Source organism: Mandrillus leucophaeus, unplaced genomic scaffold, assembly GCF_000951045.1.
Source record: "Mandrillus leucophaeus isolate KB7577 unplaced genomic scaffold, Mleu.le_1.0 Scaffold607, whole genome shotgun sequence".
NCBI lineage: Eukaryota > Metazoa > Chordata > Mammalia > Primates > Cercopithecidae > Mandrillus > Mandrillus leucophaeus.
Window position 1 is genome coordinate 75665 of NW_012106553.1, and position 68656 is coordinate 144320.

The 68656-nt window shown below is 38.4% G+C and overlaps 1 protein-coding gene across 1 annotated transcript; it reads right to left on the reverse strand.

The window, feature by feature from the left end:
• Positions 1–10787: 10787 nt before the first annotated feature.
• Positions 10788–41118, reverse strand: TP63 (tumor protein p63). Its single transcript, XM_011999885.1, has 10 exons — positions 40818–41118; positions 38443–38558; positions 37301–37410; positions 36528–36664; positions 35841–35923; positions 32301–32437; positions 18991–19148; positions 16085–16229; positions 14700–14793; positions 10788–11391 (listed from the first exon to the last, which is right to left on the reverse strand). Exons 1-10 carry the CDS (start codon positions 41116–41118, stop codon positions 11095–11097), a joined length of 1578 nt encoding a protein of 525 aa, XP_011855275.1. The 3' UTR covers positions 10788–11094.
• Positions 41119–68656: the final 27538 nt, after the last annotated feature.

The following is a 68656-nucleotide window of genomic DNA, read 5'->3' on the forward strand; positions in this document are numbered from 1 at the left end:
TACCCTATCTGCAAAGCTCTGTCCCTTCTAGACAGGAGCTGAAACCACGGCTGATGTCAGATCTAGTGTGACTGAAAGAAAACCTTCAAAGAAAAAAAATACATGTATGTGAAAATAAATTTTGAATACATCTATCTAGTATCTTTTAACCTTTCTACTTCCTTCCACTGACAGCTATTCAGAAAAAGCAAAACATACTACCTGTTTTTCCTGTTTGCAAAGTATTTATTAGCATTTAAAATAATAATCCATCAAACCTTCATTAAACACTCATTATGTCTTAGACACTTTATTTAGGGGTTGGACTAGAAACATTTTGAATGGACACTGTGAGGGATCAACTTTCAAGAGATATATGACCACAAAACAGAAAACACAAAGCAGATTGTGGTGACATCCATAGAGGCAGGGGTTATATTCAAAGTACTTAACAACCCACAGAGAATGGGCGCAGACCACTCAGAATGTACACATTTACCGACCCGAACAGGCAGCTTGCCTTAAAAGATATATTTTTAGGGAGTTTGAAGAAAGAATGAGCTTTCTTGTACCAGGGAGAACCCAGGATTTTCAAAAGGCATTTTTCAAAGACAGGTGGTTTAATTGGCCATAGCTGAGAGTTTTATATATGTATATATTATATATATATATTTTTGTGTGTGTGTGTGTGTATAAAATTAAAATGCTTTTCAACGTTCAGAAATAGAAAAAAGAAAAATAAAAGATGATCAAACTGAGAAGTCAAGTTTGTTCATATCTATCATGAAAACAGAAATACATCTAAGTCCTGCAAAGTCTTTCCAGTGGTAGATAATCAAGGAAGCTTTGTTGTGGAAGTAATATTTGAGGTAATTTTTGAAAGACAGAAAGAGGTAGATTGAGATGGGTGAGAGTAGGGTCGAAGCATTCTGTTGAAGAGAACAGCATAGAAAATGCACAGATACCTGAAAATTCAAGAATTGATTTGTTGAATTCTACAAATAGTTATTGAGTGAAGGCTACAGTAAGCTTCATCAATTAACAAGGCAAGGAAACCTGCCTTGTGAAGATTATATTCTAGCTGGGAATGTTGAGTAAACAGAATTGGTTGGAGCATCAGATAATATTAGATGTAAAGGGCAAATCAGTGACAAAGTTAGATAGGCTTTATCCTGCTGACAATGGCCAGTCATGGAAGGGTTATGTTTTCAACAAGGGGCTTGAGGGGCCTAGGTTAGTTGGATGTAATCTAGGGCTGACAGATTTTGGAACACATACTCTGTGTCCACCCAGGGAAAGTCCACAGGCTTCTTTTCTTTGAGATGTGTGTGTGCAGCCTAAGAGAGTGACCTACTGAGAACTTATTTTCTGATTGGAGACAACAGTACCATGGCAAAAAAAGAGCCAAACTAGAATAGAAAGACTTGCTGATTCTACCACTAACTATAATAACTTTGTGAACTTAGACATGCCTGTAACTTCTCAGAGGCTCAGCTTCCTCCACCCTTTGTACTGATAATGTTTGCTCTGTCTATTCCGCAGTGTTGAAGAAATAAATAAGATAATTTATATGAAATGTTTTAGGAAACAGTGAATCAGTATATATTAAGAATATAAAGATTTTGTATTTATTTATACAATTCATCTAGCTCATCAGACCTATTGACACATATTCTTTAGCTATGCTTTACTTGGTTGTATTTTTTAAATATATAAACTAGAAAATTGCCACTTCTTTTCCACTACGTTGATGTCATCTCTTCTGTTTCCTGAGAGATTAGAAGAGGGTGTCCCAGCTGAAAGTCATGCTATGAAGGAATATTGTCATGGAAAATACCTATAGCTGTTGCACAAATCTTTGCTTTTATCCCAGCAATTCCTATTAGCACCTTTGACAGCTTTTACCTAAATGTTATTAATTCTTAAGGCCTCTTAATTTTAGCTAAGTAATGTCAGTATGTAACTAAAATCCCATTTTCTTCCTTAAATGGTGGCCTACCTCATGGTGAAATATACATGTCTAGAACACTGAAGCTAGCAGAGGAGTTTGAGATCTTTTACTCCAGCCTTTTTCCTCTTAGAGATGGGAAAACTAAACAAAGACCCATTGTGTGAATTCCAGAGTTCTTTAGGCCAGGGGTGTTTGCGGTAAAAACCAGCAGCATGGGGATGAAAAACAGTAAAGCAAACAGAGAGAAGGAATCATTCGTAAGCAGCACTCAAAAGTATTCATTGACAAGTTCCATTGAGCAATAGAGAGCAACAGCAATACAAGGGCATCACTGTGGTATGGAAGAGAGACTTCTTTTAAGTAGGGGTTGGGTTGTGTTGTACTACAAATGAGAAAGGGAAGTCTGAGTCACCTGGTTCTTCTTTGCCTTGGTGAGAGAATCTGGATAGTTCCTTTTCCTGCCTGGCCTCAGTTTTCCAATCCAGAAAATGAAGAGTCTAAACTAGATAGCTCTTAAGTTCCTTCTAGGTCTATACTTGTGTGATTCATAGAGCTGTTTATTTTTCAACTTTGAATTTCCCAGTGCTTTGCACATCTGAGAGTCTGACAAAGGCAGCTGAGTAACCCCTGGGACAGGAAACACAAGGACAACCCTCACCAAAGCCCATGTGCTTCCTCCAATGCAGACCTTTGCTGAGGTCCACCTGCTCAATCAGATTCTCTCATTTTCTCAATGTTCACTACCTCTAGTTTCCTCACTGAATGCACCCAACCCATTCAACATGAGGAGGAAAGACTGGTATTACACAAGAACACAAGAATATCATGGAAATAATTGGAATGGAGTTCACTAAAAAAAAAAAAAAAAAAAAAATAGTCTTTCAGCCAAAAGACAGGGAAGCGCTTTTCCTCAGGGAAGGAAAGAACTCATTACAATCATGGGAGAGAGGCAGACACTCACCACTCCTGATGCTCTACCAAGGGAGGTCAAAGTGTTACAGAGGCTGTGATGATGAGCAAAGACTGTGCTATTGTACCCCAGGACAAGAAATAATGAGGCTTAGGAGATGAAAGATGGACAAGAGAGCCAGCCAAACCATGTTCTTATGAATAGGATATTATACCAGGGAAGAAGAAGGGCTGTATCTGAGAAGACAGAACTCTATTGATTGCCAAATGCTAATTGAACACTGGCCAGCCACAGGACAGTATTACACCTTCTGCTGAACCTTTGGTAAGACTAGGCTTAGCCATGGTTTCCTGCCTTACATGTGACTCTTGAAAGAATCATGGGTCTTAAAGTGGGGATTGGTAAGAATGAGGTGGCAGGTAACCACCTCCAAGGCATGGTTAGAAACTCCTGGCAAAATGCACATAACTGTAGTGTCTCATGCACTATCAAGGAAATTACCATCCAGCTAGGAACATCAGGTTTGAGTAGAGAAGGTAGAAAAAATGTGAATGTCTGCAGCAGAAAGGACAAAGATAGACAGGCATAGAAATGGAATATTCCAAAGACAACTTTCATATCATTTTGCTGAGTTTGTGCTGCTTATAAGCAAATTACTTAGGGTGACAACAGGACTCCGAGAAAGCAAAAGACAAGGAAAAGGGATATTGAGATGTCCCTATCACCAAGTAGTAAAAACAAAAATTATATATATGCGCGCGCGCGCGCGCACACACACACACACACACACACACATATATGTGTATATATATACACATACTTCTCAGTGTCCTGAAAGCCATTTTGAACACCAGGTGGTGTTAGGCGAATATTTCCTAGGGCTTCTTCTGAGTGAGTGAGGTTCACAAAAGTGTTCTGTTTCCTAGAATATTATTTCATGACTGCCATTGGATATTTACGGATGTCAGCATTTGTTCTGAGATACCAAATGTGCTGGTACCTGGATGCCACTGTAATTCCAGAATTCTTTAGAACAAACTTTCTAAACATTTCCAAAATGCATTTGGCAAGAGGCCCCATGAAATGACACAGCAGAATTTTCTCTATTCATTTCACAGTCTAGAATCTGACAATGGGTTGGTCTTTTTGTTCTCTCTCCTTCCGTTCTCTTTTAAAATTCCACCATTTCTGTACTTTAGGGATTGTGAGTGCTTTCAAGTGCTTTCTCTAACATTTAATCATTAGTGAGACAAAATCGTATTAGGAAGGTATTGATAAGTTGGAGAAATATTGAAGACTGCTGATGCAAGCTTAGCTAAAATACAGAAGAGCGGGCTGGATGCAGTGGCTCATACATGTAATCCCAGCATTTTGGGAGGCAGAGGCAAGAGGATTGCTTGAGACCAGGAGTTCCAGACTAGCCTAGGCCACATAGCGAGATCCCATCTCTATGAAAACTAAAATGAATTGGCTGTTGTGGTGGCATCCATCTGTAGTCCCAGCTACTGAAGAGGCTGAGACAGGAGGATTGCTTGAGCCCAGGTGTTTGAGGTTGCAGTGAGCTATGATGGTGCCACTGCACTACAGCCTGGGTGACAGAGTGAGACCCCATCTCAAAAAAAAAAAAAGTAGGAGAGCAGAGCAACTTATAGAAGGTAGTACCTAGAATTTAGGAATATTGAACCATATTCAAAGTCACCATAATTTCTTTCACAGAAAAATAATAGCATTTCCAATGACAGAGCAAATATCAGGGAAGTTAAAGCACTCATGGGATTTGTACTTTCTGCCTGGTGTTTCTGATGCCAAGCTCTCTCTGCAAAAAATTTTTGTCCCTTGTCCTGTGTCAGACTTTTACTTGAATTGCAAAAGGTTGGTTCTCCAGCGTGCTAGGCCTTGAATTCTAATCAGAATCACAAAGGGAAGTTCACCTGCCGGTACTTGCCACCCACCTGGCACATAGACAGAGTCAGGATTAGTGTAAGGAGTTACAAATCTCATAAATTTCAAAGACACACCCAACATGACTCCAAAACCACCAAGTTAAATTAGTGAACTACTCTTATCTGAGAAAAATATATATGGTTAGTACTCTATGAAAAACCTTTCTAAAGAAGAAACAAGATTCCCGTCACTTTTAGGTCTGCATTTAACGAAGATTACAGCTTTGAGATTGCTGAATTTTTTCTCAAAACGCTAAACCCATTTCTGTATTGGAAGAGTTTTTTCATGCCATCCTTCAGCTGTCTTCCAAAAGATATTACTGAAACACTGACAAGTTAGGGGTTCAGACCTCTCATCTCGCAGATTTGAAACTGAAATGCAGAAGATTAAGCACCTGGCCCAAGTCACCAGAATCCTCTCAGTCAAGTGTTCTTTTCACTCTGCATCTTCATATTTCCATGAAATCTACACATCTACCTAACTTTTTTTGGAAAGAGTCTGAAGCACCAGGGGAAAAGGCATAGTGTAAATCAAATTTGGAAGAATGATAATGGACACCAAAGTTTTTATGGGTACAAAGAGGAAGCTAGGAAATCCATATTCAAGGCTGACAGTGTCCTATGTTCCAGTTTACCTAGTAAGAGAACTGTAATCTCTGAAAGAGAAAGAATGGTAAAACGGATAATAACCACTCCCTTCTGCCAGTCTGTGGATGCCCTGACTCAAGATTAAGGGTATCTTTCCTGGATCTAGGAAGGTTCCAATGTCTACCCACCTATGTGCAGACCTTTATTCTATACTTTTATTTTGTTACTAGGAATACAAAATAGTGTACCAAGGAAAGTCCTTGGGCTACCTTCTTAGATAATTTAGAAACTGCACCCAAGAGCAGAAATATGTTCTTGGAATCTCAGAGATTCTATGCAAATTTTAGTTAATTCAAGAGTATTTAATGAACATTGTTTTTGGCATTCTATAACGATATTAGATAAGCTATTCTAATAAATCTCAGTCATCATTATCCATATCTTCTGGGTCTCATTTATGCTTTATATTTTTACTTTAGTAATTTTATAAAATACAGAATATACGTTGAAGAATAATTTTATAAGAAATTTTAATATAAACATAGTATATCTAAAATTTTGTTATTTTAATGATTTCAGTGGCACATGTACATAAAATAGAAAATATCTTCTGAATGCAATTAACTACTCATGAACTATCATGCAATTTGGGACATAGCTACCTTATATAGATTTCAAATATGCCTCTGATAAGTTCTAACATCATTACTTCTGATTGTTTATCTTGTATTTACACCATCAAAATAAAATACTTGAACGATTTTTTTGAATCCTTGATGGCTCATGCCTTTGTTGAAGAGAGGATGACTATGTTCTTCACTCCAAAACGGCAAAATAGTTTTTAAACATCAATTAGAATGATTAATCCAGTGAGTTAAGTTTCTACATCATCTGTTTCCTTCCGATTACCTTTGATACACAGCAGCCTTTATTTGTCCACTTGTGGAGCATACTGGTAAATTTTGGTGCACAAGAATCATTAGAACTAAAATACTACTATCACATGTCCTTTTAGAAAACTGGATGGTCAGATTATTGTTGTGTAACCTTAAATGGTAACATTCTTCCTATTGAAGAACTATCTAGATTAAACATATACCCTTTTTATCTTTAAGACTGTATTCCTTGACCACTGAGCCTTGTGCTTGAGAAAATTCATCTAGCATATCATTACATGAAAACTCAGTTTAAAATTTAATTTACACAAGCCATTTCACCATCATCAGAGTCTAGAGTGCCATTGTGTTTTGTATTCATATTCTGATGTAACAATTTTGAAATGTTTTTCTCTATCAGTTTTAGTATCTTTACCATTATGGGGAGAAAATGAAAAATCCTAACTACAAAGATATTTTCTCCTATCCTACAGTTTATTGAAAAAGGATGCAATACTAATGAGCAACTCAGTTAAAAAAAAACAAAAACAAAAAAACTGGATAATTACACAATAGTAAATAGTAAATTCATTTCATCATCCTTATAGGCTTCTTATTACATCATGTTTCTAGCCAATTCCCAATAGAACTACAATGAAAGCCATTTACATAATTTTAAATTTTGTAGTAAGCACATAAATGGGTAAAATTAATTTCAGTATATTTAACCCAAAATATTTAATTTTCAACATATAATTTAAACAATTATCAACGAGTTATTTATATTTTTATTTTGATTCTAAGTCCCTGAAGTCTAATGTGTATTTTGTATATACAGAACATCTCAGTATTGACTAGCTCCATCCATGTGCTCAATAATTACACGTAGCTAGTGACTACCATATTGGACGGCACAGTTTTGGGCAATCCCACCATTCTTCTTGATTTTTATTCTTTTCTTACTCATTAGAATTGATTGATAAAAATAAAGCCATTTCTAGAATGGCTAAAATAAAGTCTCAAGACACATACACAAAAAAATCAGCAAGTTTCCACAGTGCATTTTGGATTTGTAAGAGCGTTTAACAGACCCAATAATTCTAAGAAAATGCATTTTTTTAAAGTAGGTTTTTCTTTTACTCCAGAAGACCTCTAAGAGTAAATAAAAGTCATGAACTACCAAGCCATACACATAGAACTACTGAAAAAATAAAAATAAAAATTTAGTCAAAAGAGCCAAAATGATAGATCTATGATTAATCATTTTTATAGCTCTTTTAAATTCCTCATACTGGCATCATTGAATCAACTGTTTCATTTCTGGCACTCTATCACCTAGATTGCAAGGACTAAGAATTGAATCTTTTGGTAGTTTTAAGCTGCACCTGCTCGCCTATATGAACATATCTTTACAATGTGATTATATCTATAAATAGAAAAACAAATTGATATCTTTACTATATATTTTTGTTATTCTGGAAAGTTTTTTTTTAATAAGTCTAAGGCATTATATTGTATTTATGCCATTCAATGTTATCCCATAAAGTAATATACATTCTTATTTAATAAAAAGAATTCACCCATTTTGATAGAGATAGTATTGGCTGAATCAATGTACATAACTGAAGGGTGATATTTAGCAATGAGTTTAAAAGGGAACATGGCCCAGTCAGGACCCACCATCTGCAGCATGCTCCCACATACCACAAGCTTATCTGCTTTCCACTCCCACAGTACTGATGAGGTTACTGCTGAGTATCATTGGAAAGTCACTAAGTTAGACATTAGGAATATTTGAAGTCTAGTCCCTGTTCTAAAGCAAACTCTTTCTGACCTCAATCAAATAAAGTATTAAAACTTTGAATGTCTCATTCAGCAAATGAAAATGCCATTCTGGTCTTTCCTATTTTGTAGGTTGGCTAAAATGAGAAAAGAATGATTATTTGTTCTCAGATGAGAAACATCAACATTTGAACCTCTGCAATGTTTCTCTCGGTATCTCTTCTTCCTCAATAATATAAGTAAGGCCAAAGGATGGAAGAATGGACAGATAGGCAAACAGACACAGATAGACACACACACAGTTTCTTAATGAGTTTTTATTTATTTTCTGATTTTATTGCATGTCCTGGCAAAACAAAAAGAGACTGTAGACTGGCTTCTGGCTCCCCAAAAGCTCATAACAGAAAATACCAAAAGACAAGCAACTGAAGCTTAAAAAATGTATCACGTGTATAATACCTCTCGAAAACATTAATAAAGCATATAAAACTTTTAACATTTGCTTCATTTTGTACAATTATAAAAATAATAGAAAAAATATCCCTTTAACATTCAATATCCCACATACTGTATTTTAGGGAAATACCAAGAAAAAAAAAAGGTAAAAGGATTTAATGAAAACTCTGCTTTCTATTTTTGTTTATAAACATCTCCAAACAAAAAAACTTTTCAATTCTTCAGCTAACTGCATTGAGCTGAGGCCACGAGAACTCCATTAAGCCCACTTCTAGTGGTTTCTGTGCTTAATATTCTTTTACCCCTTTCCCTGGCTACTCATACACTCAAGGAGAGTAGGTTGCCATGAGGAGGTAAGCCAGTAAGGATGCCTAGCTTTGGCTAGTGCCAAATCCAAGGGACATAGTACAGGAATTTGCAAGCCCCTAGTGTCACCTGAATAGTACTGAAATAGCTCAGAAGTCCTAGGTTTATTCAAACCGTCAGTAAAGTAAGGAAGCAGTTTGTCCTTCTAGGACCAAGGAACAGCTTTCATTCTTCCCCTTAATGGGTTTGCAAAGCTGCCTGCTCGTTCCAGAAGTTAACAGTGCTTATTACCATTTAAGTACAACAAAACTTTGAAATCAAGGACTCAATCTCTTTAACATACAAAATTTTTAAAAAAATAAAAAAAACAAAACAGAACTTTCCCTTCCCTCCCCTCTGAAAATTGTAGCATTATTTCTTATTTGATGTGGTATTCTTACTAAATGGTATTTTCATGAAAATACAAAAACAATAAAAAAAGGTTTCAAGTGTGGTTCTGGAAATCCCACTATCCCAAGAAGAAAAAAAAATATAATCAAAATACAAAGTATGCAATTTCACACAAAATATATATACACTTTTCAGAGGCAGCCCATACATTACATTTTAGAGCCACATTAGCCCTTTTGCACTTTAAAATTAAAATGGAAGCCTATGTGCAATGACAGCCCTTGACCAGAATGCATGGGAAGATTTCAGAGCTCATTTGCATGCATGCAAAAAATGTCTTATCTTTCTGAAAGATCTATGAGGAATATTGTCATTTACACGTTTTCCCAAAGTTTCAAGCCAACTCTTTGTTTAAGTGGTTTAAGCAACAGCAGCCATGAAAGACTTATCCCTTGCTCTGTGGGGACCTTTTCATGTCTATGGGTAGTCCCTAAGGGAGATGGACGGGAAACTGGGTTCTCACAGTTACTTTCCAACAAACTGAAACTCTTACTGGTTAAAAAAGGAAATAATACAGTGATGCAATTTATGCCACAGGAAAACCAATCTCATAATTTTATATTTTTCAAATCACCATTCCTATTGTGAACCTTAAAGATAGAAAGGTGAACAAGCCTCTACATGCAGAGTTTTATAGAATAGGAGGGTCTTTAAAAGAAACACTTACCAAGCAATATTATCTATGCTTCAAAAGATTTTTACAAAGTTGAATTTACGGTTCATTGAGATATCTTATTGTTTAGTACAGACTCAACATTTCTGAATGATTCCTATTTACCCTGAATATTAATAGACAGTAAAACTTCACTGTTAGAACTAGTTAGATGGCACTTGTCCCAATCAAATCAATCTGAATTCTTACAAGAGTAGCAAACGTGTATTTGAGTTAGTCAATCCAGTAGTAAAATTTAGTTTTAATACCTCTGTAATGGCAGCAAATGTTTTCCCAATCAATATTGTAAGATAAGGTATCTGGTATTAAATTTAAGGGGGTTACTGATACGCTCACATACATGACATCAGGTGTTTTTGAACTGGCTGCCATGGGCCTTTTAAGAATTTTCCTCATTCCCAACCAAAAACTAAAGAGGATGTTTGAACATAAACTTTTACTTATAACTGGATTAAATCACCCCAACGTGAACCATCATCACTAGAGGAAATGTCAGTAATATAAAATATACCAACACTGAGAAAAGAATACATATCTACAGTCTTACCTACATAATAAGCCATGGAAATGGATCTACTCAAAGGCTTGATGTGGCATGTATTTAGGATCCAAAGAACTGAAAGGATCTGTACATCATTGTCACTCACATGTAGCATTAAGCTCCAGATACCTATCGCCATACATCATACCCCTTAAGAGAAGGGGTATAGACAAACCATCCAAAACAAGTAAATTAAAAAATGGTCAATAAGTGCATCTCAATTTTCTTTCATTTAAATTACATTTTAAACAACACTCAATGCCCCCCAGCCAGAAATCTATACTGTATATTTATATATTTATATATATAGTCTTAGACTATAAGGGTGAACATGCTTTATAAAAGTCAATGAGAAATCTCTGCAGCTTAAGGAGACAACCAACTCTTTTCTGCTCACTTCTACCTAGCCATGGCAGCTACAGTTCTGCAAGCTATAGTTTTGAAGGCTTAAAGCCAGAATCAGAATTAGATGCCAGGTCAGATGTTAGGTAAGAGGTAGCCTCTTACTTCTCCTTCCCCTAAGAAATCAGACAGAAGAGGAAGGGGAGGAGCTAAGGAGAAGGCTTTGGAGATTAAGCAGGAGTGCCTCGTAGGGGGCGGGCAGTTAGGAGAGGGTTAGGAAGAGCTCACGTGGTGAGGCTCACTCCCCCTCCTCTTTGATGCGCTGTTGCTTATTGCGGCGAGCATCCATGTCAAAGTTGAAGTCATTCCACTCATCTCGGGGTGGGAAAGAGATGGTCTGGCGGAGGGTGAATCGCACGGCATCAATAACGCGTTCACCCCGGGTCTCACTGGAGCCAACACTGACTGTAGAGGCACTGCTTGGGGTCCGCAGGAGATGAGAAGGTGAGGAGAATTCGTGGAGCTGCCGGTGGTCCAGGATGCCCTTCCAGATTGCGTGTCGAAATTGTTCAGGGATTTTTAGACTTGCCAAATCCTGTGCAATAGGGGAAGGTGTCATGGAGAATGAAAACAAGGAGAAAAACTGACGTTTAGTCCATAACATGCTGTCATTCCCTGATGCTCTGGTTTAATTGATCTGAATCTATTGAACCATAAATTAGAAAATAATTAGTCTTCAACTCTATGTAACTAAGCACAAAGGCACAGCCATTGAGGTGCCATTCCTGCCTGTGTATAACACTTCACTTAGTCTCTACTGGCCTCAGTTTCTTCATTGGTAAAATTGGGATAATAGCTAGATAAGAGGGCAAAAATCCCAAATAGAAACGTGAGGTACCTACTGATGCTTGAATTTACCTGGCTAGTCACTAGAAGAAAGGTATTAAAGGAATGTCACCACCACTTGGTTGAGGAGATAAGAAGAAAAGATTGAGTACTTTCTATGTGCCACGCACTGAATTATTTTATATTCATGATATCACTGAATCCTCAGATTAGTAGTAAACATTATTAGACCTGTTTTATAGATAGAATAACTGAAGGCCAGAGAGGTTGACAAGTTTAAAGTCACATAACTAAGTGAAAAAATTAGGGACTTAGGGCATCCTCAGAACCTGAAACGGCCCTTTTATCTAAAAGGTCTTTTGGTGTTTGAATAAAGCAAGGTCTCAAAATGCAGAGCCATTGTGTCTATGTTCTGTGAATGGGTGCAGAAGTCATTACAAATAGGGTCAACCTTCACTAACTGTGGTGATTTCGCTTACATTTATCTGCATTAGCTCTTTTTTAGATTGTTTCAGTGATAGCTCGTATTTTCACGGGGCAGAACAGTAGGTAAATAGCACATTGTGCTTGGAGTGAGAAAACCAAGGCAGAGGTTTTCATTGTCACTGACTGACTATAGAACTTTAGCAAGTCACTTATTCTCTAGCAGCCTCAGTTTCTTCATCGGTAAAATGAGATACAATTGTTTTATAGGGCAAAAGATGCTATAGACTCATAGGTAAATACAGTTATGAAAATATTTTAAAAAATACAACATACTCTACTATAAAAATACTAGCCATTTGTGTCATTATTATGTTGTCTTGGTGCCTCATTTTTGCTTGTTATGGGGACACTAATGAAATTCCCCAAATTTAGGTCACATTCCTTTTCCAGGAAGTGATGATGCCCAATAACTTAGACTGGCTCTAAGAGAAAAGGGTGTCTCTTTCTAGAAATATGCAGGAAGAAGCTGAGGTGAGGAGGAGAAAATTGCACAGCTTCCCAACATTTCTCAATTTGGAAATTTGTAGTTTGGTGTCATATTTTCCTATGGTGTGAATTTTCAGGCCATTAGAGGTATTCCTAATCTCTTACTGAAGCAGAAGAATACCTTATACAGAAGGTCAATCGCAAATAAATAAGCATAGTTTTTTTAAATTTTTTATTTTTAAGATGGAGTCTCACACTTTCACACAGGCTGGAGTGCAGTGGTGCGATCTCGGCTCACTGCAAGCTCCACCTCCCAGGTTCACGTCATTTTCCTGCCTCAGCCTCCTGAGTAGCTGGGACTACAGACATGCACTACCACACCCAGCTAATTTTTTTGTATTTTTAGTAGAGACAGGATTTCACCATGTTAGCCAGGATGGTCTTGATCTCCTGACCTCATGATCTGCCTGCCTCGGCCTCCCAAAGTGCTGGGATTACAGGTGTGAGCCGCCACGCCTGGCCTAAACAAGCATAGCTTTTTATGTTTCTTGGATTGTTCCTACTTTTGAGGCTCTCAGTAAATGCAAAGCTCTTTGTAAATTAGACTCTGTTAATTTTCATGATGCCCTGGATAGATTTTAACTAATGACTAACAGGTGAGAAAGCTGTGGCCCACAGACTGGCACAGGACTTAGTCGACATCAGCAGAAACGAACTTATAGAGGGCATCTGCAGATCCTAATGATCAAGGGAGCATCCTGACATATTCCCCAGTGGAAATAAGTGAGCAAGTGGAAAGTACAACTTTAAAAATATAGGGAAGAGGAGGATTCCCTGTTCCAAAGTGTAGGAATCTACTACAGGAGGCTCTCTCAAATACAGGGCAACTCTGTTCTCTTCAGTGGATGGAAGTAGTTGTCAAGTTCTCAGAATCATATTGGAACCTACTCTTCAAGCTTTCCCTGCAGTTTTCACTTATAACTGATTCTATCAGGGAGCAGCAACCAGGAGTGATTTATGGGGTGAAGGGGGGGGGCATAGGGGCAGTACACTATGTACATGTCACCTCATGGTGGGGGGCATTCTCACGCTGCAGGGGCATCTCTAGCATCGGTGCTCAAGGAGGGGGAAAAAGAGGCCGCAACATAGAAGTAGCAGCAGAGGCAGAGACTGTCTTCTTCCACCAGTCCAAAGTACCCTCTGGAAGCTAGAAGAGAGGCTAGTGAACCCCAAAGAGAGCAACATGAAGAGCGCGGCCTGAGAGACAAATCAGATTGCCATAAACCAGAGCAACACTAGCTCCCGTGTGAGCAGTAGTTCGAAAAGTGGAGCAGGAAGCAAGAAAAAGTCCCCTCTCGCCCAGCTTGTTTCAAAGACAAATCAAAGGATATCAAAGCCAGAAAGGAGTAATTTGAAGCCAATATTTTATTAACTGAGGCCCAGAGAAGCAAAGTGATAACCCCAAGTTCTCATTGCTACTAAAAAGGGTGATTGGGATTTGACCCCATGGCCATTGATCATGCCCAATGATTAGAAATGGCTGGGCACTATTATAAAATTGAAAATTAGTAAAGGAATATGTAGTTTTAATTGAGAGGAACAGCTGAATCTCCCTTAAGGTACTAATTTAAAGAAAGGCAGAAAAGGCCAGTTAATAAAGTTAAAGACTGTAAGTTACACCTTTGTGTTCTACTCCTAGTTTTGTCTTACATAGTCATGGCAAATGACTATTGTGTCATCTCTCCATGTTTTTAAGAGAATAGCACCACCGGTGTCCTGCTGTCCTTTCTGGGAACTTATACAAATTAATGAGAACACTCGAGAATTTTTGTTAATTCTTTAGAAATTACAATTTTTTTGATTGTGGGAATAGCTCCTCTTTCCCATCTTGCTAATAGTATCGGTGCAATAGACAATTGTTGACTGATCAGACAAGCTAAAGAAGATTGATTGCTAAGTTTCTAATAATGTATAGGTTGAGGCCTGGGAATCTTTCTAACATAGTTATGGGTTCCATCAAAATGGATAATTGGGGGCATGACAAAAACAAATTTTTAAACTATCAGGGATTGAACTACGAGGCAGTTGTCATCAGAGGAAAGAAATGAAGAAATAAAATTTGAGAAAAGTCTAACAGTTACTTACATCCATGGAGTAATGCTCAATCTGATAGATGGTGGTCAGCCCCTGGGTCGTGAAATAGTCCAGACATGATGAACAGCCCAACCTCGCTAAGAAACTGCAGAGGGAGGAGGGAAGAGGAAGGAGGAAACAGAAAAAGAAAGTTCACCCCAACTGCATTGGCGAGATAAGGGAAAACCCAACATTTTGCCCTTGGATGCCCTACATAAGAGATTAGGAGTGGATAATATATATGTGGGCCTTAAGTCTGAGGTTTGGAGATTATTGATGACATGAAGTTTAGGTCTATAGAAATTAAAATCAACTATAAGGATTCCTGCAGATCAGTGATTATCATATGGTGATCTGTGGAATTCTAGGGTTCCATGTAAGTGTCCTAGAAACCATTGCAAAGGGTGAAAAGGAAGTCCAGTGTTCAGGTTCCTAACTTTCTTGTTGCTTGGCTCTTCACTTCAAAAATAACATCTCTACTTTATTTGTTTTGTATCTGGGCTTTATGAGAATGGTTCATGTGGTTAAGAAAAAAATTGTAGGCCTCTACTCCATGATCATGCCTTTTGATTTATCTCCTCCTCAGGATACAGATCCCCTTACTTTTGGTGCTGGTCTTAGACTGATGATGATGCCACCATCATCACGGAACAGACCCTGGGTGCAATAGGCCATGCACTTTGCCATCCCTGTGATTGACATGCAGGAAAATCAACACAAATTGTTCCAGTAGCCAAATGAAACAATCATTCTGCACATGAAGCAGAAGAAGAAGATACACACTGGGCAAGAAATCTGGGAACCTACTCTTGCCTCTGTGGGAATCAAATCTTTCAGACTTCATGCATTTCTTTATTCTACCCATCTGAACTCCCCCTTTGCTGGAGTGTGCCCATTTCTCATAGGCAAAGTAGTAAAGGCCATCAGTTTTTGAGAGTCCCTGTCATTTTGGATAACATTAAAACTTTTTATGGACATCCAACTCCAAAATAATGGTCCCATGGTGGCTGAGAGCTATGAGGATTAGAGAGAGGAAAAGGAGCAAGATAGCAAGTTTATTGCCCTTTTGGAAACCCAGCCCTGAGCACCAACTTGAGGGCCGCAACTGACAATGTAAAAATGTGAGAGAGGAGGAAGGGAGTAAGTGAAGGCGAGGGAAACAGACATGAAAACAATATGCCTATAAACACACATTTTCCCTTGTTTCCATGCTGATTATAGTTTTCCTTGATAAAACATTGCTGACCACTCCACAGATCAGAGATAATAGTGACTGAACTCCAACCATAGGACTGCTGTCTTTCCTTCCAACTGTTTAATGGACTATAACAGTATCCGCCCTCCACCATCCCGGGATGCTTAGGACAGGCCCCCAGAGGCACATGCTGTGGACTCACCTGACGATGCTGCAATCTGTGGGATATGGAGGTGGGGGGGTGCAGTGGGAGGTGGATGGCATGGAGAGTGGGGGAGGGAGTGCCTGGGTGGGGCTGAGTCCATTCATGTCTCCAGCCATTGGCATGTGGGTGCCCATCATGGGAACTGAACAGAAGCAGGAGGAACAGAAAGGGTTACTGCCATCATCATGCACCAGCATCCCCGTGGTCCATCTTGTCTGGTTAAATTTTATCAAGGGCCTAAACTACCAGCCTTCCTTTTTAATCTTCTGTCTCACTACACCCCTTCAAGCAGCCTACATCTAGTCAAACAGAACGGTCAGACTCCAAACTAATTAGGCACCTCTTGACTTTTGTACCTTGTCCTAGAACAATCTCTTTCCTCCCCTTTCTCTACTTCTAATTCTGTAGTTGCTAATTGCTCTTAATGTTAACATATTCTTCCTTGTGTTTGCCTTCAAGGGTTATATTTCTGTCTCCCTCACTAACCTGTGCAACAGAGAGATTAGATCTTACAGGCAGTCCCTAGCACAGTGCCTGGCACAGAGTAGGTGCTCAGTAAATTTAGATTAAACGGATAAATGCACAAATCTGTGAATGAAAGAGTGACCCTTGGAATATTTATTTGGGAATAGGAAGACTGACTTCAATATTTAGAAGGACTCATGTGCCTAATAAATGAGGATACAATTAAATATTCTATTACTTATGGTCCATTTTCAGGGTTGTATATAGGAACACCACCAATACTTGCTGATATTTTACTAAACCATGAAGTGTAAACATTCACTGATAGAGAAAAAAAGCTTAATATCAATATTTATGAAATGAATTTTGCCTTCATGTCAAAAAGAACAAAATAATTTACTAAAAGATTAATGCAATTTGTTTCTACTTTAGCGAGTAGCAGTATGCCTAGAAAAGGTCTTTGCCACTAACTAAAGAGCATACTCGATCACATCTCAGTCTGTTTCCCTTCCGGAATAATTGTGAAGTACAAATAAGAAACAAGTAGGCAAACTGTAAGTTATACAAATGTGAACCATCATCACTATTATCACAATTTTGTCATCCCAAGAAGGAACTTGAGTACTCTAAGATGTCACAAGAAATAAAATAAAGTTGAAAATCAGTGGTTTCTATTCTTTTTATGTCAAAGTAGACCTGTCATGGGGTCAGGTTTTAAGTCTTATGATGCATTTGTCATTAGTGAGTGATGTCACTCTAAAGTCTATGTTTGCCATAACAGGCAACCATTCCAAACACACACACCTCTGTCTCATTAAAATATGAATGTGTGGCCAGGTGCAGTGGCTCACGCCTGTAATCCCAGCACTTTGGGAGGCCGAGGTGGGTGGATCACCTGAGGTCAGGAGTTCACCACCAGCCTGGCCAACATAGTGAAACCCCGTCTCTACTAAAAATACAAAAAATTAACCAGGCGTGGTGGTGCACGCCTGTAATCCCAGCGACTCGGGAGGCTGAGGCAGGAGAATGGCTTGAACCTGGGAGGCAGAGATTACAGTGAGCCAAGATCGCACCATTGCACTCCAGCCTGGGCAACAAGAACGAAACTCTGTCTAAAACAAAAATAAAAAATCAAAACAATGACTGTGGCCACTAGACCACAGAAAGTCATAATCCTAGCCTCCCCTGATTTCTTTAGAAGAGACAACACTGAAATGCATGTTTAGAGGTCTGATCAAAATAATTAGGATTTCAAAAGACAAGCTTGAGGGTACTGTTTTTTAGGTAGTAGGGACTATATGATAGCCATGCAATGTTCAGTCTTCAGTATCCCCAAGGGTGTTATACAATCTTTTGCATTTTTAACACCACTTTTTTTCCCTTCAAGTTTGTGTATCCACTTTGCTAGATTTAGTCCTGGTGGAGAAGATAACTCTATTTATAGTAAAGCTACATGCCAGTCAGCATCCACTTGGAGGCCCAATTCTTACAGTGTCTTTTTCATTTGTACTTAGCTGATATGAGGAATGTGTGTGAGAAGAAATAAAAGGCAGGCTGCTTTGTAGGTCAATTCCTTACTGACTGTGTCTGGGATAGAATAGGTGAGTTTAAAAGGCCAGGATTATAGAGAAACAGACATAAAATGTTAAGTATATAAAGTGATAATTTTATGGATAGAAAATGAAGTATTAGAGAAGTAACTTCTTTGTAATTAGAGGTGTTTTTTTCATAGAGTCCAGACTATAATCTACTTTTCTAGATTTCTTCTTCTTATTTTTTTGAGACCAAGTCTCACTCTGTCACCCAGGCTGGAGTGCAGCAGTGTGATCTCAGCTCACTGCAACCTCTGCCTTCCGGGTTCAAGTGATTTTCGTGCCTCAGCCTCCTGAGTCGCTGGGATTACAGGCATGCACCACCAGGCTCAGCTAATTTTTGTATTTTTAAGAGAGACAGGGTTTCACCATGTTGGCCAGGCTGGTCTCGAACTCCTGACCTCAAGTGATCCACCCGCCTTGGCCTCCCAAAGTGCTGGGATTACAGGCGTGAGACACTGCACTCGGCCTATTTCTCTAGATTTTAAGTTCACTGAAACATGCTACTTTATGCATGTTGCATCCATTTTCTTTTGACTATTTCAAAGGCTGCAGGCGGTGAGTCTCCATCCAGGATAGCAGGAAGTAGACTGTTCTTTTCACAGAAATCCTTATCCCTACTGAAGGAACATCCTCCTCTATCTCTACCAGTAGTATATTTTGCAATGAACGACAAACCTAAAAAGTGAAAGGTTCGCAGTCAGAAACCCAAGCCACTCCACTTTGATTTGATCTGTCCCACGGTGCCTCTCATTGAGCTTAAGAACATGCTTTTCCCCATCCCAGAGACTTGTCCTATGCTAGCCTGTTCATCCTTCAGCCACGGCTAAAAGGAGATGCTCTTACTGTTGGCCCCCATGCCATCAGGAATGGTGGTAGGGGTGAGGGCGTTGCGCTGCTGAGGGTTGATAAGCTGGCTCACAGATGGCAGCTTGTTCATGCTGTTCATTTTGTTCAGAGGTGGGGAGCTGTTACCATATGAAGACTGGGACTGTATTGAGGTCCTAGGAAGACAAACGTGGAAATGACGGTGAGCACGGGACACTGAAGAGTGGGGACTGTTGATTTTCAATAGGTCTCTGTTTAAAACATGGCCTCCAATCAAACGTTTGAAAACATTCCTCTAGGATTAATGGTAAGAAGTTAATTTTGTTTCCATCTGACAATGTTTCCTGAATAGGGAGAAACTGATTGTGAGGCTATCATCAAATCATATTTTTCCTGAATGTGCAGGGTGCGAGGTTTAGTATTTCCTTTGAGAAAGAGAAAATCATTGCCTCCTTTTTTCCCTTCAATTGTTTTCTCCATTCCCTTCTCCTCTTTTCCCCTTCAACTCAAATAAGTTTGAAAAGCAGTTAGGGAAAAGAATTGAGCAAAGACTTAAAGGCTGACGAAAAACATGGATATCCCACCCTCAAACTGCAGCTAAGGCATTCCATTTGTAGCTTTCTGCATATTCTATTTGGGATAAGCAGAAAAAAAATGACTACGAAGCCAATCAAACTGGGCATTTGGCAGCTCATCCTGCTGTCATGCGGAGGCCCCTACTTGGAAACATGCATTTTCAACAGAGATGTTCATGATGTATGAGAGAACCTACTGGAATGCCAAAAGCATTTCTACACAGGAGAACGCTCAAATAACTATTCTATTGACTTTCCATAAGTCTCCTGGAAGAAATGAAAACAAACAAACAAACAAACAAACAAAAAAAAAACAAAGCAAGATAAAAACCCAATAGCTTTCCATTCAGCATGACCTTCAATTTGGAAAGTTACTAGAACTGGTTTGTCATATTATATCTTACAGATAATATTCTCAACTCAACTGTCATTCCTGATGTTTTATCTTAATATAAAAACTAGTGATGTGTACTACAATGAGAGTCACAAAGTCAGAGCTGAAGCTTTCCTCCATCATATATTAGGATACTTTAGATGCCCATGCGAGCACCTTAACATCCTGGCCTTTGTTTTCTCACAAGAAAACTATGCCAACCACATACATTTACACTTGCTGCATGAGTCGGATGTTTGAGTTAATAGAACTTAAGACACGGTCCCCATCTTTGAGACACTCATAGAGTAGTGGAGGCAATGGATGTAATAATCCATCCTACCTTATACGGCTATGATGAGAACTGAAAAAGAGAAGATGAGGAAGAAATGTACAGACTATGCAGCATCTACATTGAATTATTGTGACCACAGAATGAAGACTGGACTTGAAGCAAGTTTCTAGTCTGTTATGGGAAAACTCCCCTTTAAAAATTCTCAAACAAAATGAGTTATGTTGTTCCTGTTTACCTTTTCCCTGTCACAGCCTTATTTACATTAGAGGGGAGATAAATTTTTTCTTTGAGTTTCAGTTGCAAATGTATGTATAATTCAAATTTTAGAGGTTCTGTAAATGGATCCAGGTTTCAAGCATATATGGCATATTTGAAAACATCATTTTAAAAATGGCCCTCGAAGCTGGCCTTCGAAGCTGCCACTCTGCATTCTCCATAATTACATGAAATAAGGAAGGCTCCATTCCATGTCAATGAAGAGCCACAGCTAGATGAAGGCAAACAATATGCTCTATTTTAATGTGTATAAGTTATCATGTCAACTAATGTACAATCAACAATTCAGGTGTATTTTACAATCATTGCCTTTAAGGTAGGAGGGTATTGACTTTTCTCTTTAGCCCTTATCAAATACTCACAATTATAGATCCACATTGTGTATATATACTGGTGCTGATACAATAAATCCTCCCAACTATAAAACATTTTCTGAATGATTGTCACACCATCCTTATGGAGCAGGTCATGGTATAGCAGGGCAGAGATGGACAGAAATTACTATTCCAAATATACATATGGGTAAATATAAGGTTCTAAGAAAAAACATACGCCCAAGGTCACATGTTGCTAAATGGATGCATTGAGGACAGAACCAGGTCTCCTGGCACCTATTGTTTTTTCTAGGTTATAGGGACAAGAAATAGATGAAGTAGTAAGAGAAATGTAGGAGACCAAGATGGAACAGGGGCAAAGGAGGTAACTCCAGCTACTACCAAGCACTTCTGAATCCACTCTGTCCCTGTGGGGGAGCATTTCCAAAGAGTCAGCACACATGGCTATACTTAGGATCATCCATTAGTCCACATCAGAGTATAGCAAAGCATGGGGCAAGGCAGTAAGGAGATTCTCTGCCAGCTGATGTTTCTTCAATTCTCTTTGCTCACTGAAAAGTACCTAAGATTCCAGGCAGCCCATATTCCTGATGCAGTTGGTCCTCTGTAACCTAAGGAGATCTCTCTATCTGTCCCTCCTCAAACCAGTCAAATGTACAGCAAGAGTTAATAGCAGGGCTTGAATCATTAATATCCGCAATTGGAAAAACAAAAATACATTTAAAAGTTTTGCATTTTTTTCTGGACATTCTGGACATTGTAAGAAGTAAATTCCTTCTTACAATTCCTGTTATATAACCTCCTGCTTTCTTTAGCTTGTGGTTACTATTTTTGACTATCTTATCAGTTCATTTACCATTTTTCATCATAAGCCACTAATTTGAGGAGGGTAGGTCAGAAACCACAGATGAAGAAAGAAGGAACATAGATTTTAAGTCAATCAAAACATCTGGGTCGCCTTCTGGATCTAACACAAACTAAGTGATGCAGGATGTTGTATAAGTCTCTTGAGTCCCATTTTCTTAACCTGTAGCCCAGACATTATACCTACTCTAGAAGATTTCTATTAAGACTGAGATCACGTAACAGCCCTGGGCAGGGTCCAATGATTTGTAGGCGCTCAGGAAACATCAGCATCTTTGACTGTTTCCCTCCAGCCCCGAATATTTCACACTCTGATGTGTGGCCCATGGGATAGAAGTTAACGATGTAAGAATTAATAGGAGGAAGTGGCCAGGGGTGAGTCGGATTCTTAATTGAACATATCCAGAAATGAGGGTGAACAGTTGAATGGGGTTAACAGTCAGGAAAGGTCAGAAATTCGGAATGCCTTCCCTTTAATGTAAAAGTGAGTTTTAAAGCCACAAGGAAGGGGAGCAAGGTACTCTGTCTATTATTAATTTCACAATGACTGAACTAAAAGAAGCATTCTGATAACTTCTACATACTGTGAAAAAGGAAGCACGGCTGAATAAACTCACAGCCAATTTGAAAGTCTGGAAGAACAACCTTTTTTTTTTTTTTTTTTTTTAAATACAAATTTAATATAACAGTTCTTAGGTGAAATATTCCAAAAATTTCTGGAGAAACTAAAGAGAAGGAAAATGTGTTCAAAAGAATAACAGGACCTGTACCATTCTGGTTTTATTGCCTACACTCTCCTCCCCTATTCAAAACCCAAAAAACCCAAAAGAGTAAGAATCCAGCTTTCTGCAGAAAAAAATCATAAGGTGTATACCTCAGGTTGTTTTCTCTAGAGCCTCACTAGATTTTTCTAAGAATTCGGTGTAACAGAGATGTAGAAAATAATATTTCACGTATTTCTAGTTTCGAAGAAAAATCCCATTGAAGCCAAGTCCCAGTTCTTAACTTTAACAATATAAGCTTCTGTACAGTTTCTGAAGGATAAAATTCAAAATTGAAAAGCGAGAAGTGGTTTTAGGACATACAGGACTTAAAGTCAGGTTTTCTGGTTCCAACCCTTGCGACTATCTATGTGGTAGAATATAAAAATTCCTGCAAAGACACAAGTTACATTATCTACCACCGAGATGCCTAGAATTCCACTAGATTCCTTCTTTTGGCCAAAATCTTCCATCGCTAATTAAAAAGCAACTCTCTAGTAGGATTTAGTGATAGCTTAGGCTAAATCATTTCAACAAACCATTTCTGGAGTAAAGAATTTGGGAGCGGAAAGGGATACTGAAGGCAGAGCAGAGCATCCTTGTTATGAGAAAGATCAGAAAAGAAAAAAAAAAAAGCATTGGGGGCAACATGGACTATCATCAGAAAAAGAATCGTATCTTCTCTCAATTTTAGCCAGTAATGCCTGCCTGTGACTTTTCTCTCTAGCTGAGTTATCTCGCTTCTAAAGACAGTGCAGCATTTATTCTCTAGAAGGGAAAACCGTAATTTTCTAATATTTTCCATCATTTCAAATATGTGCATTTATATACAAGTCATTATAAACACATCAAAAACTTACTTAAAAATAGGCCAAAAGAAAAGAAAAACCCTTCTGAAAGAAAAAGCAAATATCAAAAAACGAAATGTACTCACCAATCCTTTAAGGGCTTTGTGAATCAAAGTTATTAGACCAATTGAAAAACACTTTGCAAATATAACAGGAGCATCTGGTTTTACTAATGTACTTTTATCTCAAATATAAAGGTATTTTTTTCTGAAATATTTATCTAAAATACTAGTTTTTTTTTGGTTAGAACTTCTTATGAAGCTTTTAAAAGCAATTATTCAAGGCTCAAAACAAATTGTAACTAAAAAAATAAAATAAAAAACACTGGACATAGGTTCCACTGTTGGTTTCTGGCCAAGTATTTGCTAATGTCTGTGTCACAGAAACCATGTTATTTAAAACATTTGGATTTGATTGAAATTCATTTTAGAAAATTTAGCAAATTAACATACAACTGGAGGTTTGTCAGGAGTGTCAATAAATGATTCTATGGTGCCTGGCTTCCTATGACAAACTTTAAAACTCATAGGGCTAAACTATTTTTTCAGTTAGTTTAGGCATTTTAGTTCATTGTTACGATTGGTGACCTCGATATAGAGTATCTTAAATAAAAACACCGAATACTGACAGAAGAAACGTACACAGGAACAAAGTAACGATTCTATTATTATTATTCTTCCTTAGACCTACATGTGCTACTTCAAGCACTTACATGAGCATATTCTAGTATTTAACAGGAAAAAAGTGAGAGAGACAGAAACAAAAAAACTGCAAGATAAACCAAGATGCAAAAGTTTATTGAAAATTAAAATCACACATCCACAAAAGCAACAGCCTCAATAACAAGAAATCATTGTCTTGGTGACAGAACATACAGAGCTGGTGACTGGGTGTGGGAAGTTGGAGGGGAGGAAAAATTTTTAAGTCTTTATGCTATTATCTTAAAATATGTTTTTAAAATGGAAAGAAACAGAGATTCTCTAAACTCTGAATAAAAACAAAAAAGTGGTCTACCCTTTCAATCTTTAATTTCCAGTCCAGGAGTACTGATTTTAACACATGTCTGCTTGGATCTCATTTACTCAAAACATAAGTCTCCTGGCTAAATGCATTGAACAGTATCAGTGATATGGCTGGCTTTATGGTAGATAGGCTTGAGGGACAGAAGCTCTAATTAAGCAAATTAATCACAGATTTTGTGAGAGGACTTTAAAATCTATTTTAAGCTTTGAATAATGGTAAACAACTACGTAAGGGCCATATTACTGGGGTGGATTTGTCTTTCTATTAAAAGCACAAAATGAGTTCACCTGCTATGGGGGCCAAACAACAGTTTTGGTAGTAGGTCTTCCAGGGTTTCATGTACGAGAAAAACTTTAGCGTATCAGATGCCAACATACAGTGGCAGAGGCAGGTACACAGCATTAAGAAATGTTCTACCTACACATGAGGGGAGGATACAAATAATGAAAGTTCTCAAAGAAGAACTCTCCACCCACAAAGTTGATTACTTTTGGTAAAGAACACCTCACTGCCCAGCAGTACACCTGACACCTTCGTTTCTTACTACTTGCAAAATTATTACATGACCAGCATTAAAAGGGTCTGACTGAGTCTCTCAGTCACCTACAACTTACTTACGCACAGACGGTAACAACTTTTTCTCCTTTTCTTAAAAAGACATCTTAAGTTTGAGACCTGCTCAAAAGCTTCCCTATGAATTTTAGAAAAACAACAGAAGAAAACAGAAAAGGGTTCCAATAAACTTGTTAATGCCCCTTTCCCCACTCCACCCCTCCCTCCCAGGAAACAACAGAAAGCTCACAGACAAACACAGTGGTTCCTCGCCCACCAGTGGCAGGTCTAAGGATACGAAATCTGCAGAAAACATCCTTTCTTGTAAAGTTTTGAGTCCCTTCAAAAGATTCTCTCACTAGTGGCTTTGTGCCTTTGAGCAGTTGGGTCTCTGAGCCAAAGTGTCTTCAAGTTGTGTTTATGAGGGCTAGATACACACACACACACACACACACACACACGCTCACATATACACATGGAAATACAACACACACACTTAAAATATAGAGATAGGGCTCTATGGGTACACTGATCGGTTTGGGGGGTTGGAATGTCTAAAGAAGACGTCGGATTGTTTTGGAGTTTCTCTCCGGGGTTCCACAAGCTCATTCCTGAAGCAGGCTGAAAGGAGACTGCAGAGAGGAACCAGAGAAAAGAAGACAATGAAGGCTTAGGATTTCATCTATTCAAATCAACTGAATACAGAAACGCACTCCTTATACCTTCATGATCATAGTATAGACAGAATAGAGTGCCTGAAAAACTATTTTTGTTCTTCCAATGTATCTTCTTTTAAAATTACTGAGACTTCTCAAGATTTTTATGAGGAAGAAATGGGATAAGGCTGTAGTAACAGAAATGAACATCAGAATCACTTGTGAAACTTATAAAAATGCATTTTCCTGGCTCCCTTCCAACACAAGCTGGCATCCAGGAAAACATATTTTTAACAAGTTACACAAGGCGATTCAGTCGAGGACCACTGAGATAAGGTAGATCAAGGTATTTAACACAGTGCTTAGCATATGATTTACCAGACTCAATTAGTTAAAAAAAGGAATGTAAAAGAAGAATAAACTTTACTCTTTCGTAAAATGTCATCTGGTCAATTATTATCCCTCATTACAGTTCTTGTCTAGCCTAAGTGTGAGGTATGGAGAAATAAGATATTATCAGAATGGGGCCTGTGTCATCATGCATTTAAAAAGAACTGTTTAATGAGTATTTTGGATATTCCCAGATTGACAGAGAGAAATACCTTAATCCTCTGAGTAACAAACTCGGCCTATAAATGTATATATCAAGCCCAAGAAAGCAATTTTTGCATAATTAAGAAATTATTTATGCCACAAGGATGCCAGAAATAAACCCTTTTATTTTGCTAAAAGTTGGGCAAACTCATGAACTGTTTGGAAATTGTTTCCCAGATTGGCTTTTTGAATCACATTTGGCTATGACTTTCAAAAGAACAAAGCCATTTTTATTTGCTTAATGCTAGGATTCAGTAAACCATGTCACCAGCAAGAATTCATATCATCTTAACAGAATATGCCCTGATAAAAATGGATAGGGAAGCAATGTACAGCCAACTAAAGACCTGTAAGACCTGGGACTGAGCCTGATTCCGCAATGAGGTGAGAGAAGTTACAAAAGTAATGTAATCTATCTGAGTTTAATTCAGATAGAGTTTTTTCTTCATTACCAATTCAGAGATAATAAACCTCTGCCCTGAAAACTTCATAACTATGAAATTCAAAAGTAAACTGTAGGCTGAGTGCGATGGCTCACACCTGTAATCCCAGCACTGTAGGAGGCCAAGGCGGGCGGATCACAAGGTCAGGAGTTTGAGACCAGCCTGGCCAACATGGTGAAACGCATCTCTACTAAAAAAAAAAAAAAAAAAAAAAAAAAAAAAAAGAATACAAAAATTAGCCAGGCATGGTGGCAGGTGCCTGTAATCCCAGCTAAGCAGGACACTGAGGCAGGAGAATTGTTCGAACACAGGAGGCAGAGGTTGCAGTGAGCTTAGATCACGCCACTGCACTCCAGCCTGGGTGACAGGGCAAGACTTTGTCTCAAAAAAAAAAAAAAGTAAACTGTAAAAGCTTGTGTAGTTCCATAATAACGATAAGGGTGAATCATATGAAATTATCAATATTCATCTGTTTTTAAGCTATAAAGCTGGTAATTCCAAACAGATATTCTGGAAACGTGGAGGATTTCTCTGTCAAACCTAGAAATAGGGTGTTGACATTTTCTGTCTGTTTGGAGATTTGTGTACCTTTCTCTCTTCTACGTTAATAATCCTGAAAATATTGCCTGCTTCTCTCTCAGATACACGAGTCTGAGACAAAATATCAATATTCTTGATAACCATTGCCAAACAAGTTTAAAGATACAGGACTTTAAACTGAATCTACAAGAATAAATCCCAAGTAACTGAAAACAGAGTCAGAAAACCATGCCAGGCACAGTGGGGTGTGCCTGTGGTCTGCAGCTACTTGGGACGCTGAGGCAGGGGATCGCTTGAGCCCAGGAGTTCAAGTCCAGCTTGGGAAAAATAGCTAGATTCCATCTCTAAAACAATCATACAAAAAAGAGACAGAAAAATGGAAATAGATGTTTAAGTTTTATAATTAACTACTTACTTAACTGCCAGTGAAGCACAACACAACATTACAAACAGCTCTGTGTTCTAAATCTGACTCTAGTCTGAGCTTTATTATAAACTGGCTATAAAATCACAGAGCCTCAGTTTCTCCGGCTGTGGTGTGAGGGGCTGGAACCATGGACTTAAGATCCTGCTTTGTTCTAATAATCTCTGACTTGTGTTACTAATGAGCCGCAATTATCAAGTGATCATGAAAGAGAAGGAAACACTAAGGGCTCATCAGGATGTCACAGATCTGTTTTATCATTTAAATAAAATTCATCCTGTAGAAGCTCAAAAATAAATTTCCAGAGGAAAGTAAGAGCTAACCTAAGCCAAATTGTAACAAAGCGATGTCGGCCTCATTTTTATGTTGGAAGCCAAGAATAAGGGAAAACTATTGAAAGATGAAAAAGAAATAGTACTGATCTGAAGTACAGAAGTCAAAACATTGCTAAACAGGTCTCAAGAGGCTTCTGCAAATCTGTCTTAACCGTTAATGCCCCTGATAATATGAAGGCAAGAAGTCTAAACACAGGTCTGATTTGTCTTTCTATTAGATTCTGGCATCTAGAAACATAACTCTATATTTATTCCAATATATGCAAATTAACTGAAATCACATTTCTTCGTAGTGTAAAGCCTACTTGTATCTGTAACAATTTGATTCACAGCAACTCCGCAAAGTCTATCTTCCATAAAACCTATGATCATGAAGGTAATTGTGAAGAAATTTTTTAAAAAAGAAAAACCATGCAGAAATGAAAAGCAAGCAGAAGAAAACACATAGTGGGAAGCTAATAGAAGTAATTAAAGTAAAAATATTGTAGTACCACCTTACAGAAAGCACGTTCTCTTCCCACTAATTTTCCCTGTACTATAAAGAAAAATACAAAATTGATTCCTTACCAGCATAAAATTGGTACTACATTTTTGGAAAGAAAATCACAGGCTATTATAGGTATTTTCCAAGCTGATTTATTCTTTTCAAATGATTGTCAGGAAATTAGATTTTCATTTTTCTTTGTTTAGTCATTCATGCTCTTTCTTGGAGATTTGCATGAAAATAAGAGCTAAAAACACTCAGCTGAAGAATACAACTGAAAGATTTATATAGATGCATATCAATCACTGGAGACCCATGTGTATGTAATGTTACAAAGACATAATTAGACCAAATGTCTATATTTTGCAAAGATTTAATTTTGCAGTCTGTTAATTTTCATGCACAAGTTATCGCAACTGTGAGATATCAACCCAAAAACATGCATGTAACACATTTAAATGAACACACAGGGAACTACGAAGCTACTAGTTCCTTATTATCTATCTGTAGTCACACATGCAAAAAAGTATAAATATGTCCCTAAAATCTTGTGTGCTTTTAAAAATAACACAATATTAACATGTGTTTTCTGCTCTGGTGACACAGATTATTTTATGAAATATGAGTTAAAAATTCCCTTTAGAGCAATGTGAGCTAGTCAAACAATAAGCAAGGGATACTCATGGTATAAAAAAAGAGGGTTGTGTGTTTTTGTGTATGCCATAAAAACAAATACATTTAGCATATGTCCCTGAACTGAATGATGTCAATTCTCCTGGCTTGTCAAGTCTCTAAAACGATGACATGAAACTATTCTTTTTCTCATATGATCCACAGAAACTGTTTAAAATGGTCCTATTAACTTGCATAATGCTGAGAATAAATTTCCAGAGCTTTCTTCAAACTCAGAATGTTAAGGTTAGAAATTCACCATTAGATTGTAGACCATGGGAAGGCAGGAGCTACATCTTTCTCTCTTCTATCCTTAATGCTTTCACATAGCAGATCTTCAATAAGAACGTGCGACGTGAATCAAGTCAACTATTCCAGCCTCATCTGACAATGAGGTTGTCATTAACTGCATTTTATTTCTGGATAGGCATGCCTCACTTTCTCAGACAAAAAAGATATCTATTCAGGGCTGGTATTGTTTTTATTAGATACTGAAATGCCACCTGAAAAACCACTTTAGGATTTCCTAAAATCTTTTAATACCTTTCTAATTTGGAATATACATAGTAACTTCCAAGTACACCTATCAAGCAAAATTGGAGACTCAAGAAGCAATGAAAGGAGAACCATCTCATTTATCTGTAAGACAGACTATCAAACTACAGCAAGCTAAGAGTAGTTTATATATATATGTATTTTTTTTTTCTTTTTCTTTTGGAGATGGAGTCTCTCTGTGTTGCTCAGGCTGGAGTGCAGTGGCACAATCTTGGCTCACTGCAACCTCCGCCTCCCAGGTTCAAGCGCTTCTTCTGCCTCAGCCTCCCAAATAGCTGGGACTACAGGCACGCGCCCCCATGCCCGGCTAATCTTTTGTATTTTTAGTAGAGATGGGGTTTCACCATATTGGCCAGGCTTGTCTCAAACTCCTGACCTCATGATCCATCCCCCTTGGCCTACCAAAGTGCTGGGATTACAGGTGTGAGCCACCGCACCCGGCCTACAATTTTTAGTAGGGGGAGGGACAATCAAAAGGAGAATAATATTTCATGGCATGTGAAAATTACATGAAATTCAAATTTTAGGGTCCATAAAGCAAATTCCATTTATGGAACAGCCATTCTCTTTCCTTTATGCATTATCTTCGGCTGTCTTTGTGCTACAACCACAGAGCTGAGTAGTTGGCAAAAGACAATATAGACCAGAAAATCTAAATATCTACTACCAGGACTTTACAAAAAGCAGCTTGCCAATTCCTCTACTACATATAAGACCTTTCCCTATGAAGTGGAAAAAAAAAAAAAAAAAAAAAGAAAGCCTACTAAACAGTAACTAGTTCAGCATGATACATTACTTAGTGATTCTTTGGGGGTCATTTTGGTATAGTCAAACTTCCAGAGTGAACAGGAGGAAATCTGGGGGTGTTTCTTAATACCATGACACACTTCTCTTGGGAAAGGTAGATATCCCTCCTGGGTCTATAAGTGATGTTACAGGCCTCTGTTTCTTTGATCCTGGTTGTATGATTTTATAAGAACTAAGTCATTTTTCACTTAAATATGTTAGTATATGTTTCCATCTGACATCCCAAAACATCCATCTGATCAGCAATGGAAATTGTGCCTGCAACCGTAATTCGCCTTCAGAATACTCTGTGTGATTAAACTTTCTGCTCGGGCTTACAAATAAAGCCATACCATTAAAATTTGCAAAACTTTTATGCTAAAAGTACATGGTGAGATCCCTTCTGGCCAAAAACGATCTTGGATGCTCAAATAGCGTAAAGTCCTCTGAACAGAGAGTGCGCTTTTCTCCCTGCCGTCCACTCCACCCTGTAGACAACAGGTGCTCGGAAAATGTTTCTTCACCATCAGAGATACGATCATATTGATTAAAGAAAAATAATACGGCCAGGCATGGTGGCCCATGCCTGTAATCCCAGCACTCTGGGAAGCCGAGGTGGGTGGATCACCTGAGGGCAGGAATTCGTGACCAGCCTGGCTAACATGGTGAAACCCCGTCTCTACCAAAAAATACAAAAAATTCGCCGGGCGTGGTGGTGGGCGCCTCTAATCCCAGCTACTCGGGAGGTTGAGGCAGGAGAATCGCTTGAACCTGCTAGGCAGAGGTTGCAGTGAGCCAAGATCGTGCCACTGCACTCCAACCTGGGTGACAGAGCGAGACTTAATAATAATAATAATAATAATAATAATAATAAGCCCTCATTATTACATTTTCCATAGCTAACTCCCTACAACAGCCAATAACATAGAAAATAACCATTTTTATTGTTCATTTGTATTTCTATTGTAAAACATAATCTTCACCTCTGGAAGATAGCTTTTGACTTCTTTTTTGCCTAAAGTATGAAGTTGAAAGTCTACATTACTCAAGTGGGCTCATAATGTATATATTTTACACCTATCTACAGTCCTGACAATACTTCCAGGACATATATAATATTTAATTAAACCAGTGATTATTTTTAACCACAGAAAGGTAAATATAAACAGGGTCCTGATTGGTCAACCTCTCATCCTGTCATAAGAACTATTCTAGTCAGTCATAAAATAACATCATGAAAGATCCAAGATTCAAGGCAAAGCTTAACATATAAATAGGTTATACGTACATGGTAATATACTTGAAAAGTCTGGCTTGATTTATATAAAAATTTGTACTGCCGGAAGACAATCTAGAGCAGAGATGCTAAAATATGGCAACATGATGCTACTTTATCCTTCTGCACCCAGATATTTCCCCAATTATCATGCACTAGGTTTCAGAATTCTTCTCACTACGGCATTCAAACAAGCCACTTTATGTTATAGTAAAGCCTATTTGCTATCCCTGGTCTACAATGTTATTCCCAAGAGTGGACAGTGTGCATCCCAGGAGATTTACAAGACAATCCACTGGGATGAGAAATGATTTCATGTTTTCAAATATACACATTACTACCAAATAGAGTGTGTACTTACTATTAGTGTGTATGGATCAGGCATATAGAGAAGAGAACTAACTGTTAGTGTGAGTTTCTCTGTAATTCACCAGAAATGGTTTGTATTTAATTTCAGAACATAAGCAGAATTCCCAAAGGAAGGTTATAAGACACATAAAAAGGTTGCAACTGAAAGAGGGTTGCCACACCAGGTCATCTGAATCTATGACAATCTGCTATCTCCCATTATGTTCCACATTGCCCATCAATCACACTATTGCTGATCTAAATAAAGTCACCTTCACTCATGCCTCCTAAAATGACACGTTGATACACTCACTGTTTCTGAAGTAAGTGCTGGTGCTGCTGCTGTTGCTGTTGCCTGTACGTTTCGATTGTGTGCTGAGGAAGGTACTGCATAAGTTCCAGGGACTCTTTAATCTTCAACAGCATTTCATAAGTCTCACGGCCCCTAACCTATGGAAGTGAGCAGAAGGAAAGAAGGAAACATGAAAAGCTGTAGAACTATTAGAAGTGTGGTCAATCCTCATTATTCGAGGATTCCGTAATTGCAATTTGTTTATTTGCTAACGTTTATTTGTAACATGAAAATCAATACTCTGGACCCTTTTGAGGTCATTCGGACCTGTGCAGTGATAAAAAATTTGAATCACCTGTGCGTGTTCCCAGCTGGGTTCGAACAAGGAGATGCTCTGTCGTCTTGTAGCTCTTATGCTGTAAACCCACATTCTTTACATGATCTATTTAGCACTACATTTTTACATATTTGTGCTTTTCATTGGTGATTTTGTTATTTAAAAGACCCTCAAGGGCAGTGCGGAAGTGCTATCTAGTGTCCCTAAGTGGGAGAAGGCTGTTCCATGCCTTATGGAGAAAATACGTGTGTTAGAGAAACTTCATTCAGGCAGGAGTTATAAGGCTAATTGGCCACGAGTCTGATGTTAATGAGTCAACAGTATATATTAAATAAAATGTCTCTTAACAGAAACACACAACAAATGCAGTTATATAGTTATCTGTTGATGAAATATATGTGACCAGAGGTGCATAAAAACCTAATCCTAAATTTATCTTATGAGCGATGAGATGATTCATATTCATCAATACCATTTTTGCAACACCTTCATAAAACTAAACTACTACAAAAAATAAGAATAGATTGTAACTATGTCTGATAGGATAAAAGTTTTCATGTGCGATAAAATACGTTTCTTTAAGAGAGTACCTTAAAATCTTTTTTAAAAAAGGTCTTAAAAGCTTTTACAGTTACGACCAGGGTCAAGCATGGTGGCTCACACCTATAATCCCGGCTATTTGGGAGGGGACAGGTTGCTTGAGCTCAGTAGTTCAAGACCACCCTGGGAAAAAACTTTTTCTCTACAAAATGTGCAAAAATTAGCCGGCGTGGTGGCCTGCACCTGCAGTCCCAGCTACCCGGGGAGGTGAGGTGGGAGGATTGCTTGAGCCTGGGAGTCTGAGGCTGCAGTGAACCATGATCCTGCCACTACACTCCAACCTGGGCAACAAAGTGAGATCCTGTTTCAAAAAAAACAACAGCAAACAAACCAACGGATGAGCAGGGCCAGGACTAGAGTGAGGCAAGAGAGGCACTTAGCACAGGTGTGTTGCCCTGGGAGTGAGGGACTATTTAAATTTTGCACCCTAGGCACTTTACCTGCCTCACCCCAGTTGCTGCACCCAGTAGGAAAGGCAGAATCAGTCAGAATTCAGAAACGAAAGACGTTCTCCACCTTTGGTTGAATTAACTCTTACTCATCCCAGCTGTGGGGCCCCTTCTCTGAGAAGCTTTTCTTGATCTTACCCTTATAGTTTGCATCTTTGAAACGTCTTGTATACTCACACAGCACTAGGCCTTGATCTAGGAAATGTTTATTTTATTACATTATAACTGTTTGTGCCCTCAGTAGAAGGCAAGGTAGTTGAAAGTAAGAATTGTGTCCTACTGAACTCTAAATACTCAAGGTCTAGCACATTTGCCACTCACCAAACACCAACAAAATACATAATAAATTAATGGAGTTTTTCCTCACCCATAAGTTATTCAGGCTAAGCCTTCTCTCAACTTGAGACGTAACACTAAGAAGGGTACCTCCTTCTTAGTACAAGCTAAAATTTTAAAATAACTTTTCAGGCAGTTCCTGTTTTATCAGCTGAAAACATATTAAGACTTTTGGAATATTTAGTGTATCAGGGTAATGTTTTACTTTAATGTCACAAGTCAGTTTCCATTTATAGCTCGAGAACCAAGACACTGAGAATCTCAGCTAACTCACCATCTGATTGGTCTACTGGGAATTTATTCCCCTGAGAGTCAGGACCCAAAGAAGATGAGGAAGAAGGTGCAGCATACCTAAACCTGTTGAGTTTTGTTAGTTCAATCCCAGGGTAGTAGTTCATGGTTAAATCTCCTGGCCATGCTTGGCTGTGTCTCATGTCACTTTAGATGGCATCAAGGGCTATACCAGCCACCAAAACGTCATTGCCACCCTACATGGCAAAGACCTAATGCAATAAGAATTCAACTAACTACCACCATAATCTAATAAAGTGATCTTATTAGTGATCTCAAGAGAAGTAATGTCCCTTGTAGGAATTAATGAGGTTCTTACATAATAACTGGGCTAAGACTTCTGGCCATTCACATATACAGTTGTCTTTTGGTATCAGCAGAGCACTGATTCCAGGACTACCTACCCCACCTGGCCTCCATGGATACTAAAATCCTAGGTTGCTCAAGTCCCTTATATAAAATGGTGTAGTATTTGCATGTAACCTATGCACACCCTCTGTATACTTTAAATTACCTCTAGATTACTTATAATATCTGATATAATGTAAATGCTATGCAGTTAGTCGTTTTACTATATTATTATATTTGTATTATTTTGATTGGTGTATTATTATTTTTTATTGTGCTTTTCCAACTATTTTAGATCTGTGATTGGTTGAATCTGCAGATATGGAGCACACAGATAGGGAGGGCCAACTGTAACTCAGGGTTCTGCCTTGCTTGACTTTCTTGATAGTGCTGCCTAAAAGACATCAAAGTCAGGGCTATAATTGCTGCATTATCAATTCTGTGAACTTTTTCTGACAAAATTTTAGGCCTAAATTTCTATGGCCATGCTGCCTAGGATAATCTTATCATTCTGAAATAATGAAGGGCAAATTAACTTCAAATATTTGGGTAAGAAAAATTCTATTAGGAGTTTAGCTTTAGTTGGGTGGGTAGGTAAGTAGAGAATCTCATGCTAGTAACACAGTCCAAAACTGTGGAGAGAAAGAAGAATATTCTAATTAAAAAAAATAAATATTTTCTCTCCTGCATATCACCAGCTGTCAACCCCACTCCCCCATCCCAGTTATGGACTGAAAGTTTGTGTCCTTCCAAAGTTCATAGATGGAAATTTTAACTTCATTGTGATGACATTAGAAGGTGAGTCCTTTGGGAAGTAATTGAGGTCATGAGAGTGGGGCCTTCATTAATGGGATTTGTGCCCTTATGGAAAAAAAACAAAAAAAGAAACCACCCTAGAGAGCTCTCTAGCCCTCTCCACGGCATGAGAATACAAGGAGAAAATGGCAGTTTGCAACTCAGAAGAGAACTCTCCCCAGAACCCGACCAGAGGGGGCACCTCGATGTCAGACTTCCAGACTGTAGAAAATAAACTTCTGTTGTTTATAAGCCCTCTAGTCTAGGGTAGTTTGTTGTACAGCTTCAACTGACTAAGACACCTCCTTTCCCATTGCCACAGATAACGAGATGATGATCATACTGTAAAAGCTCATTCAAAGAAAGTTAAAATGAAGCAACCATGAACACCCAAGGGAGACCTACCGGTAAGTATAACAGTTCATCATCTGGGGATCTTCGTTTCTTGATGGATGTCATCTGGATACCATGTGTGTTCTGACGAAACGCTGGTGGAGGAAAAACACAAGTCTCATCCTGGGAACATTTCTAAAGCAATAATGCGTATAAAATATACTTAATAAGTACATATTAATATTAATCAGATTTAATAATACATATTAAACAGACAGTAGTACCAGCAACACGTGTAAGATTAGAGGCTCTATTCCTAAGCATCCATTTAACTGGGTACAATTGTTTTTACATTGATTGTGATCCTAGCAATAAGGAGGTGGAAGGATGGTGGGGAAAAATAAAAGAAATTCAGTATGCTGGGAAATACCCTCTGGCTTCAGTAACGTTGCAGGAAACCCCGTATCTTGCCAGCGTGTGTCTGTGAATAGATGATGTTTATGCTACTGGTGTGGAAGTCTTATTTTGAGAATCCCTGGACTAAGACATTGTCACAATGACTACCTGCTTGTGTAAAGCTATAGGACATGCCTGGAGTCCACTTCAATGCTATTCCTATTCTCACTGGCTCTGAGGGCTGATGTCCCACTTGCTGCTGAAGGTCACAGGTCTTATCATGCAGCTTCTCCAATATCACCCCATTCTCCAACATCTGGAGTAGACTCAACCCTACCCCATTTGGCCACTACATCTACTTACGGCGCTTCGTACCATCACCGTTCTTTGTACTGTCCGAAACTTGTTGCTTTCTGATGCTATCTTCATCCGCCTTCCTGTCTCTTCCTGGGCAAGCACAGATCCGGGCCTCAAAGCAGCGTCGGCCCAGGACTTGCCCACTAGGAATTAGAATAAAGGGGAAGAAAGAGTTAAATTCAAAGCATTTGGAAAGTCCCCTGGAGATCTCCCACTTCCATTTCCCATATGGGCCATCGCTAATGTACTACCAGCTTAGCCATGGCAGCTTTGAGAATGGACCCAAAAGTACTTGGCAGAACACAAAAGTGCTAACATGCCACAAGTAATATTAGTAAATAACATTCCATTTGTTCTCCAAAGAGCCTCCAAGCTATTAGCTGAACAGCTGTATTTAGCTACATATTTTGAAGGAAACTTGAGTTAAGCCAGTGGATGTCTCAGGATAAAATCCCCTAAGGCCGCGCAGACTTAAAAAAAACGGTCAAATGCCTTGAGGACCACTGTCTAATCAGAACAATTCCAGCCAAATGTCAAGAATTCAGGTATGAAGTGACTGCACACCTTTCTAGCTCTTTTTATCCCTCTAACTTTACCCACCTTCCTTTGTCTCCACTTTCTTAGATCTTTTATGTAACTATTTATAACAAGGATTTAAAGCACAAAGGACAAGCTCTCCGCTTTACATGCAAAATTAATGATAAAGCAGCCACAATTTCACTTTGCCCTCTGCTCATGATTTTTTGTGTAGAATGACAATTTTTACATATGCCACTTACTCTCTGGTTTCCAGAGTAACAATGATTAAAATTGGACGGCGGTTCATCCCTCCAACACAACTGCTGTTACACATGAAATTGTACAAGACTGTGGTGAATTCAGTGCCAACCTGAAAACAAGGGGAAAATAATCTGTGTTAACAATGGTTTAAACTGACGTTGTTCCCTCTCAGTTCTTCCCTCTATTTAAGGAATTCCAATTCTGATGAAGTGATATGCTTCCTCCTAAAAGGGCAAACTCTGAACCCTGTTGTAGATTTTTCTTCATCTTGCCTCCAGGGAAGCTTAAAGCTAATGTTTGCAACACTGAACACTACATTAGGTGAGACAGGCTTTAACAGATTTTGTGATCTTTGATCCTGTTCATTTGTAAGCTGATCCACATCATGTAATTCAAATAGGCTATACCACCTTCAGGAATATCACTGAAAAGGGAAAATGGGGAATAATTGCCAAAAACAGTAGCAATGCTCCAAGAATATTTCCCCTATGTGGATAAAACGGTACAATATAGATCTGAATATACACTTGCATTAATAACATCTTAGAGCTCAAAATGTTCTCAGAATTAAAAATAATCCAGTCCAAAGTACATAGTTATGGGTAAGGCAACTGAGGTCTAGAGAGAGAGAGTTGCCGAAGGTCCACACAGCAAGCCGGCAAACCAAAGAACCTGGGTTCTGTTATACCAGTGTATTTTCAACCACACTACTCTGCTTCACCAACAGATTTACAAATCTATCATCTGTTCATTCAAACTTTAGCTAAGAGGTCCCTCTTGGGCTTTCCCACTTACGGTAACACTTGCATCCACTACTGTTGCACATCCACTACCCGTCCAATTGCCAGTTGGATAAAACAATCCCATGTATACACCCAATTGCCAGTTCAATTGTTATCTGCCCTTAAGATGGGAAAATGGGCACAGAGCCGTGTTACCAAGTTAATCCAGTGTATATTTAGATATTCTGAAGGGAAAGCATGTGGAGAATAGGTAGAAAAAAATACAAAAATATTACATATTTGATGACAAGAACTACGACAGTGATAGATGCTAGAAACATCCCTGTTGCTGAAAGAGATGTTCTCTCAAGTCTGCTCAGTCCATAGAGTGTTGTGTTTTGGTTTGGTTTGCTTTTTACCTGGGGTGGCTCATAAGGTACCAGCACACTCTGTCTTCCTGTGATGGGGTCTTCTACATACTGGGCATGGCTGTTCCCCTCTACTCGAATCAAATGACTAGGAGGGGCAATCTGTCCTGCAGAGCAGAAAATGATAAAAGAGTTAGTTCTTTACCTTAAAAATAAAGAAAATAACATGGAATTGCATGAACAAGATGTTGGTGGCAAAATAAATAGTCCGTAGAATAAAGAAAATGTGCATCCTTGAAGAAAGGAACAGATTCTGTAGCCAGATATCAAATACATGAAGGTGTCTTAACCTTTATAGCCACAGGAAGGACTGGAATGTACATCTATATTTAAGGGAACAGTCCTATAATTTGGAGTTTAAGATTAAGGATTCAAGCTTTATGGAACTCTATAACTATATCTCTGACCTCACCCACGGAGGAAATTTTGCCAGCTTCCTGGAAAATGAAAGGGAAAGAAGCAAATTAATTTTTAAAAAATCAGTTTAACTGAGAAAATGCTGCCCAAAAGTCTGACCAGCAAATACACGGAGAAGCAGAAGATAGCAAGGATATGACTTCCACTTTTTCTTCTTTCCTCCTCCTCAACTTTTAAACATTGTGTTGATTATAAAGATAAGAAAAGTTCTGGCATTTGTGTGCTGAAGGAGTCCCAAGTTGGGTATAAGAAAAGGGATGCAATTTTAAAAAAAGAGACTGAGTAAAGTTTCATAAAATTGTGATACTTAGCAGAGCTCTAGAAGAAAGAAGATGCTCCAAGAATTAGGACCTGTAAAGCTGTTTCTAACAGCTGTTAGTCCCATAGTCCCAGTCTACAAAAGCCATTCAATAAAAGTAAAAAGCTAAGTCTATCAGAATGTTCTCTGCTGCATCATCTAGTGTGGTTAAAACTAAAAACCATTATTATGTTTAAAAAATGAGAAAACACTTAAAAATCGTGTGCTATCTTGGTGAAATACTAAGTCAGGCAGGCTGATAATGAAGTCTATCTATATTGCAATATTCTTTATGGCAGATTGCTAAGTGAAAAGCAAGACACAAAGGTACGGATAATGTGGCCATGTTGGCAAGGACTCGAAATTAATGTGTAAAAAATAGTTGTTTAAAGAGTATTTTGACTTTATTTTCTTCTTTTAAATTCTGATCCATTATCTTTCTTCTTCCATTAATTTTCTCTAACATTATATTCTCTATATTTATCAATCCTTACATTTTAATATTTTTTCTATAAAGTATCCTAACCCCCAACACCTTTGGCATCCTCAGTACTCTCTGAGGATTGCTTATGCTTTATGCTGTTCTTACTTTCCACTTTTCAGCACTCTCTATTCAGTCTCCCTTCATGGAACTATAATATCAGATCTAAGGGAACTCTTGGAAATACCGACCTTTTCTGCTGAATTGTTGTAGGATCTGAGATGCAGAATATGAGGCATGACTTATTCAAGCCTAGAGCCTAAACGTGGCCTTCAAGATACCTCATCCGTCGACTCCCAGTCCTTTATTTGACTGCCCACAGTATGCTCCAGGCCTTCTATTTATTCCCCTTACCCATTACTTGCCTTCTCATCTTCTTTCCCCCTTTTCTTCTTCTGATTTTTTTCATTATTTCTTTCATTTGGTGCTCCTTTCTCTTACCCTTCCAGCTCTCAACTGGTCTAGACTTGAGAATCTTTCTGGGAAAACACTAAATCTGAAGATATGGTAGCCTGGGCCAAGTAGAACAGCTACCATGCAGTCTCCTTGCACCCTCTTATTCATTTATTTTTTTGAGATGGAGTCTCGCTCTGTCACCCAGGCTGGAGTGCAGTGGCGCAATTTTGGCTCACTGCAAGATCTGCCTCCCAGGTTCACACCACTCTCCTGCCTCAGCCTCCCAAGTAGCTGGGACTACAGGTGCCCGCCACCATGCCCAGCTAATTTTTTGTATTTTTAGTAGACACAAGGTTTCACTGTGTTAGCCAGGATGGTCTTCATCTCCTGACCTCATGATCTGCCCGCCTCGGCCTCCCAAAGCGCTAGGATTACAGGCGTGAGCCACCACGCCCGGCCTCTTCTTCTTATTTTTTTAAAGGCAAGAAAAATAAAAAGAAGGAAGCAGTAAGGAGTAAAGATAACCAGTAGCTCAGATCATCTAGTAATTACTAATATTAAATAGTTCAACCACTATGAAAGCCAAGGATTTATTTATCATTATTGTTAGATACTCTGTCAGCCATTAAAATAAATAAATAAATAAATAAAAGCAGACTGATCTGCCATCAGAGTGCAGAAGTCTGAACCAGGTAGGTAGGTCTCAAACAGAAACACCCACAGAATGTTGACCTTCAAGGGAGTTGGACAGTTAGAGCTTCACATTCTGCTTACCCTCATTGAATTCACGGCTCAGCTCATGGTTGGGACACCGCTTCACCACCTCAGTGACGTGCTCAGCTTTTTTGTAGACAGGCATGGCACGGATAACAGCTCCTTGAGGAGGCGGGGTCATCACCTTGATCTGGATGGGGCATGTCTTTGCAATTTGGCAGTACAGTTTCTTCAGTTCAGTGGAATACTGCTTAGAGTTGGGGCCAGTGGAGAAAGGAAGGAGATAACCAACAGGAGATATTGTTACATTCCAAATCAAAACAATGAAAATCTGTCCACTTTTTATAGCTGCATGCTGCATGTTTGCTACTGGCCACTATAGATGTGACATATGTCAATGTTATTAGATTTTTTTTTCTGCTATCATAAATAAAACCCTGTGTTTACAAAAGGTTTTATGTTTATCAAAACATATTTGTGCCATTATTTCCTGTTATTTTCCTTCAGGATGAAGAAGCTGAGGCTCGGAGAGGTTTAAATGAGTAATAACATGAGTAGCTTCATAGATGACCAGAAACTAAGTGAAAGAAGAGTATTGGCATGTACTGAGTGATATTAAACAACAACCATAAAGACAAATTTCTGCCTAGATTATAATCAATCCAGTCTTTAATGTACTTTGGAGAGACTCATAGGAATTACGGTTCATGGGATTTTTTTTAAGATGGAGTATCTGTTAGAGTGAAGAGATTTCGCCTGAGGTCAGATCGCTTGAAACTGTAAAACAAGAACTCCTCTGAATGCCTGCACTTTTCGTCTAATGTCATAGGTAGGGGAATGCAAGAGCTGAAAGGGGCCTCTCTGCCGTAAACTCCTGAAAACACCTGGCCTGATATAGCACAGCTAATCATGGCACAGAAAGGATCTGGATGCAGATCTTCTCCCTCACAAGTGAGTGAAAGTTTTTCTTCTTCAGGGAGAGGAAGTTCAGTAGTGGTTAGTTGGTTGTAGAGTTGGCAAAATGGAGTGGAGAAAGCCTGAGACCTAGAACCAGATAGAAATCCTATCCTGTGTTGCTTCCTCTTCCCACTTCTGAAGCAGAAGAGAACCTTCGTTCTAATCCTTACTACTATAGTAAACCTTATCACCCCTGTGCTCTGGGTCAAAGCCCTATCCCTACATTCCTACCCACTCAGGCACTTTGCTCAGGCAAACCACCCAGGCACTGGAATTGCTGGCCAAGAGTGGGGCACCTAGTAACATGTATCCAAACAAAGGATAAACACACACACAGGTTGCAATCATAAGTGGGCCCTAACATCCTCCCAGAGGAAAGACAGGGGGGCCAGAGCCATAGTGGCAGTTGGATTCGTTACTGATATGTCCCACCCTAACTCTCACTAATGGCAAGTATATTACCAAAAATCGCATATTTAAAATGCTGCTTTATTTCTTCATTTTAAAATATGGTATTGTTTAAATGACCTTTCCTTTTCTTCCAAGTATTCCAGCATACGAAATTTTTAGTTAAAAGTTTCCCAATGCTAGAAAAGTATTGCAAAATCAGTCCTCCATGCCCGCAGGCCATGGATTAGACACAGCAAAAGGGTTTTATATAGCTTGAAGAAATAGGACACATGCCAAAATTCAACCACAAAAATAAAATTCTACTTGGGAAACACTGAATGAAATCTAGATGGGTATTTTTGCTCTTGTACTTTTAACTAATGACTTACACAGAAATTGTTTTATGACATATTAAGAACTTTTATTGAGAACTTAAAGAAAATAAGCATATCCATTCGTGTTTTCGTTAGGAGTATATAATGCATAATCTAACCATGAATTTCATAAGATGACCCTTAGGAAAGATGACTGAAAAATAAGTCTGTCAACTAATACCTAAAGGCAAATAAGGTATCCTTCCAAGTATGTAAAAGTTGCAGAAATGAAGGTTAAGTGTTCAGAGTAGAACAGCTTCTTAAGAGACACATTCCATTTTAATAACTGATATACTATAAATCAAGCTTGACAAAAAAATGTGTAAAAGCATTAAGAATAAGATTAAAGATCATTAAGTGTTAATTCTTGTTCATTCTCAGGGATGGGGTGGGAATCCAATTTTTAAGCTTAATTAATGATAAATAATAATAGCTTCATCATTTACTGAGTTCTGATTTAAGAAACTTTATCCTGTTACAACCCTAGGAGGAAGGTATTACAAGCATACTGTCTCTTATCTGAAACCCCTGGGGCCAGAATTTTCAGAAGCCAGAATTGTTTAGATTTTAGAAAAAAAGTAAAGTTTGTATAACATATAAATGTATCCAGCAGAATTTAGGGTAGCACCAAAAGATCAAACATTATTTCTGCAGAATTCATAAATATTCACACTAACTGATTGAGTACAAAGCCTGGGTTTCACCATCAAATGAATGTGCCACAAACCTAAGAAATCAAAATAAAACTGAACCAACTTCTGATTTTCAGAGCTCTTGAACTTCAGAATTGCAGATAACAGATAATTGACTTGAATTATTATCCTTATTTTATAAATAAGAAAATAAATGTACAGAAAGGACTTGCCCAAGAACCTGCTTAGTAACTGGTGCATAAGTCTATCTGAGTCCTGTAATAACAGTTTCGTATCTGTCTGTTCTCTTAACTCAGCCATGCAAGTGTTTACCTTTTTCTAGTTTCCAACATTGTGGTTCTTTTGTGAATCAATTCCCATGTTTATACTCTTCTCCAAGAATTAAAATGGAGCTCAAAAGTAGTCTATTTAACATAGTTTTATTAATTTCTCAGTACATTGTTTACTCATTTAATTGTAGGGAGACGCAACAAGTGATAGAGTTGAAAAAACTTTGGGCTAGGGCAAAGACAACCTGGACGCTTATACCAGCTGGCTCTGGGAATTCAGGGATAATGTCTTGCTCTTTATCACGGTTTACTGAGGACTTTATGAGGCCCTCTGTATTGCGACCTTATCTATCTTTAACTCCCCCTACCCCTCCATCCCCACTCACACACATTTCTCACCCCATGTTCTACCCATACAAACTTTTTAATGCTTCAAACACACCATATGATCATCACCCAAAATTCAAAATGCTATTCCCTGAAATCATGTCCTTTGCAGCAACATGGATTGAGCTGAAGGCCATTATCCTAAGTGAAACAACTCAGACAAAGAAAATCAAGTATCATGTGTCCTCACTTATATGTGGGTGATAAGTAGTGAATATACATGTGTTCGGGCACAGTGGCTCATGCCTGTAATCTCAGCACTTTGGGAGGCCAAGGCAGGCAGATCACTTGAGGTCAGGAGCTGAAGACATGCCTGGCCAACATGAAGAAATCCAGTCTCTACTAAAAACACGAAAAACAAAACAAAACCCGAAAAGGATACACATGGACATAAAGATGGAAATAATGGACACTGAGGACTCCAAAAATTGAGGAAGATAGGAGGGGATGAGGGTTACAAAATACCTATTGGGTACAATGTTCACTATTTGGGTGACAGGTAATCCAGAAGCACAAACCTCACCATTATACAATATATTCATGTAACAATATTGAACATGTACCCACTGGATCTGAAACCTAAAAGAATTAAAAGCAATAAGCAAGCAACAACAACAACAACAAAAGTGATATTCCCAGTGTGGTACACTACTCTTTTTCTGCTGTTCTCCACATCATGCCAGGACAATTTAGATATCACTATTCAGCTAGTACTGTATCTGGTACTGCAAACCATATTTCCCAATTTTAGTGGTGAGGGTACCATATTTGACTAAATCAAAATATCTGACCACAGCCAAGATGCATTATGTTTATTGCTTTTGGTTCAACTACCAGTCCTGCAATTCAGCAACTAGAGGCGCTGAAGTGGTCTGGCACAATCGCTTTTTTTCTTTTTACGAAGCCAAATTTCTGCTACTCTATTTACTTCATTGTTTGCAAATCTGTTCCATGATGACCTTTATTTTTTTACCCAGTACTAAGTTCAGTCTCAGTGGTCTATGTGTATTAACAATTCCATAGACTTGCCCACTTCCCTATCCCTTACAGAATAGCACTATCATCTCCAATTTTCCAGGCTTCTGCAAGATTGGAACATGAGAATCTGATTTACATCAAGATTTTAAAATACCTTGATGATTCAACTCAGCAGAAATTGTAAATTTGAACACACATAGTTTATTTTACTATCTTTCTTTCTCTGTGGAATTTTAAAAATTCACCTCTAAATTGCTCCTCAACATTGACTTGAGATTCCTTTCATTCTAAAGCCTAATTTATTCTTTCTTTGTATGGGAGTTTTGTTTTATGTGGTATACTTTTCCACAAAGCATACTAATTTTTAAGTGCAAAAGCTGATGGCTTGACAAATGTACACCATTGTGTAACTACTACTACAATCAAGATATAGAATATTTCCATCCCTGTTCCAATTATCTTTTGCTTCTTTGCAGTTAATCCCCTCCCCAGCTCCTGGCCTCAACAACCATGTACCAGTTTCTTCCACTAGTTTTACCCTTCCAGAATTTTATGTAAATGGAAAAATATAGTATATAATCTTATGTGATAATGCTTTTGAGATTTATCTGTGGTTTTTGCATGTATCAGCATTCCACTGCATTTTTGAATAGACTTCATTATTTATCGATTCACCAATTATTTCCATTTTTTTCTATTGTGTATAAAACTACTACGAACATTCATGTACAAATTTTTGTGAGGATGTACGTTTCCATTTTTCTTGAATACCTAGGAATATGATTGCTGGGTAAGTGTATGCTTACTAACAAACTACCAAATAGTTTTACAAAGAGCTGTGCCATATTACATTGCCAGTTGCAATATATGAGGACTTCATATCCTTGTCAGCATTTGGTATTGTCAGCTGTTATTTTAATTGATTTCACTCTGGTATGTAAGCAGTAGATCTCATTGTGGTTTAAATTAACATTTCTCTGATGATTAATAATGTTTAATATATTTTCATGTACTTATTTCATTCATATTTATATATAATAAAAATAAAAACAAACTTACATTATATAATTCTATACAACTATTTGATATTTTTTGAAGTATCTGTTCAAATATTTTGTACCTTTAAGTTAAAATAATTGTAATACAGACTGTTTTCCCCCTGTTGTAATACAGAAATTTCACTTTTTAGGTTTATTTTATGATCGACACATAATAATTGTACATATTTATAGGTAAAATGTGATGTTTTGATACATGTCTATATTGTATAATGATCAAATTAGGATGTGTAGTATATTCATCAACTTAAATATTTATCATTTCTTTGTAGTAAGAACATTCAAAATCCTCTCTTCTAGCTATTTTGAAATATACAATACATTACTGTTAACTATAGTCACCCTACTGTGCGATAGAACAGAACTTATTCTTCTGTCTAACTGTAATATTGTACCCATTGACCCATCTTTTCCCCGTTTCCCCTCACCCCACCTCCCCTTCTCAGCCTCTAGTAACCCCTATTCTACTCTCAACTTCTATGAGATCAACATTTTTAGATTCCATTTGAGTGAGATCATGTGGTTACATCTTTCTGTGCCTGGCTTATTTCACTTAACATAATGTCCTCAAATTTATCCATGTTGTTGCAAATGACAGGATCAGGATTTCTTTTTTTAATTTTTTTGAGACAGGTTCTTGCTCTGTCACTCAGGCTGGAGTACAGTGGTGCCATCGTGGCTCACTGCAACCTCGACCTCCCAGACTCAAGCAATTCTCTCTTTTCAGCCTCCTGAGTAGCTAGGGCTACAGGTGTGCACTACCATGCCAAGCTAATTTTGGTGTATGTTTTTTTTTGTAGAGATAGGGTCTCACTATGTTGCCCAAGCTGGTCTCAAACTCTTAGGCTTAAGTGATCCTCCTGTCTCAGTCTCGCAAAGTACTGGGATTACAGGCATGAGCCACTATGCCCAGCCTCAGAATTTCATTATGTTTTTCTGACTGAATAGTATTCTACTGTGCATATACACAACATTTTCTTATTCATTTATCCTTTGATGGACACTTAAGTTGACTGCATATCTTGACTATTGCAAATAGTGCTGCAATAAACACAGGAGTGAAGATATCCCTTTGACACACCGATTTTATTCCCTTTGGATATATGCCTAGTAGTGAGATTGCTGGATCATATGGTAGTTATATTTTTAATTTTTCAAGGAACTTCTATACTATTTTCCATGATGGCTGTACTAATTTACATTCCCACTGAAAGTATGCAAAGGTTCTCTTCTCTCCACATCCTCACTAACAGTTATCTTGTTGTTAATAGCCATTCTAACTGAAGTAGTATTTCATTGCAGTTTGATTTGCATTTCCCTGATTAGTGATATTGGGCATTTTTCATTTGCTTATCCTATTTTGAGAAATATCCATTCAGGTCTTTTGCCCATTTTTTAATTGGGTAACTTTGGCGATTTGGGGTAATTTGTTAATTGGGTTGCTTTTGTTCTTAATTTGAGTTTTAGGAGTCCCTTATGTATTCTGGCTACAAGTCTTTTATCAGATATACATTAAAAAATATATTTTCTCCCAGACTATAGCTTGACTTTTTTTCCTGCTTTTCCAAAATACTTAATTATCGATATTTTCCCTTTAAAGCTCTTGCTTTTTATATCCTAGGAAATCTTGGCCTAATCCAACATTAGGAGGATTTTTTATATTTTCTTCAAGTAGATTTATTGTCTTAGCTCTTCCATTTAGAACTATATTTTCAGTCAATTGTTGTATATGGTGTGAGTTAAGGGTTTATAATTCTCCTTTTTAACAGATACTCAATTGTTCTAACATCATTTGTTGAAAAGATTACCTGCATATTTTCCCTTGTTGAGCTGCCTTGGACTCTTTATTGAAAATCAATTTGTCACATGTGTTCATGTCTGTATCTGAATACTTCCTTCTTTCCTGTTGATCTATTTGTCTACCCATATATCAATTTCAGATTGTCTGGGTTAATCTACTTTATAGTAAGTCTTGAAATCGGGTAGTCTGATTCTTGCAACTTTGTTCTTTTTAAAAATTGTTCTGGCTATTTTAGATCGATTTTTCCATACAAAATTTACATGCAGTTTATAATTTCCATAAAAATAACTGGTAAGATTTTGCATGAGATTTTGTTAAATATGTAAAGTCCTTTAGGAGAGAACTGATACCTTAGCAATGTAGTGTCTTTTAAACCATGAGTATATGATATCTCTCCATTTAAACACAGTATCTTTAATTTTACTCAGAAATGTTTTATAGTTTTCAGTGTATAAGTACTGTACATATTTTGTTAGATTTAATTGTTATAAGTGGTACTTTTAAAAATGAAAATTTCTTTTTGTTCCTAATGTGTTTTATATCACGTTTTATGCATAATTAATTCATGTATAATGACCATGTATCCTGTGACATTGCTAAACTTACTAGTTCTTGTACCTTTTTTAGATGCCTTCCTTATGATCTTCTACATAGATGATCATGTCAACTATAAACAGTCTTTTAATTTTTACTTTTATCTGACTGCAAGAATTAAACCACGGTTGAGTTTGCTATTTTTTTTTGAACTAGAATCATATATCATTCGTTTTAGACTTTCATGTTTTTTTCTAATACAAACATTTAATTCTACCAAGTTTCTTCTAAGTACTTCTTAGCTACATCCACAAAGTTTTGATATATCTAATTCTTAATCATGAGTAATATGTGAAGCATTTCTTTTAAATCTTTTATCAGTCCTCATAACTAATATATCAAATGACAACACTAACTCACATTCCTAAGAAAATTAATTCTCTACGTCTTCAGCTTGTTTCACCGGTTCCATTTCTAGCTCAAACTTATTTTCTCCTTTACACATTTCTTTACCATTCTAAACAGATTTTTAAATTGCTGTTCCCAGGGTTACCTTATATCTCTACATAGGTTTCTTCTACTTACAGGCATTAAGAACTCAGTTGATTTTATACCTGAAAAAATATCTTCCATAGCTAAGAACTTTTTTTGATTATGCCAGCCCATTGTATTAAATTTCTAGCAGCTCTTTGGGTGGATAGCAAACATTTCAAACCTTCTATGTGAAGGTATAAAGTATCTTGCCCTGTAGTGTTGTCACTATGAGAAGCAGTTACAGAAAATTTAAAACCTTTATCAACGTCTTCTCAACTTCTCTTTTTCTACAATCTGCCTTTTATTAATATTTCATCATTGTCAAACATGTGCACACAGAATTCAGGAAAAAAAATTCGTTGCTTACTCAAGAGATACATACCATTATCAACATTGTAGACTGTTTTCTGTGCATACACACACACACATACATACACACACAAACACACACAAACACACATACACCCTTATACAGACTAGGGGCATATAATGCAAAGAACGGTATTCTTTTTATAAATTAATATATCATGAGCATGTTCTAATTTAAAAACATGATTTTAAGTGGTTACTGTTACAGTATTAAAGAGGGATATACCATTATTTAATCATACCTTTTTAGTATAACTGTATAATTTAGTATAATTGTAGTATAAAGTTTACTCCAGGTAAAAATAACACCATATAGCACAGTTTAGTAAACAAACTGGTTTTAGATAGATCCTTTAAAATAGAGTAATTGAATCAATGTACATTTTAGTGTTGTAGAAAAGTCCAAGGCCAATCTGAATTTTATTTCTTTAAATTAAGTAAGCTGCTTATTTCTCCCTAGTTTCTTGTAGAATTTTATTTAAAAAAAAATACATAAATAAAGTGGCAATGCCTCTAAATGTGATTTTTAAAATTGAAGTTACTTGGAAATTGGGGGGTCCTCTTCACTTTCATGCTTGAACTCAATACATTTTGTTCTTTAATTGTATTTTTGTTTCTTCTGCTCATATCAGTTTCCAGAAACATGTCAGTCTTACTTTAGGATCTTCACTTTCTATCCACCATACATTTGATGCAGTTTTTCCTGTTGTTTGCATTTTGGGAAAGCTTGTTAAATTTGTCTTCAGTGTGTGTATGGTTTTCTACAGTTAATTCTGCTCTGTTCTACTACAAATAATACTTTCACTTCTTCTGCTACATTTCAAATGTTCTTATTTCATCATCCCTTTTTACTAGTCCTCCTTACATCTCAGCCTGCAATTCCAGGTTTGTCATGTTTTCCCAACTTTATAGTGTTACTGTCTTATTAATTTGCACTAACGTATCTTCTAAATATTTCTTCCACTTCCTAAGATGATTTTCTTGAGTATTTCAAGTGATGTTCCCATATAGATAGGACTTTGTTTTTAATATAAGCCCTTTTTTGCCTTTTTTGCCTTTTTACTTTTCTATGAATGTAGCAAGATAGAGTCATAGCCAGTGTTTGCAGCTTTCATTTCACTTTGCCATTTTTCAGTTTGATTCTATCAGGCTTTTAAGATACAAAGGTATTACAAAATTCTGCCAATGGCTTGAGTGTCCAATTTAATTTTTTCTGGAATTTATAATATGAATATTTTAATAAAAACTTAGGAGAGGCCGGGCACAGTGGCTCACATCTGTGATCCCAGCACTTTGGGAGGCCGAGATGGGTGGACCACCTGAGGTCAGGAGTTCGAGACCAGCCTGACCAACATGAAGAAACCCCGTCTCTGCTAAAAATACAAAACAATTATCTGGGCGTGGTGGCACATGCCTGTAATCCCAGCCACTTGGGGAGGTGAAGCAGCAGAATTGGTTGAACCGGGGAGGTGGGGGTTGCAATGAGCTGAGATCGCACCATTGCATTCCAGCCTGGGCAACAAGGGCAAAACTCCATCTCAAAATAAATAAATAAATAAAAATGAAAAATAAAAAAAAAGAAAAAAAAAAAACTTAGGAGAGACTACACTAAAAACTGCTAGTCAGTTGCTGTCATAAACCACAAATGAGAGCTAGCTCTTCTCCTCAGTTGTACAATATTCAATACTTATCTAGCAAACTCTTACTGAGCACATATTGCACAATATTAGTTCCTTATTCTGTAGTGGGAACAGATAAAAGTAAGATTTTAAAGCTCTGGGATGCAGAATTTTATGTATCCATACTGCCTAGGATGGTACTTGAAATATAAAATAAAGTGAAAGAAAAAAAATCAATATTTATCCTCAAGTTGCTCACAGTCTAGAGGCAGAGTGCAGCACAAACCACCAAAATACACTGGTTTAAGGAACCATATGAACGTGTTATGGGATTACAGAGATAGAACAATTAACTACCAGGTAATAAATTTGATTTTTATTGAGCATATACTATTACCAAGGTTCTGTTTTACGTTTGGAAATTCAGCATTAAACAAAAACAAAGTCTATGCCCTAAAAATGCTAAAATTCTAGAATAAACAAATAACTACTGTGTCAGATAGTGATAAATGCTATAAGAAAACGTAAATCAGGGTAAATTTAAAGGGAATAGAGTATAAAAAGCCAAGAGTCAGGGGAGTGAATGTGAAGAGGATATTATTTTTTCCCCAAGATTGTTAGGAAACAATTCTTTAATAAGATGACATTAAAGAAAAAAATCTGGAGGAAGTAATGAGCTGGACCATATATATACCTGGGGACATAGTGTTCCAAGTTCTAGAGATAGCAGGTACTAAGGTCCTGGCTGAATATGCTTGCCATGGAGGCCAGTGCACCTGCAGAAAAGTAAGCAAAGCCTACAGTGGTAGGAGTTAAGATCCGAGATCAGAGATAATAGGGAGCCCAGATCATGCAAAGCCTCGTAGAGCAGGATGGGTCTTGAGCTTTTCTTGTGTGAGATAGGAAGTCGCTAGAGAGGCCTGAGCAGCTGATGTGGTCTGCTTTTCATTTCTATAAGACAACTGTAGCTGTTATGTGAAGGACAGACTTTGTGGAACAAAGACAGAAGCAGGAAGACCACTCAGGAGGCTCCTGCCAATAATCCAAGTGAAAGTGAGAGTGGCTTAGACCAGCGGTAGTGGTGACGAGAAGTCACCAGATTAGCTGATGGACTGACTGGGGATAACAAAGAGAAAAGTAAAACAGAAAAGACCATTTTCATAGGGGTAGTGATATTTAAACCAGGCCTTAATAAAGAAGTTATGATTCACCAATTGGATTGTGCACCCAAGAAAGAAAGGAAGAAAAAGCCAGGAGACAACAGTAGGCTTTCCATGAAGACAGAGTATCATCAGTAAAAGCAAGGGGATGTAATATAGATGGGATGGGGGAAGGAGGAGGAGTAGCTGAGCAGAAGTCAATGAGGCTGAGCTAGAAAGGCATTTACCAGATTCTGAGGAGCCTTGGATGTCACAAGATATCATTAACTACTATGAGCAGGAAAAGAGGTGTCACTGAGGATTATAAGGTAGGGGAAAAGCCTAATCAGTTCTTTGTATTCAGAAATACAAAGGTAGTGGGAGCAAGCAAACTAAAAACTGGGGGTGGGGGTTGGAGTGGGGAACCCGTCAGAGCTATTCAGACAAGAAATGAGGAGGGCCCAACCTAGGGCAGTAGAAATGAATGAAAAGGGAAAAAGATGCGGGAAACTCTTTGGATTTACTAAATTCAGCCTTCTTGGTTTTAACATGAAATATATACATGGAAGTACCAAAACAAACCAATAAATATTATGCTTTAGAACAAAAGATGCTTGCAAAAATAATATCAGTTATTTGCTTATCCGTTTTCTAAAATCAAAGCAGGATGAATGAGTTAATTTTAACACAGGGCTCCTGATATTCATCAGACAACTGAAACCTGGCCTAGCCAATGGAATCATCAACAACAGAGAAAGGATAGTTTTAGTTCTGGACAAATAAAAAAAAAATACATGAAGTAACAGTGGAATTAATAGGCCAATTTCATTGTGAAGGAGGAAAGGGCTCAGTTCTCAGATTTAAGAGCAACAGGAAACAGGTCTTGGACTCTTGTCCAAGACCAACAACTGTGGGCATCATTTATTTATTGGACTAGGAGTAAAAAAATCCTATTTAAATTCTGCCTCCTCTTTTTATTCCCTCCCTCTGCCTTCATGTAGTTGTAACTGAGTACTCCCATTTTTTTCCTAAGAGAAAGGGAATGGGTTACTATTATTTTTATTATTTTTTCTTCTCCTGTCCCCTTCCCCTCCCTTCGCTGTTTCCTTAGCCCTTCAGAAATGCAAATATAACTCTTCACCTCCCCCTCACCAGATACCCCAGCAGAGTAAGTTCTAACTGTGTGCTCCAAGACAGATCTCTCCTGGGGAGTTGACAGTCCATTTGCAGACCAGAGCACACCTGCCATGGAACTTTCACCTTCAGGGGGTGGCCTTGGGACTTTCATCCATCAGGAGGGCAAATCTTAAGTATGCCTGCTTGGCCATTTTCACAACTTATTTCTGCCCAGGAAGGTGCCAACTCAACTATTGGGTAGATAAGGCACCAAGCAAGCAGGGGGACCCCCTTCCCTTGTTCACTTCCTTCCTCACCTTATAAAATTGTCCACTTCTTTCTGCTCCAAAGGGGAACTAACACATTTTATTTTAATTAATTAATTAATTAGAAACAAATTCTCGTTCTGTCGCCCAGGCTGGACTGCAGTGGCACGATCTTGGCTCACCGCAACCTCTGCCTCCCAGGTTCAAGCGATTCTCCTGCCTCAGCCTCCAGAGTAGCTGGGATTACAGGTGCCCATCACCACGACTGGTTAATTTTTTTTTCTATTTTTCTATTTTGTTTTTCAGTAGAGATGGGGTTTCCCCATGTTGCCCAGGCTGCTCTCTCTCACTCTTTGGGCTCAAGCGATCCACCTGCCTCAGCCTCCCAAAGTGCTGGGATTACGAGCGTGAGCCACCGTGCCCAGCTGGAAATAATACATTTAAAGGCAGAACGCTTTGCGCCCCTTCCCAACCTAGCTTTGGAATAAAATAAATTCTCTTGCTTTGTTATCAGACCTCACTGTTGTTAATTGAGCTCTGTAGGTGGCAAGCATCTCACCCACATTTTGGCCACTTCGCTATTACAAATATAAAATGGAAAAAATTATAGTCACATCTCTTAACGTGAAAGAAAAAATAGATACAAAAATCCTTACTCAACTGCAAAGATCAAAACAAAAGTCACATATAATGATTATTACTGAAACGTCATATTTCTAAGATTCTCCACATAAAGTAGCTTAAGTAATTTTGAGACAGCACTGTGAAAACACTATCTCAACCTGGTGAGAAAGTGGTTGCTGACATAATAAAAGTCTGCCAAAGTTTGAATGTTAACCATTTATAATACATCACACAGTTCATATTTATCTACTAAGAATCAAGTTCTCAACCATTTCAAATTACTAGATTCATTTATTAAAAACATGAATTTTGTTTATCTACTCCCATACATTTTCATACACATCCATATGTCCATAAATATATGTAATATAATTTTGCATGTCCTTAAAATTTAACTAATTTATGTCATCCTACATTTAGCCTTAGTAATCTATTTTCAATTCCCATGCTTCCCAGATTTATCCATGTTCTTATATACAGGTAAATTTTATTCATTTTAATGGCGGAAAGAAGGGAAATGAGATAAATGGAGGAGTGCTTTTTGCTTTATATTTTATTTAAGCAAAAGATTGAAACAATATGGAAAAATGTTAACATTTTGTCTTATACTCGGATGTCTTAATTTACTTACTTTTTTTTACATTAGAAATAATTCTTTTTTGGCGGCGGGTGGGGGAAGGGGTATGGGGGGATGGAGTCTCGCTCTATCTCCCAGGCTGGAGGGCAGTGGTGTGATCTCGGCTCCCTGCAACACCCACCTCCTGGGTTCAAGCAATTCACCTGCCTCAGTCTCCCGAACAGCTGGCACCACAGGCGAGTGCCAACACTCCTGGCTAATTTTTGTATTTTTGGTAGAGACAGCGTTTCGCCATGTTGGTCAGGCTGGTCTCAAACTGCTGACCTCAAGTGTGATCCGCCTATCTCAGCCTGCCAAAGTACTGGGATTATAGGCATAAGCCACCACGCCTGACCTTGAAATATTTCTTACTTAAAATGTTTAATACATAAATTATTATGAGTAGCACCAACCTGCAAACTTGTTGCAGACCTATGATTTTAGAAGACAGAGAATACAGAAGATGTTAGAACTCAGAAGGAACATTATAGCATCTCTTGTCCAAACCTTCTTCTCCTAATTTTCTGATATAAAACTGAGACTTAAAGAAGTGAAGCTCATTAATTCAGCAAATATTTATTGATCACCCGCTTCATGCCAGTCCTTGTCCTGACTATTAGGGAACCAATGGTAAACCTCACTCTAAGGGAGTTGATCTAAACGAAGTACCGACCTTAAAAAAATAATTTCTAAAATTGTGACACATGTCCTGAAAAAAAGCAAAAGGAGAGAAGGTAAAACACGGGGGTCTATTTAGTTTGGAGGACGTTTTGGGAAAATGCTGAAACTGTTTTTTCCTCTCCTCTCACATTACCACAGCAACAATCAGCAACACACAAGATGACTTCTGTGACCAAATGTGTGGGAGTTTTTCACCACTCACCAAGCAAGAGACACCAAGCCGGGTGTCCTCCAGTTCAACTCTGACAGTCTACCTGGAGATCCTGTCATGTCTCACAGGTTGAGGACTCAGTTCCCAAGACTACACACAACCTACACACAACCTCTAACCACAGCCAGGAGGAAATCCAGGCCTCTGGAACTTCTGACCAACCAGCTTCAAATCGGGGTTCCCATGACCCCAATTTGGGTTTGACTAACTTGCTGGAGCAGCTTACAGAATTCAAGGAAACACTTACATGGACTGTTTTATTATAAAGGATGTTGCAGAGGATAAAGATGAAGAGATTTCTAGGGAGTGGTATTGGGGGAGGGGTACAGAGTTTCCATGCCCTCCCTGGGCTTCGACCTCTAAAAATCTCCACATGTTTTACTATCTTGAAGCTTGCCGAAACCTGTCCTCTTGGGTTTTTATGAAGGCTTCATTATCTAGGCATGATTGATTAAACCATTGGCAACTGGTGATCAACTTATCCTTCATCCTCTCTCTCCTTCCTGGAGGCTGGGGGGTGGGGCTGACTCTCTAACTGTGCCTTTGCCTTTCCAGTGACCAGACCCCCATCCTGAACCCATGAGTCAGCATTCACATACAAAAAAAGGCAGCACTTTAGAAATTCCAAGGATTTTAGGAGTTATATGCCAAGAAACTTAGACAAAGTCCAAATACATGTTTTATGATATCACATATGGTCAGGAGTGCATCCCTGTAAAATGATTTCTAAAGGTTGCACAACTAAATTGGGCAATGAAGGAGTGAACTCAGATTTCCTTAGTTCTATGAAGATAATGTTTTTACTACAATATTATATTCTAATTACAGAATTTCTGTAGAAATCCAACTTGACATTTTAAAGCAAGGGCTTGGTTCTATGTTTCTATTACTGAGTCATCCCATTTCAAGGCATTTTTAGTTTAACATACCTTCGCTAAGATTTTCTTAGAATGTTAGATCAGGGGCCATGTTCAGTGACTCAGACCTGTCATCCCAGCATTTTGGGAGGTCTAGGCAGGAATATTGCTTGAACCCAAGAATTTGAGACCAGGCTGGGCAATACAAGAAGACTCTGCCTGTATAAAAAAAAGAAAAAGCCAGGTGTGGTGGCACCTGTAGTCCCAGCTATTTGGGAGGCTGAGGTGCAAAGGATCACTTGAGTGCAGGAGGTTGAGGCTACATCCTCAGACCAGTGTACTCAAGCTTAGGTGACAGAGAGAGAAAGAGAGAGAGAGAAAGGAGGAGGAGGGAGGAAAAGGAAAAGTTAGCTCAGGAAAATTCAACCTTAAAGATCATTTGGTTCAGCCACTTTGTTTGCAGATGAGGAATCTAAGTCCCAGAAAGGAGAAGAGATTTGCTCAAAAATTCTCAGTAACTGGGACCATCTTGACATACAGACCAATGTTCTTCCTCATGTCCCAGTTTTAACAGTTTTAACAGTTATACTATGAGGCCAAAGTGGAACTGGTGTGTTTGTGCCTGAGTGAATTTGAGTGAAAAACACATGATTAGAAAATATATGATTAGACAATCAAGTATAAAGCTCAAGGCCATATTATTAATAAAAACAAAAACATAATCACTAAATTCTTACAGGAGTATATATACTTATTTTTAGTTAAGTAAAGAAGTTTGTGTAAGAGTTGAGATTTTCTTCTCTAAAGCGAAACCATATTCTCACAATGGGAGCTTGAACATAAAAACAACACAAAATGCCCACTAATTGCTTTAAGAATCAACTCTACTCCATCAGGTCCTGGGCTCAATAAGTCAGCAGTGGGTTATACTAACCTTGTTGCATATTTAGAAAGGAACCCCAGTGCAACTGTGTCTCTTAGCATTATGCAAATGTAAGTGAAATTAGAAATAAAATACTGTGATTGGCGGGGGAAAGAAAGCACATTTGAAAGAATTTTCAAAAATGACTGGCCTCTCCAAAGAAGGCATAAATATCTGATACTCACTGAGAAATATCTGGCAACTTACGTGATCCCCCTAACTCTTGAACTGATCATTCATAGAGGGGAAAATAGATAATATATAGTGTTACTTCCATTTGATTATTATTATTATTGTTGTTATTTTCAGACCAAGTTTCACTCTGTCAAACAGGCTGGAGTGCAATGGTGCAATCTCAGCTCACTGCAACCTCCACCTCCCGGGTTCTAGCGACTCTCCTGCCTCAGCCTCCTGAGTAGCTGGGATTACAGGTGCCCACCACCACATCTAGCTAATTTTTGTATTTTTGGTAGAGACAGGATTTCACCATGTTGACCAGGCTGGTCTCAAACTCCTGACCTCAGGTGATCCACCTGCCTCAATCTTCCAAAGTGCTGGAATTATAGGCGTGAGACACCATGCTCGGCCCCACTTGATTATTTTATAATTTGGTGCAAATCTCTTAGAGAACCCAGTTACCAGATTTGCACTGGCAAAGCGACTCTTTAATAAAGAATGTCGAAGGTCAAGCGTGGTGGCTCACACCTGTAATCCCAGCACTTTGGGAGGCCGAGGTGGGAGGATCACAAGGTCAGCAGTTCAAGACCAGCCTGGATAACACAGTGAAATTCTGTCTCCACTAAAAATCAAAAAATTAGGTGTGGTGGTGTGCACCTGTAATCTCTGCTACTCAGGAGTCTGAGGCAGGAGAACTGCTTGAACACGGGAAGCAGAGGTTGCAGTGAGCCAAGATCACGCCATTACACTCCAGCCTGGACAATAGAGTGAGACTGTCTTAAAAAAAAAAAAAAAGAAAAAGAAAAAAAGGAAAAAAAAAAAGAATGTGGAAAACAAAGTGTTGGTAACCTTTCTGATACACATACACACACACACACAGCCTACTGGCTATTTCTGATCATATATGTATATACATAAAAAATAGAACTCAATATTTGTTCTTCTGTATACATACTCTGTATATATTCAATAGTTTGTTCATTCTCAGGAAGCACCAGCCCATGGGCGAGAATGACGAGCCTAATTTTGTATTCATCTTCAACCAAATTTCCTTGTATACTGACATGACAGTTTTGGCCATCTATATGAACTAAATATTTCAACAACGACATGGAAAAGAAGTTCTTGAAAACTAACAAATGAACTAAACTCCTTCTTTTTATATAATATCCTGGTCAAAATGGATAAGTAAGCTTTGCCTAAATTTTGTTTTGCTTTGTGAGAGAGGGGAGGAAGTTTGGAATATTGAGGAGTGAGCTGTTTAAAGCCAAATATCATGTTCAAATAAAACAACTCCAGGGGATTTTGGAAAACGAGTAAATTCAGCTCCTTTACTAATAATATGTTGCAAAGAGAAGGGGAAAAAAAAGAATTCCAGTGACTAGGACCCTACCTTTACCACCTGCCTCAGTAGACATACTATATTACATGCTTTTGGCTGGCAGACTGGTAATTCAGTATCACAATGTGTAGAGGTGCCAGGTAATACCAGCACACACCTGCGTAATTTTTCAACACCTCCCTTTCTTAAAGGTAGGAACCCTTCTGCCTACTACACCAAAACCAAAAAAGAAGAACTTTAATTCTTTCAATCTCTCCCAGAAGAAATGCCATACTATATGCAAATCTCAAATCACATGGCTATCTTGAACCCTAAATGTTAGAGAATATGGATGAAATAAACTCCCATGAAACAAAAAATTTCATTAATTCTAAAACCTACCTCTCTTCTCAATTCCTCTTCAAGGAAGGCAACTAGAGAGAGTGGCATCAAAGCCCTCCTGATTCTGCAATTCCAGATCAATTCACATCTGGCATGCTGTTATACTGAGGCTGGCTGGCTCTTAAAAAAAACTGTAAGAAAGGCTTACATACACCAACGAACCTATTAGTCTCACTTTATGCCTGGCTTTCTGAATGAATTTGAATTTAGTTTCTTAAAAAAAGGGAGAAAAATAATGAGATTTACAAATACAGTGAGTCCTCATTTAACATTTTGGACAGATTTTTGGAAACTGTAACTTTAAGCGAAACACATATAACAAAACAATTTGTTTTTCTCATCACCTTTATAAGAAAGTAACATTGTATGAAACAATTACTGGAAGATCTCCTGTACGTTATTTTGTTTAAGGCCGCAGTTTCCAAGAACCTATCAATGACACTGAGGACTTAGCTGTTATCTAAAAGATAGCAACTAGTCCCAAACAGGAAATGCCAGGTGCACTTCGAATTTATGACTTCTAGTTCAAAAACCTTAAGGGGTAAAATGTTGTCTGTACTATCTCAAATAACCCAAAAGACCTGACAAGAAGAAAAAAGGTCAACCTCTAAAGCTCTCAGAACAATTCCATGAATCTATGTTTAACCATTATCAAGTACAAAGTCTGCCTTAGCACTATCCTAGAACATTCAGTGACTTATTTTTTTTTCTTTTTATAAGCTATATTCCTTGGGACAACCAAATTAAAGATGTACTTTTATAAGGGTAAGAGGGTGATGGAATCAATAATCGGAACTGGTAGGAATGAAAATCATACAAAACAGATGGGCTGTTCCCAGCGAACCAGATAGGGTTCTGGCCGCTCATTTGATGGGAGACGAGATTTAGGGAAGAGAAATGAGATACATGAAAATAAAAATTTGGGGGTTCAACAATGTTTGATAAGGAGGCTTTGAAAAATTAATTCTAAAGATCCATTCAGTAAAATATAAAAAGACCCTTAGAGTTAGACACAGCTTCAGTTTGATCTGCTTCAAATACACTGATTAACTATTACATCAAGTTATATGGGCTAATTATAAACTATACTTTGGATTTGCCCTCTACAAAAAAACTCACTTGAAAAACACTATAAATTTCACATCTAGAAAGACATTATTTTTTTAAAATTTAATGTTTAAAAAGTGTTGCCTGGGCACAGTGGCTCACCCCTGTAATCCCTGCATTTCAGGAGGCCGAGGCAGATCACTTGAGGTCAGGAGTTTGAGATCAGCCTGGACAACATGGTAAAACCCCATCTCTACTAAAAATACAAAAATTAGCAGAGTGTAGTGGCACGTGTCTGTAATCCCACCTACTTGGGAGGCTGAGAAAGGAGAATCGCTTGAACCCAGGAGGTGGAGGTTGCAGTGAGCTGAGATCATGCCATTACACTCCAGCCTGGGAGACAAAGACAGATTGTCTCAAAAAAAAAAAAAAAAAAAGAGAAAAGAAAAAAGGAAAACTGTTCATTTCAATGGCTTTAAATATATACATCCTAACAAACAAACAATAGGTCAATGTGCTCTGACAGTCAGTGTCCCAAACCACCAAAAATAAAAGGGTGGGGTAAATGAGTACAGGTGGTTTGGGGTTGGGGTGGGGGGCTTCTTGAGAAGCCAGCTTTTAAGTGGTTAGGTTGAAAACACTAATATCTTTCAAGAGGCAATCGATCATCCTTCCTTTGACTAGGACCCCAGTTTTGTCATTCTATTTCTAAACTACATGCATATAAGGGGGCAGCAAATATTGCCCAGTGAATCATGGAAACAAAGCCAAGAGGCTTTGAGTTTGCCTTCTTGTCCCCTACCTGCCCGCTGACTTACTGCATCATCTTGGGCAAATCATTTCTCCTGATTTGGGCCCCAGATTTTTTGATTCACAAATGAGGCATTCCATTTTAAGACTGTATCTACATCAAAGGAAGGGGAATTCTGCAAAGTGAGCTTGCAAACAAGTCCAAGGCCACCATATCCTTTTGGATCTATCATAATGATCAGGCAGAAGCAGATCCCAAAATTGGCCCCACAGTCGTCTGGCAAGGTATTTACTTCTCCCTGCCTCCCTTCCTGCCACAGCCGTCTAGCTGCCAGACATGTACGAATTGTGCTCTTGATCGTTTTTTTTTTTTTAAAAATCCTTCCTCCAAGCACTTTTCCTGATGGCCCCAGCCAAAGGGCCGCCTGTTGCCACCTGTCAGTTGCGGGGATTAATTACCTGAGCCAAGGAGGCTGGGAGCGGCACATTCTTCCCGGGCCGCGCCCACAAATGTTGACATCAAGCAGGTGGGCTGTCTGCTACTCACTTACCGTGAGGACTAGCCAGGAGCCCACTGATCCTGGCAGGTGGTGGGAGTGGGACGACACTTGGACTGTGCCACAAAGCAGCAAAACCTCTGCAGGGAATAATGTGTCCTGGGTCTTCTTGGGGAGGCCATAGCCAGCTTTGTGGCTAGCCCTGGGCACTGGCCCCAGAGGCAGCTGTGTCCTCCCTGCTGAAGGGCAGCATGTTGGCACCTACCTTGGGAAGGGGTGGGGGTGGAGCCGGCCAGCCGTGTTCTAGTTGCCTGAGGGTATGGATTTGGAAACCCAGTCTAAAAAGATTTGACGGACTTGATTGGTAATTTTGCAACTTTATCTCCCCAGGAGGGTAAAATGACCTTTCATTTAGTGTCTCCTGCCAGGGCCACCTCTGTCAACCCCACCTGACCAATCATATCATTCACAGTTACCTTCACAGAGCAGACACTGCGAGGCGTTTGTCAGAGTGACTGTTATACAGCAGGTACTCAGGTAAGGTTGGCTTACTTTTACATGTTTCCTAAAGTCACAACTATCATGTAAAAAGGCCAGGGTGAGATGACACTGATTATGTTAGAGGTGTAGAAACAGGAGCTCAAAAGTTGAAAGCAACCCTCCAGTAAATGGTGGAACTGGGAACTGAACTGCAACTAGCTTTTCCTCTTCTCAGTGCGGATTAAAGGCCTGCAAACAACTTTCCTGACTACTGGACACTATGTGTTCCCCTGCCCCTCCATAAAACCAAACTGGACATTCCTCAGCGATACAGGAAGACACAATTATCTGTAGAGTCAAAATTCTTCTAGTAGAAACCCTGGTGGGCAGAGAACGCTTACCCCTCACCCCCACTGGACATACCTAGTTTATCTCCCCAGTCAATGAGAGACCCAAGAAAAGATCACACCAGAAGTTAGCAATGAGACATGAGAACTTGCGGCTTCTAATTTCCAGCCCTGTAATCTTTTCACTGTAAAACATTCCTATACCTCTTCTCTTTAAGATGTTATCGGTGGGGGGCAGGGTTGGCGGGCAGATCGGAGAGCTTTATGGACACAGACATGACAGACACGTGCATGCTCTCGCTCTCGCTCGTGCTCTCTCTCTTGCTCTCTCTCTCTCTCTCCAGACAGAAGATAATACATTGCAACCATCCAGCTCCCCTTCCACTGCAGTAGCAGCATGTCTGTCTCAGTGTACTGCTCAGAAAGTCAGCTATCATTTTCCCTTCAGGTAGAGAAAACATTATCCTGCCCCTTAGGGTAGCTTGCTACTCCCAACCGCCTGCAAAACCCCGGGCTACTACACCTATCATTTCTTTCCCTTCACTGGATGTCCCTGCTCCTTCCTCAGCTCTTACCTTGTTGTACCAAGAAGTCAGTCTTCTACAAAAACAGTAGCCCTACCTAGAGCTCAGCATCCTGCCTGAGATTTGTTTTATCCCCCGGTCCAAGACAAAGCCTCACGCGGTGGCACCCAAAGTAGCAGGAGTCCTTCCCTGGTAGCTGACCTCCTTCAACACCTGGCCACTAGAGGTGAAAGTTGTCGTCTGTGCTTCCACACATACTCTTTCATTCTCTTTTAAAATGAGTCACGTTATAGAATTCTTAAATCTCTGGTCTCTACTGAAGGTCTCATCATTCCTAACAGAAACACGTTCAGAAACCATTCATTCTGGGAGGCACTCACAGCTCAATTCCTCTGACATGACTCAGGCATCCTTGGCGACATAATGCCACACATATTGGTTCTCTTTCCTTGTAGATTAGTGGCTTGGTTTGGAGTTTCATTTGTACATCTGCTCTAAAAGTGAGTTCTCCAAAAAAAAAAAAAAAAAAAAAAAGTGAGTTCTCTGTTCCAGTAATGGTAATGTGTTTGTATCTGTGGGATATTCTTTCACCGGGAGACTAGGTAGGCCAGTCTAATAAGAAGAAATGGGAGACTATGTATCGACAGTATGGAGAGTAATGGCATCTACTGATTTCCATAAATGACACCATCACTCACCCATCTGCATAGTCCTTAACAGTTTACAGAGCATTTTCATATACCCTATGAATTTAATCCTCAGCTAACTCTATAAGAAAATCACCTGTATTCCCTTTCTGTCAAGGAAGAATCAGAATCAGAGATTTAAGTAGGTAAACTACTTTGCTCACAATAACACAAGATTAGAATTCTCCAATCTAGGTTTTACCTTTAAATTCAGAGCCCTTACTGTACATATAGGCATATGCTATATGTACATTGTAGGATGTCTCCCTGTGCATTTATGGTGTCCTTGCCATGTTCAAATCATTATACTGCATGCTAGGATGGGAAAAGGTGGGGACAAAGTATCTACCCTCTATTTACAGAAGATTTATATATACATATATATAAATTTATATATATAAATATTGCTGACATACAACAGTATATAGCATTAAGATACACATATAATGAAGCATGAATTCCAAAGTGCTCTCTAGCTTCAAAGCCCAAGAAGGTTATTGGGAAACCTTAAACAGTTATTATTATTATTATTATTTTTGAGACGGAGTCTTGCTCTGCTTGCTCTGTCACCCAGGCTGGAGTGCAGCAGTGCAATCTCAGCTCACTGCAACCTCCGCCTCCCAGGTTCAAGCAATTCTCTGCCTCAGGCTCCCAAGTAGCTAGGATTACAGGTGCCTGCCACTACACCCGGCTAACTTTTGTATTTTTAGTAGAGATGGGTTTCACCATCTTAGCCAGGCTGGTCTTGAACTTCTGACCTTGTGATCCACCCACCTCGGCCTCCCAAAATGCTGGAATTATAGGCGTGAGCCACCGCACCCAGCCACGGTGAACAATTTTTTAACATTTCACACAAAGAATACGTGCCAAGCGCTTACTGTGTATTCTCACCCTCTCCCATCTCTCTCTCTCTGTCTTTCTCATAAACACACACACACGTACACAGTTAATCTATTTTTAAAACAAAGTGTTTAATATCTTTTGCCTGAATTTGGAGAAGAAAAGAATAAAAGAATTTTTTAAAAAAAGAAGAAAAGAAAAAAAGAATACTCAATTCCTAAAACAATTGTACATCCTCCAGTTGGAGCAATAGACTGAATTATGGTAGACATCTACATTTTTGAGGATTACTGCATGAAAAAAAAAAAAAAGTTAGGATCTGAACTTTCAATGAAAAACAACATTTACCACCCGTACATATATACTCAAATACTCTGAATACTGGGGAAAGGGTAATAAGACGGATGTAAAAAGTAAGACTTATGCTTGATGTAAAAGATACCAAAAGCTAACACTTGCTGTGATCTACATAGCACTTTGCTAAGTTCTTTATGTCTCATGTGATCATCACAGTAAGCTGTGAAGTAGACATTGTTACTCCATTTGCCAGGTAAGCACATTGAAACTCCAAAACGTGAAATAAGTTGCCCAGTCTTTCACAGTTACTAAGCAGTGCAGCCAGATTCAACTCCAGATCCCCCTCACTGGGGCACCCTTGCTCCTCCCCTGTATGGGGCTGAAAAAGAGGACAGTCCTCTCCGCTGCAAAACCTGGTGTGACTCATCTCCAAGACAGAGATAATACTACTGCCCACTGCAAGCTTCTCCTGAGCGTGGAGAAAAAGCCATATGACATACAGAGTACAGTGCTTGGTCCAGGGTAAATGCCTGATGAACAGCAGCTATCGTGATTGCATCACACGATTTAGCTGAGCTCTTGTTTCCACTAGGCAGTTTAATCGCTAAGACAAGTAACACAAGGAATTTTCTCAACAAACTTCTAGAGATCAATCTTTGATTAAGGTACCAGCTAATATTACCGTATAAGAAGATAAGTTTTGAGGGTGAATCAGAAAACAAAGAAAATAAAGGGGAGGCAGATTGAAATAAAAATAGAAGGCCTATTCCAATACTGGGACTTAAATCACTATAAATGGATGCTCCATTCTATGTCTGAAGTTCCTATGATATTTTATAGGAGCCACACTTCATTATTTTTCTTCCAAGGTCAGAGAAGTCCAGGTTCCACTTTGTACTTCTAACTGCAATATTTAAGCCGTAATCCCTCTGTACTGTCCTTCCGGCAGGAATTAAGTCAGGTAAGCAAAGAGCTTTAAATCTCTTTGTGAAAGAGTACCAACAGTAATTGCTGAGAATCACTGTTACTCTGACATTTTAGATCCTTCATTCTTTTCTCTTCAGAGAAATGGATGCCCAGGTGTAAATATAATAGCATTTAAAAATGAGGAAAATGAATAGCAAATGGATTTCAGAACATAAACAGAGTCCATGCTCATTGGTATCCTTAAATCTACTTTTTCTTTTTTCTTTCTTTCTTTTTCTTTTTTTTTTTTTTAGCTTAGGATACCAGTTGCTTTTTAGTGCACTTTAAAAGTGAACTCGCAAATGCTGAGAAGTTTAAGGACTCTAAGGTCCCTTCAACTACAGCTGCCCCCAAGGTTTCAAGTGAACAATAATGAGATAATTTCTTTCAAGGCCCTACTACCCTATAGGCAAATTGCTGAGTTTCTTTATGCTGAATAAGTACAGGAAACCAATATGCTGAGATACTGAGATCCTAGGGGTAGCAAGACACTGCCAAAAAGGAAGGGCGTAACTTAATAAATTAGATCCGACTTGCTTTTTAATACCTTTAAACCAAGTTTTAAACTTTTGCTCTCCTCTGCTTTTTAAGGGAATCCCTAAGAACTAAAAGAATTTTGAGACATCCATTTCCATGGTTGATAATAAGGTACTGTGTGGGCCACTAATATATAAGCATCTGTGTTAGCTGGGGCTAGGTGTAGGGGGTGCTTGGCGTGAGATTTAAACAAACCCTTTCCTCTACTTGCAACACCTCTTAAAAGCTTGTCATCATGTTACTTCCTATTTCTTTAGAGTTCATTTGTTTAAGACGGAAACGTGCTTCATCTTGTTCGCTTTTTCTGCATTCTTTGTAAACTTAATATTCTAATTAGCCCCAACACGGAAAAGAATGTAACCTAACTGTCTTAGTTGTGCCACAGAGTTAGAATCTATCTATTAATGTGTTTTAGTAATAACAAGAAAAATAATAAAAACAAACCTATTATGAGAAGCTGGCCAAGCCAATAAATTTGAAACATTACTAGGAATATAAAGGAAGGCAGGAAGCAGGTTAAGACACTCACAACAACAACAAAAAAGTAGGAAGAATAAATAGGAAAGAGGAAGGGAGGTAGGGTGGAAGAAAGAAAAAAGGAGAGAGTGGGGCTCAGGAGACTGTGGAAAACAAGTGTCATAGCTTAGCTCATATTTAATCTTGCCACCTCACTAATCCTGACCTCACTACGGCAAGAGAGATGAAAAATTTACTTCTGCTTAGAGAGTTGGTGATTGAGCTGGGAATGGGGTTACCAGATAACATCCAGCAAACCTAGCTAAAATTTAATTGTAAAAGCAATGAAGCTTTTCAGCATAAGTAACGAGTATTAGTCAGGCACAATGGCTCATGCATGTAGTCCCAGCACTTTGGGAGGCCAAGACGGGAGGATTGCTTGAGCCTAGGAGTTCGAGACCAGCCTGGGCAACATGGCAAAACCCCTATCCCTAAAGAAAAAAAAACAAAAAACAAAAAAAACCCCAAAAACATAAATTAGCCATCAGGAAGCTGAGGTGGGAGGACTGATTGAGCCTGAGAGGTAGCGGTCGCAGTGAGCCGTGATTGTACCACTGCACTTCAGCCTGGGTGACAGAAGGAGACCCTGTCTCAAGAAAACAAAACAAAATACAACAAAAGTAATAACTATTGCATGGGATTCCCTTATGCTAAACATTTTTATGGTTTATTTGAAATTCATATTTAACTGACATCCTTGGTTTTTATTTGCTAAATCTGTCAATCTAGCTAGAAAGGATAAATAGAAATTTCTTAAAATTTCTATTATTGGAAATTTCAAATTTAATTCCAAATGCTCATGATCTATATTCAATAGTTATTAACATTTTGCCTATCTTCAAGGTAGATTGGCAGGATGATACCAACTCCTAAGTTTCTGGTAGATAGATTGAGAATTATTAACCAAATTACATTAAATAACCAAATTATATGACATAATTTTGGTAGGCAGGAATGAGAGGAAAGAGAGAGAGAAAAGCTTTGAACAGAGGAAATAGCAGGAGACAAGGCATGCAGAAGGGAAAATAAGGCAAAAATCATCTTTTGTTGACTGCGAACCACCACCTTGGGCTGTTGGGAAGAGTATACATTTGGAAGCGTCCTGCACCGTGAACACGGCACTCACAGAGGCAGAAGGCTCATTCCCCTACTTTCCAAACTGAGGTATAATCTCAAGAAAGGTTACATAACTTTGCATTTGAGAAGTGAGAATAATACCTGCCAATGTGACAGGTTTGTTATGAGGATTAAATGTGATAATACATACATGTGTGTGTTTTGAAAAATATAAGACATTTTCCAAACAGAAAGGGATTATTGTTAGCCATGGGGAATTGGGCCAAATACAAACCCTTTGATCAGAGTGTGACACGCTTAGAGGTCATCATGCAGTCACCAACAATGGACCATCAGCGATCCATGAACCGAGGTGAGTGTTAGAAAGATCCTTCTGCCTGACACTGAAGAGGAAGAGTTGGAAAAGAAAATGTCTAGGAGCACTGATAGGGCTCATCACACCAGTTGAACAACAGGTAGGTATATGGATGGGTTTGCCAAGAAACAGGGATATTAAAATTAGGGAAGAGAGACGTTAGCAAAACCAAATCAGCAGGATGATACCAATTCTTAAGTTTCTGTTAGATGGATGAGAATTATTAACCAAATTATATTAAATAACCAAATAATACAACATAATCATTTCTACAGGTTACAAATCAAAAATGCTTCGCTTTGCCCAACCCTATAAGGGTTATACTTTCTAATGCTGGCAAACACAGAAATACTGCCTACTAGCCCCCATGCTAGAAGGTAGCATTCCATTTTCTTAGGAGAAAATGGTCATTAACAAGTGTTGATCATGTTTGTAAACCTCCAACACTTTGGGTATATTCAGTTTCATATTGTTTGCCAATTGAAATAAGAAAATTTCCTCTTAAAGCAGGGATTCTTTGATTTTAAGTTGCACATGTACATTTGATTAATTTCCTTAGAAGAACCAAGTAAAAACAATCTCTTCTTCCAAAATTAACAGTTTCCTGAATGTGGAATATGGATAAAACCCAAAGTGAAATCTCTTGAAAACAGCAAATACTCATGGAAATAAACCACTACCCATGTGATCAAAGGAATAGGCACTCTGAGTACTTGCTTCAAAGA

Excerpts from the sequence above, each read along its gene's own strand:
- TP63 (XM_011999885.1), bottom strand. The coding sequence starts at position 41,118 with ATGCAGCATGCAGCTATAAAAAGTGGACAGATTTTCATTGTTTTGATT. Across the intron at positions 35,924-36,527 it reads CGGTGATGGTACGAAGCGCC|CGTTTCGTCAGAACACACAT; the intron begins GTAAGTAGATGT and ends TTCCTCCACCAG. Across the intron at positions 32,438-35,840 it reads ATGAACTGTTATACTTACCG|GTTAGGGGCCGTGAGACTTA; the intron begins GTAGGTCTCCCT and ends TCACTTCCATAG.